General features: G+C 37.7%; 6 protein-coding genes and 1 pseudogene across 6 annotated transcripts; 2 read left to right on the top strand and 5 right to left on the bottom strand.

Moving 5' to 3' along the window:
- Positions 1 to 1,251: 1,251 nt before the first annotated feature.
- On the bottom strand, positions 1,252 to 5,623 carry LOC122645762 (cytochrome P450 714C2-like). Its single transcript, XM_043839122.1, has 5 exons — positions 5,227 to 5,623; positions 3,490 to 3,716; positions 3,152 to 3,399; positions 2,362 to 2,719; positions 1,252 to 1,710 (listed from the first exon to the last, which is right to left on the bottom strand). Exons 1-5 carry the CDS (start codon positions 5,594 to 5,596, stop codon positions 1,282 to 1,284), a joined length of 1,632 nt encoding a protein of 543 aa, XP_043695057.1. The 5' UTR covers positions 5,597 to 5,623; the 3' UTR covers positions 1,252 to 1,281.
- A 4,156-nt stretch (positions 5,624 to 9,779) lies between these two features.
- Positions 9,780 to 10,347, bottom strand: LOC122644701 (telomere repeat-binding protein 4-like). The gene is made up of 2 exons (XM_043838096.1): positions 10,059 to 10,347; positions 9,780 to 9,958 (listed from the first exon to the last, which is right to left on the bottom strand). Exons 1-2 carry the CDS (start codon positions 10,345 to 10,347, stop codon positions 9,780 to 9,782), a joined length of 468 nt encoding a protein of 155 aa, XP_043694031.1.
- A 4,401-nt stretch (positions 10,348 to 14,748) lies between these two features.
- LOC122645765 lies at positions 14,749 to 15,239 on the top strand (annotated as a pseudogene).
- Positions 15,240 to 16,299: 1,060 nt separating this feature from the next.
- Positions 16,300 to 27,665, bottom strand: LOC122644703 (G-type lectin S-receptor-like serine/threonine-protein kinase B120). The gene is made up of 6 exons (XM_043838097.1): positions 26,360 to 27,665; positions 17,918 to 18,126; positions 17,626 to 17,836; positions 17,176 to 17,413; positions 16,868 to 17,018; positions 16,300 to 16,618 (listed from the first exon to the last, which is right to left on the bottom strand). The coding sequence occupies exons 1-6, from the start codon at positions 27,663 to 27,665 to the stop codon at positions 16,313 to 16,315; spliced, it is 2,421 nt and encodes an 806-aa protein (XP_043694032.1). The 3' UTR covers positions 16,300 to 16,312.
- A 6,628-nt stretch (positions 27,666 to 34,293) lies between these two features.
- LOC122644704 (uncharacterized mitochondrial protein AtMg00810-like) lies at positions 34,294 to 34,893 on the bottom strand. The gene has a single exon (XM_043838098.1). It carries the CDS (start codon positions 34,891 to 34,893, stop codon positions 34,294 to 34,296), a length of 600 nt encoding a protein of 199 aa, XP_043694033.1.
- A 708-nt stretch (positions 34,894 to 35,601) lies between these two features.
- Positions 35,602 to 36,105, top strand: LOC122645763 (histone H3.2). The gene has a single exon (XM_043839123.1). The coding sequence runs from the start codon at positions 35,632 to 35,634 to the stop codon at positions 36,040 to 36,042; it is 411 nt and encodes a 136-aa protein (XP_043695058.1). The 5' UTR covers positions 35,602 to 35,631; the 3' UTR covers positions 36,043 to 36,105.
- A 2,806-nt stretch (positions 36,106 to 38,911) lies between these two features.
- On the bottom strand, positions 38,912 to 40,950 carry LOC122644705 (G-type lectin S-receptor-like serine/threonine-protein kinase SD1-13). The gene is made up of 6 exons (XM_043838099.1): positions 40,801 to 40,950; positions 40,507 to 40,719; positions 40,055 to 40,292; positions 39,747 to 39,897; positions 39,232 to 39,489; positions 38,912 to 39,061 (listed from the first exon to the last, which is right to left on the bottom strand). Exons 1-6 carry the CDS (start codon positions 40,862 to 40,864, stop codon positions 38,912 to 38,914), a joined length of 1,074 nt encoding a protein of 357 aa, XP_043694034.1. The 5' UTR covers positions 40,865 to 40,950.
- Positions 40,951 to 52,516: the final 11,566 nt, after the last annotated feature.

A 52,516-nucleotide genomic window follows, 5' to 3' on the forward strand; every position in this document is an offset into this window, starting at 1 on the left:
TCTATTTTCAATAGAATGTTAGTTATAAGATTTTGTGTAAATTAAGTTGGAATAACATGTGTCTATTAATTATAAAAAGCAATCAAGATTGACCTCAATTAATCTATGGATTAATTCAAAACCTCGTTATGTGAAATGAAGGGTCGTTGTAATACATGGAAGGAAGTGTACTCATTAATGGACATGTACCACAATGATTCATGAGTTGGAATTTTTCACTTTGATTATCACTTATGTAAAAGTAATGATTATGATTAAATGTAGAATTGTTGCTATGTGGCATCATGGTCCAAGTAGGAGAATGTTGGCGGGTGTAGCCCATGTGCTACATCAGCTCAATGTTGTACCATATTGGGGGTGATTATCTTGAAAATATATAGCTGCTATATGGTTGGGACAATTCATGGGACAAATGGCAATAAGAGAATGTAATCACAGAATATCTTCCTTGATAGGAGGAAGTTATAGAGTGGCTACGGGGTGTCGTGGTTTGAGTTAAATAAGGGGTTGGAGAGTCCTATCAACATGCAATTCATAAGAGAGACTGTCAAATTGACTCTCCGAGCGAATGATTGCAAGAGTGTGAAACCATGAATTGTTTAGCCTTTTGCAGATTACTTGGTTGCTAGTGTGAACAGTGAGATGGTGGGACTGCGTCAAAGCGATAGAGGTGAGTCCAACTATGATTTCGCATAGGATTTGGATCCTCTATTGCCGAGTTGTCCGGTAAGACTATGCTGCCTAGACACGGCGAGGCGTACAATGACCGCCTTACTAGTACTTGTATATTTACTGTTCTTTTATTCAAGACTTAAAAGAGGATGCATGCATAGTCATAAATGGAAGGGTATATGATTGAATTTAAGAATAGACAAAAAAAAAAAAAGAAGAAATCAGATTGAAAGTTTAGGATCCAGATCTTCTATGGCGCGGGCTGCCCTTCCTTCCGTGTTGCACAAACAGCAGGCGGCGCAGATTACCCGCCTTACCTTTGCCCGGGCTGCCTGTGTCTACGCAGCACACCGTAGAAGATCTGTGTTGGAAAATTTATAGATGGCCAATTTAGAACATTTCCTAAATATCTAACTATTCTACTGAACCTAAAAAACTTGCACCCATTTGAAAACCTCTATGAAGCACCCAAAAAACAATTATTGGAAAATACTAAACTTTTATTTCAATTGTAGGAGAAGTTTTGGCATATAAATCTCTAAAACTACATCACAGCTAGGATAATACATATCAGAACTTCATTTATATGGCCAACTGCTACTTTCAAGTTCAATCAACCCTCCTAATGAAGAGCTCCATCCCATTTCCAGGCTCTATAACCAATCGAAATGCAGGGGAGTGATGATAGTTTGGAGATATTGAGAAGGAAAATTTTAAAAGAACAAGAGAAAGAAGAACCTTTAATTCAATCATGGCAAAATTCTGGCCAACACAAGTGCGTGTCCCCATGCCAAATGGCATGTAAGCATGTGGAAACTTGCATGCACCGAAGATTCCCTTTGCGAACCTCTCTGGGTTGAACATGTGTGCATCATGTCCCCATATCTCTGGGTCATGGTGAAATGTTGATACTGGAATCCAAATGTTTACACCTTCAGGAACATCAACTTCTCCAAACTTCATATCTCTTGAGGGTTCCCTTGATACAAATGCTGCTGGAGGGTAAAGACGCATTGTCTCTTGTATCACCATTGTCAACTGCATGTCATCCAAATTAATCACTGTTAGAACCACCACGATGCGAAATACGAATAAAAATAAAAATAGAGTAAGACATACGACAAGGATTTAACGTGGTTCACACACTAATATGATGTGCTATGTTCAATAGCGAAGCTGAAGCAATTTCACTATATAATGGAAGAAGGCTACAATTGAAATCTCTCAAGAACACCCAAAATGGCGATGTTGCTCTCTCCCATAAGCCCTAATACGAAAACCCCCAAAACTCTCTCACTTTACAATAACGTGGTTAAAGAATATAAGTACTCTAAACACCCTCAACAAGATCATTGATGGGCAAGCCCTCTACTACCATCACATTTCTCAAGAAAAAGTCCCATTTAGAGTAGGTCAATCTTCAAAACGGGTACAAGAATTCAAGACACACATAACGAATATCATATTAAATTTAAAATAATTAAAAAATATCTATCTTATCATCTTTTTGGGGTTCCACACGAAAGCAATTGATCTCAAATTGGATGTAATTAAGTAGCCCAATATGAAAACTTAGAAAGACTTAAGAACCTTCTTCTTAATAGTTAGTTTTTAAGAGTGAGTTCAACCATGTATCAGAGCTAGGATGTGCGAAGATCTTATAAAATAAAGATAGTATTTAACGCATACCGTTTTCAGCTTACGGAGCATATCAGCATCAGGCCGGTGGTGACCATTGTAAACATCTACCACCTCCGCACGAGCACGATCTTGCCATTCTGGATACAACGCCAATAGCATCAAGCACCATGATGCAGTAGTTGCACTTGTTTCATGCCCAGCAAAATAGATGTTCTTGCAATTATCAACAATGAATTGATTTTCATCTAATTCTTGGTTATTGTTACTAGCAGCACTTTCAAGTATCATTTGTAATAAATCTTTCTCATATCCTGCTTCTCTACGTTCCTTTACAACATTTAGAATCAATGAACGGATCTCTTTCTCCAACCTCCATATCTCCCTATTGTTCTTGGAAGGAATAAATCTGGCAAGACACATTTATATTAGAATAAAGGATAAATTACACATCAACCCCAGATTTTCAAATGAAACTCAGATCACCCCCTAGTTTAGATCCCAATATAACAAGTTAGTCCCTGCCGTTAGTTTTATGCTGTTAAGTGATGATGTCAGCCAGTTAAATAAATTTAAATCCCTAAACTACCTTTGACCAATGTTGAAGATGAAGGAAGGGTAGGTAGTATTGTAAATTTAATTCTAATGTTTTACTACAAGGGTAAAATAGTCCTTTCACATCAATAACTAACAACAGACTAACACCGTTACTGTAGAGGGAGTGATTTGAGTTTTTTCAAAAATCAGGGGATGACGTGTAATTTACCCTAGAATGGTATAAATCCAATAAAAGAATGAATAATCTAATGGACTATGAAGAAGAAAACACATGTGTACATACCTGACTCCAGGAACCCCAATGAGTAGACTTCGTTGGGAAATGGCTCTTTGAAGATCTCTAAGCTTCAAAAATATTTCTTCACCTTTGGAATAGTTACTACCAAAACAAGCCCTAGAGATTATATCAGCAGCTACACTTCTAAAATGCTCATCAACTCTTATGTTTGAAATTCCCCCATTTCCTTCAATGCTGCTCTCCCATGCTCTCAGCAGTGATTCTGTAGACTCCACCATTAACTTGATCATTCCCTATACCAGTAGAGTTATGATCTAAAGAGTTAAATTTGTACTAATGAAATATTAACCCAATTAATTACTACCCTTTTAATTTCAACATACCTTAACCTTGTTTAAGTAGAGTTCTGGAGCAATGCTCTTGCGCTGGTGAGCCCATACTTTTCCACTAGAGACTAAAATGCCGTCTCCAAATAAAGGCTTGCGTTCCTTGGCTAGATAAGAAGGTTTTCCTAATTCCAAAGCAGTGCAGAGGCTTATCTCTTTCACTACGTCAGGATTGTTCATATACAAGAATTGTATGTTACCAGTTGAGTACATGAACATTTGACCTGTGATGAAAACAATTAATTTTTTCATAGAGTGGGATCAGTTGGGTTTTTTTTTTTTTTGTTTTTTGAGATTAAAATATTTTGAATTAAGCCCAGATTTCTCTCCTTCCAAAAAAAATGAAAGAAAAAATAGGAAAAAAAAAAATATGGGAAGTAGTTTTCTAAACCAGCACTCCCTTGTGTCTATCTCTCTCCTCCTAAAAACAAAGGGGACAGAGATGTCTTTTCATATAGGGAGGAGAGAGATAGATTCATGGGAGTGCTGGCGTAGGCCACATTCCTGGATAGAGTTCTTTTTGTCAAAAAATATATATATGGAAAGAGTTCTACAAAAGAAACAACGGTCTATCCCTATAGTAGCAAAAATAAGGTAAATTGAAAGAGGATATACGAACAGAGGTAACCCAAAATAGTCAAACCCCTAAGCCAACTGGAGAGAACTTAGCCGACCGAGAGGACTGGTCAAAGGAGCACAACCTACAACCCCATAGCACTACGTCTTTTTTAACAAAAGAAAAAAGACAGCCCAAAAATAGGCTCCTCCCCAATGGGGGATCTGCCCAATCAGGGACCTGGCTTTCCTCCAACCATGGTGGGAGCTAGAGGATCCAGCCCAGCCAAAACAAGGGAGTACAGGTTGAAGGAGAGCCAAATTGCCAAATGAGTGCCTAATAAAGCATCCAATGGTTGGGCTGGCTGGATGTGCAGCAGGCCCTGCAGAGGTGCCAGCCCAATTGTTGGATGCTCATTGGGTGTTCATTGGAGAGGAACCCGATCAAAAAATAAGTCACTTAGTATTTCCATATGCAAATTGGCTAACCAACTAACCCGGCCTAAGCTTTTGAGACATGGTTTTAGTAATTGATATACTGATGCCGATCCAGATTGGTCAAGAGGGAGAATGTTTTCTATGCCGTAGCGCAACTTGCACCCAGGCACATGGGCAGCGCATGTAGGTGGCAAGATGGTCATTGCGCCCACCCCCATGTGCTTGGATGCAGGCTACGCTGCGGCAGAGAGAACAATGCCCCTTTACAATTTTACTCTTGTCTGTATCGATAAGATCGACCAGAAATCAAAATGGGTCTCTACTGATACCAATACAAATTGACCGATTCCTCAAACCATACTTTTAAGGAGAAAAAACCTCGAGTTTTCTTTAGTCTATAGTCAACAAACACACCAAGTGTCGATGGTGATGTATAAGACCTGGTTGGATAACCAGGGCCAAAGATATATTTGAATTCCTTAATAAGGGATAAGAATTTGTTGATGGGATAAAAGTCTAATTGTATGGTCACATCTCATCCCCAGGACCCCACCAGGTGAAGTAAAACTTTGAATTCGGATAAGATTTTGGTACGATAACCAATTAAGCCATCCACATGAATGGTTCTCAATAAAACAGTACGAACGGCTAAACGCCATATCAAACTAACTCAATAGACGCCATAAAGAAATGGGAGTTGCAGGTGAGTATCTCAGTGATAAGATAAGAAATTATACTTACCGTATTTGTTTCGCCACTCCTCCAAGTATGGAAAGAGAATGGAAGGCCAATCAGTATGTGATATGGATGATGATGATGATGATGATGATGATGACAAATCAACTTTATTATTATGGTTCTTCGCCGCCGCCATGGCTTTGGATTGCTGCTGCTGCTGCTGTATCTTCTTCATCTCAGGGATATTTCCATATAGGAAAGAAGGTGGAGGACCTCCGATTCCCTGCCTTTGAATCTTCCATCTACGCCTCTCAGGCTTCAGCCATAGAACATTATACAGATGTACAAATAAACTCAAAACACCAACCAAACCGATTGACAAACAAATCTTCAGAAGAAGCGTAACTGATAAGTACTCCATCATCATCATCATATTATTTCTTCTTTTCTTCTTCTTCTCTCTCTTTCTTCAATAGCTACCTATTTATCTGCCCAACCCAGCTCAGAGCCCACTGTCGATAAACATTCTTCCTGTTTGGTTTGTTTCCAACTTTAAATTTTGAAAGCCCTCTCTCAATGTTTTATGGTATCCTATAACAAAGGAAGGAAACAAATAATTAGAGATGAGCGTTACAAAGACTTCCTCAAATTAGAGTGCATATACTACTAGGGAAATATTTATATTCGACTCCTTTACTGCCGCCTGCCCCTATTGCCATGTGCGTCCCACACACAAGCAAACCGGAGTGTACCGTTTTACCTCTGTCCAACGGAGTAACGTGGTACTTTCCACCACACTTATGTGTAGGAACGCACGACAGTACCGCACAGGTGGTAATAAAACAGTGTGGAGCAGTTCGGTTTATTTACCGACCCACCTCATGATTGGACGGTTTATTCTACGCTTATGTATCCAGTCTATGCTCCGTAGAATCACTACTTTATACTTGACTTGTGTTTATTCAAATTTCTTTTCTGATTTTTTAATAAACAAAAAATTGGGAATGGGTTTGCTATGAGGCTGCTTGGCCTGGCGCCAACACATGCCAATGGGAGCTAGTGCACTCGCACTCGTCCATGGGCATGTGTCGTTCTTATCTCCAGCTGTATATTTACATTGTAGTTATCTCATTGACGGTACATTCCATAGATATAGGAATAGTAATAGGAAACTCCAACTGTACGTATATATTGTCGTTTGAAGACTCTATTCAATTAAGCTAATGCAAATTGCATTTACCAAACTTAGACTTAACATGGTATCATGACAGTCATGGTATAAGTGAATCGTACATCATAGACATCCCAACAAATCCTAAAATATCATAGACAACCCTTATTTTTTTATTTTAGAGCAAATTTTACAGACACCCCACCCCCTCTAAGCATGCAAAATATCACAGACATATCCTATTTGGTAAAATATAAACCTTCCCTTTGATGTTAAGCACAGTTAGCACCTAAAGTTAAAATATCCATTTTACCCCAAACTCTTATTCTATCATCTTCCCTATTCTTACCGTTGGAGCTCGTTGGAACATCTTCACCGAGGGAGAACGGAGGGCGACCATCACCTGTGCCAACTGCAGCTCCAGCCCAGACGATAATCAAATGGGGCAATTTTTTCTCCGACAACCATCACCTGCGGTAACGCATCACCATCCAATAAAACTGAGTTTGAAAATTCTGAGACCCAAATAGAAGATTTGAAATTAGTTGTGAAATGCTGCCGAGCCATCCGTATCATTACTCGCCAGTGCTGGCCCTCGATGCTTACCAATTTAGGTTTCACCGCCTAGGAGAGGCGACATTCTCCAAGGCTATTGTGATGCGTCGTCTCCCTCGCCGACCCAATCCCCTGCTACATCTCCCTTGTTTTCTATGCTACCTCCTACTGGTCTTATCGCTGTCGTTGGTTAATTTAAGAAAGGGTTTTAATGGTTATTTGAGTTGCAGGAATTAATAAAATCGTTTGGGGTCGGTCATCATCAAGTCTCATACTACTCTCTGTATCAGTGAATTTAAGTAGCTAGTTTTGTGGCCAGTATATTTCTGAGCAATATATTCTCTCAAAATTAAAAAGGAAATATCAAAATTAAAACTAAGAAGTTGCAGAGAGATAGAATTCTACTACTGTATTCTATTCCATAGAACAATTTGAATTTGAAAAGCCACCAATTTCTTACCCGATTTCAAAAGGAAATCATATGGCAATACTGAGAATCTTCAAATCAACTCGATCTACTTGCTCTCTATTCTTCAGATTAATTGACAATTTAGTCTAATACCGGTATATAGAAAAATTGAGAATTTATAAATTAACCACTCCTTCAAGTTGCAGGACATAGAAACAGACATGAGAGAGAAGAGATTGGAAGAGATTGGAAGTATCAAGGACAGATTCCAAGATCTTCATCCGACTCAGGTTTCCACAATGCAGTTATCAAAGATGTGTGTCGTTTTAGGGTTCAGTCCATGGGAGCGCTTGTAGAGAGACAACCATGGGTTTGAGAGCAGGAGCAGAGTGAGTGAGGGCAGCAGGGTGTTTACCGTCTCCATCGCCTGGTACACAGAGAGAAGGAGACGAACTATCAGACCCGTCGCCGTCGCCTGTGAATACAAACTCCGGCTGTCAATGAGGGAGCAGAGGAGAGGTAAGTGGTTGCCGTATCTGACTAGGGTTAGGGAGTTAAGTTTTAGGGATTAAATTGGACCGTTCAATCATCTCTGTCCAAGTGTCATCTTCCCAGGGTACACTGTAAAAATCCGTTTGGGTAGATATTATGGGAAGTTCACCCTGTGGTAAGGGCAACTTCAAAGAATTAACAGAGACTTAACTACAAAGTGGACTAAGTTGAAATATAATCATAAAATAAAGGTAATCTATGTTACTAGCAGCACTTTCAAGTATCATTTGTAATAAAAGAGGAGAGGTAAGTGGTTGCCGTATCTGACTAGGGTTCGTGACATATTGAATACTTATAGGGGTGTCTGTGAAATTTGCCCTTAATTTTATATTGACTTAGTCTACTCCGTTATGTTGTCGTTGTTAACTCTTTTATAATGGCAAAATTATCCTTATCACAGGATGAACTTCCCATTATACTCTCAAGGGTAAAATCCCATATGCAAACCATTCTCTCTTCATCGTTTTTGCTGGACTGGAGGTGGAAGAAGCAAGAACAGGGAAGGGGGCTTCTCCTCCACTGAGTCCGAGTACAAGGCTCTTGCCGATGCCTATGCTGAGCTCACCTGGCTTCAGTTGCTGTTTGGTGAACTTGGACTCTCTACTTCTCCGGCTCCTATGTTATGGTGGGACAACATGGACGCCACGTATCTCTCAACAAATCCCATTTCTCACGCCCGTACTAAGCATGTGAAAATCGATTTCCACTTTGTTCGCGATAAAGTTGCCAAACGTGATCTTCAAGTCCGATTTATTTCTACCAAAGATCATATTGCAAACATTATGACCAAAGGACTCGGTACGGCCAGATTCTCGTTTCTTCGGGACAACCTAAAGATTCGATCGTTCCAATCTTCATCTTGAGGGGGTGTATCAGACTATATCACACCATATCCGATTTCTTTCTATATTTGCCATTGCTTGAGCATCAAACATGCAGTCACTTGACAACCCATGATCCTAATATCATCTCCCTCAATCTCTCTCATATATTGAAGATATGATTTATTGTAATCTTCTCTTTATGGTAAGTGTATTATAGGCGATTGAGTTTCCAACATGTGGATTTCTCTCACTTATTTATACTCTCACATTTGTAATTCAAATTAAGGAAATCCATATAAAATATCAATTTCTATTATGGTATCATAAGCCTCTAGCTCCACCTAGCAAGAGAAAATTTTATTTTTTCCTACCTCCCATTCCAACGTCCTTTCTTTCTTAGACGACATGGGCTCTCCTCGCTCCACCCCTAACTCCTCTTCCACCTCCACTTCCACCATTCTCCCATCTGCTACACCTAGCCTAAATTAGAGTCTTTCAATCAAGCTCTCATCTAAGGATTTCATCTATTGGAAAACCTAGATTGTCCCCTAGCTCAAAGGCCAGCGATTTTATGGTTATGTTACTGGCTCCAATCCCTGCCCCAAGGATACATCGCAGGTTGAAGCCTGGGATGAAAAATATTCTTTAATCATGAATATACTCATCTCATCTCTGTCTGACGAAGCTATGCTACTTGCCGTCGGATGGGACACCAATAAAGAAATTCGGGAAGCTCTTTATGCCGCCTACAACAATGCCTCCACACCTCAGATCTTATCTCTCAATGTTGCACTTCAACACCTTGTTCAAAAGCCTGAAGAATCTGTGACTCAATTTTTGAGTTGGGTCAAGGCCCTCTCTGATGAATTCGGTGTAGTCGACAAAACCCTTCCCACGAAGGATCTCAATCTTTACATTTTCCGTGCTCTTCGTGTTGAGTTCCAGCCTCTTGTTCCAACCATGATGGACCGTGAAGAACCAATCAGCTACACTGATTTATATGGGCTCCTTGTCGGCCATGAGTACTTGCATCAATCCCAACAGGCTGTTGTTGACCCTGCTGCTAATGCGACTGCTAATGTTGCTCAACATCCTCGCGCCCCTCCTACCCAGCCAGTCTGATAATGTGTGAGTTAGAAATGCCTTCATTACTCATCCCACCATCAAATGTTAATATGGAGCTTTCATCAAATAGCTCTCTCTTCTTAAATAGAGAATTCCTCTGTGATCTTTGACGTGTATAAGAGTTTTTCCTCTTAAGGTGAAGAGGCTTCATTTCCCCATCTACAAACAAAAATCAGAAACTCAATTGTACAGGTGAAGAAGAACTAAAGTACTCAGAAGCGTGAGGGGCCAGAAACCTAACAACAAATCAATTGCTTACCACTGTTTGAAATATCCTCATCTTTCAGCTTTGGAGCCATTTTCCAATATTTGGAAGCCAACAACTTCCTTATCTTCCGTTCTCCAATATGTGGTGGAGACTTGAAGCCCCTTGAAGTTACATTGCTAGGTTGAGTGCAACTGGAAGAGTTTTCATCATCTCTACTAACTACCTTTAAATCATCCCAACACCCAGGAAAAGAATCATAAGGAACATGGTCTCTACACAAAGGCACCTCAACACTGTTGTCTAAACTGAGCAGTGCATGAGGTTTCATATCCAATTTCATTGGATCCTCCTACTGCTTGTATATGGGATAGTTCCATTGATCACACTTCCACTCTTTTATGCCTCAGCATCTACCAGCCTCTCAGTTCCATCCTCTGCTTTGTCTTCACAATATTTTCCAAACCCATTTAAGCCTCTCTCTACTTTGTTAGGATAGTTTTCAAAACTACTATTGTTGTTGCCAACTACTAACTCTCTCAGCTAAACCATACTTCTCTGAAGGCTTGGGATTTATTATTACAGATGCGAGTCCTGAACCTCCAACACTCTTGGACATTTAAGAATTCCTTTGATATAATTATGTTTGCTGGGATCTGAGACAGACACACTCTCATTAAAGCTTTCATGATCACAAGATTCTATTTTTAATTGATTCTATTCATCTCTCATAAAAAAAAAATGATTCTCTTCATCCACTTGACCACAATGAAAAATCACAATAATATGAGATACTTATCATCGTAGTATTTAAAACCGCAAATACAGAGGGATCCTATAATCGTGGAAATAAAACCACAGTTAAAAATCGTGATAATATGAGAAACTTATTGCTGCGGTATTTAAAACTCGCAACAAAAGACCCCCGCAATCGCAAAAATAAACCGCAATTAAAAGTCGCAGAATATGTGATACTTATTGCTACGATATTTAAAAATATAGTAACAAAGGACCCTATAACTATAGAAATAAAACCACAAGCAAAGTCAATCTCATCCAAACCCAATCACTCTCGCACTTTACTCTAGACTTTTGGTCCTGCCGTGCATCACCGACACCGTGAAGGTAATTTCTCTCTCTCTCCTCTCCCCTACCCCTTCTCCGAGAATCCTCTTGCAGCCATATATTTCTTTATAACTACGGTTTTGTAAACCACGAACATGTAATAGTTTTTTTTTTTTTTTTTGATGAAACAAAGTGTAATCACACAAACCACACACCAATCCCAAAAGGTTAACCAACTTTTGGGACCGTGGAATGGCGGATATACATGTAATAGCTTTATGAAAGGGTTTCTCACGTTGCTAGCATGGGAAGGAATCTAAACGCAATTAATGTTCTAGAAAAATGTATCATTCACGTGGAGGCCATATTTTTCAAATTAGATAAAAAATTAACTGGGCAAGAGATCACTGTCTGGTTGCATAGTCCTTGCATCAGTGCAGGGGTCAATGAGAGAGTGCATAACAACATCAACATGGGTTGCATATTTGATTTCCTGGAGGATGGGCCCACATGACCAGGTAGCGTGCTTTTTCTCAGTTAAAAATTAAATACTTGTGTGGAGTGGTGGAACCCTAACTTTTTCTTCCTCTTTTTTTTTTTTTTTTTTTTGGGGGTGGGGGGTAAGAGATCTGTTACTTGGTCATGTATCTCTTGCATTAGCATAAGTCCCATTGATATACAGTTTGTATATCTATTTCGTAATTCGAGCACGAAAATAGTTCTTCTTGAATGGGGAAGAATCGTTGCGATGAAGGAGACTGCGGGAGAAGAGATAACTCATAGACCAGAATTACTACAAGCACTTTTAGATAAAGGGGGGTTAACTAATGAAAAAAAGATGGAGGATAGAGGTGGGACCGAGAACAGGGGCCTATCTGCACCAAATCAATCATAGCTCCATCAATCCGTTGTTCATCGATAGACGAAGCTCTCTCTTTTTCTCTCGGGCCAAATGCAACAAAAGATGAGTCCTTTTTCCTTCTTGCGAACCACGGAGCGCTTAGGACCTAGAGGAGCAAAGCTCATTTTCCTTCCCAGTGTAAAGCGGCGCATAAAAAAGGGCTGGCCCATCAAAAGTCTGTTTTTATGAAAGAGATTATAAAAGCTCAGAAAATAGGAGAAACCTTTCTTTCCCGGCCGGGTGGATGGGAATGATTAAAACATTGAATCCAATTCAATCACCACCTAGGTTCCTAGAACAGGGGACAAAATCAATCTCTGGAAACACTCAGTTTGTGGAGAATGCCCCCTGGATGAATCTCATTGCAAGGAAACGGAAGTGGGCGTGTTCAATGGTTCAATGGTAAGGCATATCTAAAGTATGAAATAGGAGCGCCTTCTGGATAGGGAATAGTTGGAAGTAAGGATAAGAAGAGAGATATCTCTAAGCAAGCATAGGCTCGGATTGGAAAGCAGTAAGGTAAGTAAGGGAGCAGAGCGACTAATTTCTAAAAGAAAGAAAAGACTATAGGACTCAAGCGCCGCCTCAAAGTTCCTTGTTCTGATCTTGCCTCAAAGGCTGCTCTATCATCGACAGAGTGACCAAGGATGGTATTTTTAATCAAGCTTGAGATTGTTTGGACCGGCCCGACTCGGGAGACCGAATCACTTCCTAGCAAATATGGTGATCTCCCTCTTTCAAAGCAAGAAAGAAAAATGGATAGACGTTGACTGATTAACCAAACGAGAGGGTTTGCGGCAATGGCGACAAGGAAGGCAAATAAAACAACTCGCAGGGGAACAACGACTTTCTTACGTGCTTGCTTGCTGACTCGGCTCTTTATGGCTCGTTCTTTCTTTGTATTCCAGCAAACGGAGGGTGGTCTAGGATCAGCGCACATAGGGGTATCAATAAAGATGGGATTTTTTATTTCAGTAGGGGTTGGGTGGTAACTCTATGCGCTATAGTGTCTGGGGTATGAGTAATGGTGTCAATAGGGCACCGTAATCGAAAATCAATATCTGGACCACAAAAATCGAAACCAACCCACCCAATAATTTATTGGGTCGGTTCTGATCTACCGATAAGTTCTTGGTCCGGTTCTAGATCTACCGATCAAGTTATTATCACCCAACGGCTCCAGAACTTTTAGAGACCAACTAGGAACCTTTGGAACCTGAACATGAATAAATCCACATCCTAACCTGATATATTATATAATTCTAAGGTCATGAGAGCTAATGTCAAGTTCTTTATTTTTTTACTTTTTTCAATTTGACCAGTACTACTTGTCTCATATACTATTTTACCAAAGATTTTAATTTAAAAGTCCATTTGAGAATTCTAGCTTAAGAACATGCCTTAAAATAATACTAATTTATAAGGTGGTGGTGCTCCTACTTATTAATTGAATATAAAACAAGACTTACTGTAATTTGAGAAAAATAAAATGATGGTAGATTGCATATCTCATGTGATTGAAATTCTAGTCCTAACCCGTTAAAATTGGAACAGTAAGAACCAGACCAATTGACACCCTTAGAACCACACGCCAAAGCAGCCTTAACTTTTCTGTTTAAAAAAAAAAAACTTTCCATTTTATTCCATTTATAAAAAAAAACTTTTCATTTGCGGAAAACATTTGCAGCTAAAAATCTGCAATTATAGATTTGCGACGGAAAATCCGCATCAAAATAATCCGCAGCTACAAAGCACCCTTTTCTGCAGTAAGATATCCGCAGTTATAGACGTAGCGACGATACTACTTGCTCCAAATAGAAAACCGCAGGCAATTCGTAACTATAGGCTATTGCTATGGATTTTTGGACCTTTTACTGTGAAAAAATATCACAGTTATAAGCTCTTTTTGGTGTAGTGAAGTGGTCTGGAATGAAAATGTGTCGAATTTCAGTCTTAGTTTAGTGCTTTACCTTTACATGTAGAAAGATACATACACTTTCATGTATGTCCATGCATCCTTTTGGTAGTCTTAGATTTTTCAATGCTTTGGTTTCTCACTTGACAAACTCGATTATGACTGACACTGACATAACAAGGGACCTTTCTCCCAAAAAATAAAAACTTAACAAGGGACATTGGAACCTACATAGATCATTTATCGATTAAATGGACTACATAGACGACATACTACATTGACCATAATACCTTGACCAACCATTTAAGTAAATGACCAAAAAGACCAAGTTGGAATTATTTATTCATTTCTTTTACCTTTCATAATCTATTTATATTAGATGGAGAGAGGTTTCATCAAAAAAACAAAAGATGCAGAAGGGTTTTAAATTGATAATTCTGACCATATGATTGCAACTTACGAATCGTCCAATACTGATTACCGATTTGAATCGGCCAGAATCCAGTGCCGATTCTGATTTTTGAAACCATGGGTTATATAGGTCAAAATTAAGGATTGATTCTTGGAGATTGAAAATTAAATATAATATTTTTTCTTCTAATAAAAAGAAGGGGATTTTCGAATCCGAGCTGGCGATCCGTGTTTAACTTTCAAAACAAATTTTTTTTTTTTTTTTTGGTGAGAAACTTTCAAAACAAATTTGCACCGTAGAACATTTAAAACACCAACGGCCAAGATTCCTTCATACATCCCGCCACAATTTTGAACTTCTACAAATGCCACCCAAATCTTGGTTTCCAACATTCAAAAACTTTTCCCTTTAATTTCAGTTATCGATTAACTTTTGGTTTTTTTTTAAACCTGTGAGCTTCTGCAATCTCTCTAATGGCGCGTACGAAACAGACTGCAAGGAAATCCACCGGAGGAAAGGCTCCGAGGAAGCAATTGGCTACCTAGGCGGCTCGGAAATCTGCTCCAGCAACTGGAGGCGTGAAGAAACCCCACCGATTCAGGCCTGGAACGGTGGCTTTGAGAGAGATCAGGTACCAGAAGAGTACCGAGCTTCTTATTCGAAAGCTCCCATTCCAACGTTTGGTTAGGGAGATCGCTCAGGACTTCAAGACTGATCTTCGTTTCCAAAGCTCCGCTGTTTCAGCGCTTCAAGAAGCTGCGGAGGCTTATCTGGTCGGGCTCTTTGAAGATACTAACCTCTGTGCGATTCATGCGAAAAGGGTTATGATTATGCCCAAAGATATCTAGCTTGCTCGTCGGATTAGGGGTGAGCGTGCTTAAAATGCAACTCTCTCTGTTATTTTCTTGGTGAATCACTTACTAATGTTGTATAGTGAACCTTTTTGGGGTTCAGAGTTTGGGTTTAGGGTTTAATTCTCTAGAACTTTCTCTTTCTTTTAGCGGTTGGCGTATGTGGTTGATTTGTGATTTGGATGCTTTTAAGTGCAGAATAGAAATTTTGGAATTTGAGGTGAAAGTCTGAACCATAAAATACAGAGCAATGGATGTGCGTGAAAACAAATGGAAACATCAAATACAATATTTCCGGATCTTAATGGTTCTAGATCGGTATGGAATCGTTATTTAGATCATTCTGATCTGGATTGGCTGGAATCAGATTGATCTTTGCCAATCCTAATCCGGATTTGGGCCAATCTGGTCTGCTTTTTTAGTCCTTGAGCTCGATCAATGAGCTCAAAGACAGTCTCTTGGGATACTTAATTTTGGTACAAGAAACTGTTAAAATTCAATGATATAGAAAATGATAATTGAGAGCTAAGAGAAAAAGGAAAAGAAAAACTGATCCACTTTTTAGGAGAAGGGATGGAAATGGTGTGGTATCTTTGTCCCTTGAAACATTCGGAAAATGCAAAAATTGGAAAATGGTTTTTGGACCGATTTATCCTTCAGCCACAGTAAATGGAAATCCATTCACTGTTGAGCTTTATAGATCCACGTGGGAGAATATCAGGAGGGGATTTTGGGGAATAAACAAAAACCAATAGGGGTTTGTGAACCCTAGGGTTGAGTGGTAAATCGTCATTGCATGGTGAAGGAGAACTTTCTCTATTGTTTTTTGGTACTTTTTTCACATCAATTCCCATCCAACAATGTGAAGCCAAAGGTCATACTTGACACTCTAACGAGTGTCTTCCTCCCTCTTCTCTACTTGTACTCTCTCTTTTGCAATGATAAGAGATAAGTCATAAGGAGATCCAAGCTAAAAGCACTAAGAAAGCCAATAATATTTCAATTGTATCTTTGGACACAATTTTTAATCTCTACAGTTAATAAAGCTCAAATCAAATTAACTTACATTACAACATTACATGACAAAATAAATATATCATAATAGCAATTCAAAAAGAAAGACAATATATTTATACATAATCATGACATAAGTAATTATGCTTCTTATCGACTTTCAATGGCTGTTATGGAACATTCATTTATAGAGTTTACATCACTTCCATGTGAACTCAAATTAATATAATCCTTGTTGTCACGGATATATAAAGGCATTTTTGGAGGAGTAAGATCAGTTGTTTCAGTACTAAGCATGTAAACTACTTTAGACATAGTTGGCCTGTCCACCGCATAATCTTGCGCACATAGAAGTCCTATATGGATGCATCTCATTGCTTCAAGTGGATCGCAACTATCAACTATTGTTTGATCAATCAATTGCATTCCCTTGCCTGTGTTCCATAATTTCCATGCCTGAAATACTCTCAAATGTCAGTAATGAGAATTCAAGATGAAAAATATATTAAACGATTAGTTAAAACTGTTGGGATGTCCACTCATAAGGCAAAAGTAATAATCCTACATCGGATGTGTATAGCTCGATATGGAGACTTATAGGTACATACTTGGGTACCTTCTTAATGGCTAGCTTTAAGGATGAGTTCTACCCATGTCCCCAACCAAAAGTAGCATGAAAGAGAACATTAATAGAATGTAACTTACATAACCCAGAAAGCTTAGATGTTCTTCGTCATGACAAAAGCTACTATTTTTTGCACCACTCACAATCTCTAGTAAACAGATACCAAAGCTAAAGACATCTGATTTTTCAGAAAATATCCCTTCCAAGCCATACTCCGGTGCCATGTAGCCACTGCATAAAACATTCAATAACACATCTTAAAATCATATAATGCTTATGGTCTTCTAATTATCTTATAAGAGTACATATATGAAAACACTTTGTTTAAATGGTCCTTTAAATGCTATTGATTATATCTAAGTCTAGATTAAATAGACTTCATACTTACTATGTTCCAACCACTCTATTAGTATTTGCTAGATCCTGTTTCACGCCGAAGATCCTTGCCATGCCAAAATCTGAAATTTTTGGATTCATTTGTTCATCTAAGAGAATGTTGCTCGTCTTCAAATCTCGATGAATGACTCTTAACCGAGAATCACGATGAAGATAAAGTAGTCCACAAGCAACTCCCTCGATAATCTTAAAGCGTGTAGTCCAGTCCAATTCTGCTCTTTGTGTTGGGTCTAATCACCAATGATCCATGTCACCCAATAAATAATCTGTTCAACTATATAATGAATGTATATCTTAAAAAAGAAAAATCATATCCACTTTTGGTTTTTCATGTTTACCATTTGGCTAGGCATAATTCGCTAGGGAAGTTTATTATGCATATTTTTTTTTCGGAAGGGGGAGGAAAAGAATAAGGAATTAAGAATTCGTACAACAAACTTACCGAATAGGAATTTATCCAAGCTTTTGTTGCTCAAATACTCATAAAGTAAAAGCTTTTCTTCTCCTTCAATGCAAACACCAACAAGCTTGACAAGGTTCCTGTGTTGGAGTTTAGAAATTAACATAATTTCATTCTTGAACTCTGTAATTCCTTGTCCTGATGTTCTTGAAAGTCTTTTGACTGCTATAGCTTGTCCAGATGATAGATCACCCTAAAGGAATTATGAAGTCAGAAAAAGGTTTTCCAAGAAAAGACTTTCCATTGCATATATTCTTTTAGGTCAAAAGGTTACCTTATAAACAATGCCAAAACCTCCTTCTCCTATTTTGTTACAAAATGAGAAGTTGTTTGTAGCCATTTTGACACTATCAAAGTCAAATAATTGGAGTTCTTGATCTTCTCCAAGTTTTACATGGGAAAATTGGATTTCTGGATCTTCTACATCTTGGACAGAGGATGAAAAACTCTCCCTGGCTTTGACCAAATCAGATGTATTTGCCCCTGATTTCAATGTTTGTAAGGACACACAAAAAAAAAAATTTATTGTGGGGCCAAAATTATATTTTTTAGTATAAATAAAGGTAATCTACATACTTTACCTTTTTGTTTTCCCTTGGATCGATACAATATATACACAGTGGCAAGTATGGTGATTGTACATGTTCCCAAAACTGCTATGAGTACTATAGCAAGTTTATTTAGTTTTCTTGGTTTGTCTGCAATTTAGGAAAGAAAATAAATTATAAAGCCCGTAATTTCATCTAATATAAAAATTATCTAGAACTTTTTAGATAGTTCATTAACCACATTCAATTATAGATTATACTTTGCCTTCTTACAAACGACACAAAGACTAAATAGAATATTGTGTGGCTCAACTATTGCAACTTTTGTAGCAAGACATCAATAAATTGTGTATAATTAATTTTCATAATCGAATAAATTAGCAAAAGAAACTTACATCTTTTAATGCTCCCTATCAACATCCAACCATTAAGCACAGAAGATGCTAAAAAAATATATAATATTAAGATCCTCTAGTCAGTCACGATTTACTCATGTAATGCAACGACAACAAAGAAAGGTTTAAACATACGAATTTTCATGGATCAAAATGTTTAGCAGTTCCGAATAGAATGAAAGGATTAATTTATAATAGTTTTAGTTATAAAATATAGAAAGAGTACAATTACTTGAGATGTGATACAAAAAGGGAAAATTCTATTTAAATTAAAACTCTTAACACAGAAGGAGGATTTTGGTATCTCAAACATATATAGAAACAAATAATGTCTGAAAATCTGTTTGATTTCCTCCTCCATCTAGATATCTTGTGTGAGGAGCGTATCAGACACCCAATCTCATGCAACTAAATTTTCTCCAACTAATTTTTAAGCGAACTAAGCGACTTTTATGTGCTTAAAATGGTAGCTATCTTTTAAAACGAATGGATTTTAAATTCATTGACAATATGTCTATGCTAAATTCATGTTAGCTTATACATCCATCATGAGGATGATAAAATCAATTAGTCCTCAAGAAATATTTGATATCGATGAGTAGGAATAAAGAAAAGAGTCCATATTCTGTTATATTTCAATTTATTTCTTTTTGTTCCCACATATTTTAGTCTTTCTAATGATTTAGTGCATGAAATGCTTTGTGAAATATCCAAACCACAAATTAGGATACTTTTGACACTTGAAGAGTTCAAACCAAGCTTTTGTTCTTCTAAACAACATCAAAGAATCTCATCGACAACTAGATAGCTTGAAATGTTCTTAGTTTTATGTAATTTTGTAACATAACAAATTCATCATACTAAAAATTAAAATCAGACTCTCAGTCCAAGTATGTGTGAAAGTACCATTTCATCAGCTTTGAGGTAAAGAGTTTTCACCAAAAGAAGGAGAATTTCTTGGAGTAGTTCAAAGAGGGACATGTAGCTACTAATAAAACAAGTAAGGCCTTTATTTTTATTTTTTTAATTTTGGCAACATGGAGCGGTTTTCAGCTGGAAGATGAAGGGCTGCCTAAGCAAAAAATATACCAACATTGGTTTTTTCTCTTAGTTTGCTAAGTTTCCTTAGTCTGCTCTAGCATTTTGTGGCTAATTGTTGGGTTAGGGTGTTGTTGGAAATATATTTAAAATCGAGTTTCAAAATACCTTCTTCCCTTTTGAAAATTGGTTTTAGTGTTTTCCCTCCCACAAGGTTTTAGAGGTTTTTTTTCTCTTGCAAGTCTTCTCATGTACAATACTTTTATGTGGGAAGTTTAGTCTCACATTGGAAGTGGATGATCATTCAGTGAGATTAATATATTGGAATGGGACTTATAAGGGTAGGATTCTTGAAGAGAGGTATCCCTCATCCCTCTTGTCTGGGGTTGGTTCGGAGTGCTTCGAGTCAGTTCGGATCAGACGAAGCATTAATATATAAAATAAAAAAAAATGTTGGTTGGTCATGTGGTTCCTGCGCCCAGACGTAGGGAGTGCGCAGAAAATTATCATCCAACCCTTCCTAAAATAAAAACCCCATCCGTGTGGATGCCCCTGTACGTGCTCTCATTGGTCCCCATGTTGGTCCAGGGGCTACACGACCAAGCACTGATCTCTTGCCCATATATAAAATATATTTTTCTGTTCTGGACTGAATATGAATTTGGATTATTATTTTTGGCCGACGTTGGATAAGACTTTTCCAACGTCAGAGGTTCATATTACAGCACCATTGGGGTTGTTCCTGACGTCGGCATCATTCACTCTCTATCTGGTGTTAACGGGTCCTTTGTCGATGTTGTCAAATGCAAGCACCAACGTTAGCCCTTTCTATGGACATCGCCACCTTCACCGACTAGCTTAGCTCTCTGTTCAACACACGAGATATTTATTCCGACATCGTGGGAAGGATGCCTGTCATTGTTCGGCATATAGACAACGTCGGCCATTCTGAAAATGCTGCCATCTAGTGTCCATTCCATGCTGGTAAAGACTAGTTTTTGGTGAGACACATATTTTGGGAAAAGTGCTTCCAAGGGGTTTCTTCTCCTCTATATATAGAGATCATTCTTGTCACTTAAAAGATAATTCTAAGAGCATTCTAAGGCATATTATTCTCTCTCACTTTGTGTGTTCACTCATATACAAAACAAACCTTTGTTTTCCTGTTTTAGTGATCATATCTTCTAGTGTTCTTTATTGAGTCTAAGCACAACCATGTAGAACTCGAAGGAGTGCAATAGGAGAGTTCACTGCTACTCGTGGAAGTCAAGGGGCTGTTTTTATCTTGGAGACACATTCGTACATCTTTTGATTGCACCATAGGGGGACGTCCATGGCCTTTAGGACAACGTCAAGTGACGTGACTCAGCCCACATCATACATTATCAGTCATAACAGCCTTCCAACTTGGCACCTACCATTATTACATGCAATCCTACACTTATCACCATTACATGCAATCCCATGCAATTCTACCTTACCGTTATTCATCTTTCTATTATTGTATGTAATCTCTCTCAATCTCTATATTCTTTCAATCACATATCTCTCTATATGGTAAAGGTGATGGAGTTTCCAATCTTGTGGATTCCTATCACCTCACCTATATATATGCACACTCATGTAATCTCCAAAGCTTTAAGGCAATAATATCAAAAATTCAATCCAATATGGTATCATGAGCCATTAAGCTCTAAAGAGCAAAATTCGATCCCCTCTCCCTCCCCAACGAATTTCTTTGGCCATGGCCTCTCCTCCTTCCTCTCCATCTCATACTCCCTCCCTTAGTCAAATCCTATCTCATAAGTTAACACCTAAGAATTATGTCTATTGGAAGACTCAAATAGTCCCTTATCTCAAAGGCCAAAGGCTTTATCAGTCATAACAACCTTCCATCTTGGCACCTACCATTATTACATGCAATCCTACACTTACCACCATTACATGCAATCCCATGCAATCCTACCCTACCATTATTTATCTTTCTAGTATTGTATGTAATCTCTCTCAATCTCTATATCCTTTCAATGACATCTCTCTCTATACAATAAAGGTGATTGAGTTTCCAATCTTGTGGATTCCTATCACCTCACCTACATATATGTACACTCATGTAATCTCCAAAGCTTTAACGCAATAATATCAAAAAATTCAATCCAATATGGTATCAGAGCGGACACATTGGGCCTCCTCCACCCACGAAGATAAAGCCCAGAAGAGATACATTAATAAAGCAACCTTTGCAACGCCATATAGTTCGTGATTTCAACATCTTTAAAGAAAGCTTAGGGAGTGATTATTATTGATATAGTTGAGATAAGTGGAAAGTTGTTGATAAAAAAAAAAAAAAAATAAAAAAAAAAAAAAAAAAAAAAAAAAAAAAAAAAAAAAAAAAAAAAAAAAAAAAAAAAAAAAAAAAAAAAAAAAAAAAAAAAAAAAAAAAAAAAAAAAAAAAAAAAAAAAAAAAAAAAAAAAAAAAAAATAAATATAAAAAAAAAAAAAAAAAAAAAAAAAAAAAAAAAAAAAAAAAAAAAAAAAAAAAAAAAAAAAAAAAAAAAAAAAAAAAAAAAAAAAAAAAAAAAAAAAAAAAAAAAAAAAAAAAAAAAAAAAAAAAAAAAAAAAAAAAAAAAAAAAAAAAAAAAAAAATATATAAATAAAAAAAAAAAAAAAAAAAAAAAAAAAAAAAAAAAAAAAAAAAAAAAAAAAAAAAAAAAAAAAAAAAAAAAAAAAAAAAAAAAAAAAAAAAAAAAAAAAAAAAAAAAAAAAAAAAAAAAATAAAAAAAAAAAAAAAAAAAAAAAAAAAAAAAAAAAAAAAAAAAAAAAAAAAAAAAAAAAAAAAAAAAAAAAAAAAAAAAAAAAAAAAAAAAAAAAAAAAAAAAAAAATTGTTGACTACTACTCGTGGAAGCCAAGGGGTTGTTTTTATCTTGGAGACACATTCGAACATCTTCCGGTTGCACTATAGGGGATGTCTATGGTCTCTAGGACAACGTCAAGTGACGTGACTCAGCACACATTGTACATTAATAAAGGAACCTTTGAAACGACATATAGTTCATGATTTCAACATCTTTGAAGAGAGCTTAGGAGTGGTAGTTGAATACAGTTCAGATAAGTCTTTAGTTATCTCAATTGTCTTATTTTTATAACAGCGACCTTGGTACATATGTATCCTTCTTCTTTTCCTAATTAGTATTTTTTTTTCTTAAAAAAGAAAGAAAGAAAGAAATGTCACAACAATATAATTGAATATGTGTAACATTTGCCCCGACTCTTGGTCGTGCTTTTCTTGTTTGAGGCTTTGAGAAGAACTGTAGTTTTACTCCCAAAGCGTGGAAAATCAATTCCTAAGTTTTCAATATATTTTTTAACTAACTTTAATTTGTTTGGGTGAAAAAATTGCAACATGTACCTGGAGAAAGATATGGACCTTTGTATAGCCACATAATCACTTTCTACTTCACATTTCCTTGATGATAGGTTCTAGTCAAGCCCAAAGACACATTAAATAAGTGTAGACACACGTAGATCAGTGGTGCTCCGTAAAGATCACCTTATGTGGTTTTAATGATTAAAAAACACATGGACCATAACATACCTCATTGGAGAGAAAGACAAGGTAGTGGTTTTGATACAAGCGAATGCTAGGGAAAGGTGAAGGCTCCTCCCTACTTGGTTCGTCAAGAAGACTAGGGTTTTGAGACAGTGAGAGAGGATTTTAAAGTATTCCCCTCCCTACCTGGTTCGTCAAGAAGATTAGGGTTTTCAAAGTCCCTCTTGAAGGCAACAAAGTCTCTCTTGAAACATGCTTCAAGGTAGGAATAATCTTTGAATTATTGAGTAGGCTTTTTTTTATTATACTTGTAATAAATATCAACAATAGAAAAATCAACAGCTGAGATGTTGTAACTTTTAGGGTTTTCTTTGTTTTCCTATTAAAGGACAATATATTCTCATCTTAATGGGAGTTATGAAATGATATTTTTTTTAAGGTTGCTACAAGCACTTCTCTTGAACCTAGTAGTGTTCACCTCAGAAACTTTGAAGTATTTTCTCTCCTTTCTAAAAGAGTAGGAATTTTATTCTTCACCTATGTCCTAGAAGAGAAGTAAGTCACTCTACCCTTCCCTCCATTCAAATTTTTTCGTTACACCTGTTGTCACTTCCAATGCAAATTCTTTACCAAAGTAGTAGAGCCACATATCCTCTTTGATTTGCCACTAGAATCAGGTCAAACTAACATGCATTAAGAAAATTAGCGACGTTTATTGAAGTCACGCAAAGCTGTAGATTTTTGCACAACATTGTGTCGCTTTTTGCGTTTGTGTAAACTCACTCTCCTGATCTTTAGTTAAAGAAGCATAGGTGAGGCTACATCAGACTCTCGCTCTAATGCTAGATCGATCTAGGTGTTTGCATAGCAACCTCTAAGATTGTAACCTATTATTGGAGTGTCTATGAAGAATACTCATGCTCATAAGGTCTGTTTTAACTTATGGTTCAAACCAATGGTTCAATGCTAACCCTAATTGACTCGTTGGTGCGTTGATTTGTACAGAAATATCGGAATCACACCAAGTGATTCACATAGTGATTCTCTGTTCACCACTACAGTGCATCAAGGTCATTTTACAAACACCTGCATTTTGTTTAAGTATTTTAATAACGTTTTATGTACACTTTCACTTTGTTAAAATATTCTTAATTGCATATAAACAATGAATTATGGTTTATCTTCGTTGAGGTTGTAACCATTTAAGGGATCATTATTTGCTCCATTTCCTTGCCCGGTCCATTTCCCCAAGTTCCTCTAATAGGGGTGGTTGGAAATGACCACCTGAACACACTGTCCGAGTGGGGACCACTCCCCCCTATTAGAGGAACTTGGGGAAATAGAGCAGATAATTTTCCCCAATTAAGTTTTGTTGAATTGAAGTTTCCTACAAATACCACCCCAAAAGAAAAGGGGAAAACAAAATCTGAATTCCAGACTGGAGTCACCATTTAACACCAAAAATCCACAATCCTTCAATCAAGTCAACTAAATAATAGAATATAAAAACAGGCTTGTAAAAAGAATTGAAAAGAAGGAAGATAATGAAGAATTAAACTAACAGATCATAGCTTTAAAGTATCAATCACAAAAGGTTATTTGAAGTCATGATCAAGGAACTGAGTTTCTAACTACTATTATGGAGAAAATTATCTCCTCCATTTCTTGCCCGGTCCATTTTCCCAAATCCCTTTAATAGGGGTGGACCCCACTCCGACAGTGTGTTCGGGCAGAGGGTGGGGTGATCATTTCCACCCCCTAATAGAGGAACTTGGGGAAATGGACCGAACAGTAAAATGAAGTAGATAATGATCCGTTTGTAACGACTAAAAGGGCGACCTTCTAGAAGTTTTCTAGGGTTGCACATCTTGTAATTAAATTTCTTTTTTGTTTTTTCTTTTATGAAAATAATTAAATAATTACTTTGAAGGTGCAGGATAGTTTGACTACTAAAAGTCTCTAGTAGCTAATATATGGGACATCGGTCAAGTTTAACCTTGATAAATAAAATGGTGATTGGAGTGAAGGCCACTTTGATATACATGGACCACACACCTAGTTGTGTTATGGGTAAGAGATGCTGGCCGTTGGATATCTAGAGAATAATATTGACAGTGTCACCTATCAATTTTCGAGGGTGAAGTCAACTTTCTCATCCACCGGGCAAGGTCGTTCACTTTCACGCGAAACTAAAAGCCAACGCAAAGCCAAGACTTTTACTAACTTAGCCTGACCAACGATGGCTATATGCTTTGAACATTCAAGTACACGAACGGTATCTATAGGCTTTTACCACAAACAAGTCTTGTTCTTCGATTATGGATATTCTGTCTTTTTCCTCTCTCCATTCGCTCCTTCCAGAACAGTATTATTAGGTGTGCTATCTTTTCTCTTGGATATTATAGGTATTTTCCCTCTAATGTTATTATTTGTTCTTTTTTTTTTTCTCATTTGACTTTCAACGAATTGTTTTTCCATTTGATTGACTCCATTTTATACGAAAGTGACATTTAAGGGTAACTTGAGGACTAGTGGCTCTGCCCAATGGAAAGGGTGGGATGAGGAGGGCATGAGTGTCATTTCCATTTAGGTGAGAGAGAGACTTAGGCTGGGCACAGTGCTGACGTGCTAGCTTTACCAATTGTTTATAACAAGATTTTCCTCTTCGGATGCACACGATAAAAAAAAGGACATACCCATTACCTGCTAGATTAGGGGAGGGTCATAATGTGCGTAATCTTACTCTGCTTCATGAAGAGATTGTTTCCAGAGATTGAACGCATGACCACTTAGTCACAATGGAGTAACCTTACCGTTGCACCAAGATCTACCCTCTTTTTCAGATATATACATGGTTTAAAGTATCAGTATCGTATCGCTCGATACGGATAATACATGCCGGTTTTGCTAGTTACCAATGTCGATATCGTATCGGTAGCATGGTACGGACAAGGGGTAAGATGGTCAGAAAACTCATTTTCTAAAAAATTCAAGGATAATTTTGTCCGATACAACCGATTCTGGCCGATACCGTGTCAATATCGTATCGGTTTTCCAGGTTGTTGATACCCATTCCAATACCATACACTAAAACCATGGATATATACGATGTTTCAATAAATGTTTGTCCTTTACCAAGAAATAAATAAATGTTTGACAGAGAGAAGAGAGATCGAGAGAGTACCTAGTAATGAAGATGGAAGACGGAGATAAAGGTCTTGACCACCGGAAGAGTACTGCTGAACGTCAATCAACTCCGTGGTCCAAACCAAACATCCAGCTCCACTAACAAATGAATAAGCCAAACAAGAACAATTGTTGAGGCATCTGACTTTACATTCATTCTCGTCCGTACGTAGTAAATATTCTGAAACATCTGGTAACTTAATTCCTTCCAATTTCAGAAACCCTTCGGAACCAGAACCACACTGTAATGGAGTACTTCTCTCGCACCCATCACTCCAATTTCCATTTCTCCATTTCTCAGGGAATTTGGGTTGAAACCCTCTCATACAGCTACAAATGAACGATTCCATCTTGTTACAAACCCCAAAAGGTCCACATGCACCATAAGCATCACATTGGCTATTGATTGCTAACCAAAAAACAACCCATTCCTTCTTTTGTTCATCCCAATTTTTTGTCTCTATATTTCCTGAAGAAAGAAGAACGGCAAGGGAAATGTTTGAAGTATCAGATAAGGAATAAGTGTAATACTCTCCTCCATTACCGTCGCTGCTGAAGGTGATACCATTAATGTAATCTTGAGGCATTTCCGGTATTCCGATGAAGCTCCGACCGTTCCACTGACCGGAATTCCAGTGCTTGACTAAATTCGAACCATTCACGATGGTTGCAGCTGACCCACTCACGATGTATACTTGCTGTGCTTCTTGTCGATTCCGGCGCAAGAAAAACTTTCCCGGTGCCGGATTGTTTTCGCTTACCCAAGATGTTAATCTAAGACTTATTCCCAATTTGTCATTACCTCCAAGCTTCATGTTTGGAATTAAAGTATTGGAAGGATGATCAAAACTATCCCAAAGTGACACATTTAAATGGTTATCTCTAAGAGCAAAGTTTCCCATGTCATCTAGTATTGCAACAGTACTAGTATTACTCCACATAGAAGAAGCATTTGTATACCAAATCACATTTTGTTTCCCATCTAAAATAACAAGATTACCTTCATTGTTGATGGACAAACTTCCATGGGAATCCAGAATCGGTTTCATGGCGTTTAAGACCCCAACAACTTGTGTGTATGAGGTCTTCTTGTACCAAATCCCGACGTATCGATTAGTAGAATTACCAGGACTGAAGAAACCTAATTCAAAGATGTTTCCAGATGATACTAAGGTTTCTCCATCTGTGATTGATTGACCTGTACTGATAGTGTCTATTGCTATGCAATTTGGTAATAGAAACAAGAAAAAATATGGAAGAGAAGAAAGCAGAGTTCTCACTCTTGAAATATTGCCGAAGCCCATCTCAAAAGCTGCTCATGATGCCTTGCTAGGAATGATAAGATTCAGAGTTCCTATCTCCCTTACCATCTTGAATATCTTCCGGTTAAAGTTTGTATATAAGTCTGATTAACCCAATTTTGGACTAATGGTCAACCAATAACGAAGAACATAAGGAATGCCCATGCTTAGCCTATGAGGCCCGATTAACTAAATGATGCGAAAACTAAATAATTGGGGGGGATTGATTGTACCCAACCGGTCCACCCCTATGGCTATGTTTGGTTGCCAAGAAAAGAAAAAGAAAAAAATTGATTTAGAATAAAGATATAGACATATAAGTCAATCATTGCACCATCATGATTTTTGTCACGGGTTCAAATCTATGGAAACAGTCTCTTTGCGAAGCAAAGGTAAGACTACATACATTATGATCCTACCTAGACCTTGCAGTGGCGGGAGCCTTGTGCGCTCGTACATCATTTTTTTTTTTTGGACATCCATATATAGTCTTATAGGGAAGAGTTAGTTGAAGAAAAGTAATTACATCAATTGCTAGATGTAGGATGGGCATTTCTACCTTTCTTGAGTATAGAGCGATCATTTTGACCCTATATATTTGGGAGCAGTGCTCTGCATGCTCCCCCATAAAAATCAATTTTTTTTGAGGACTGCAAGGGTAAATCCATCCAATCCAGATCAATATCGAATCAATACGGATACCAATTCCAATTATTAAAACCTTGCTCCCAAAGGAAAGGAATCTTATGTAGGCAAAGTGATTTTTCACTATTACATGACATGTATCAATGAAGAAGTAAAAAATTAACAAATTAATTATGAAATATATTCTTAACACGTGTTATATATACAGTGTATGTAAAGTGATTTATTCGTCACTTCACGTATGTGGAGATTCCCTGGACTCAAAATTCCAACCTCTTGTTCTAGGGATTCCTAAAGCTCGGCAGTGCGGCAATGCTAGGTGGAGATGCCGGCACATGGCAGCTTGGACATCCAACACTCTGAGCTCAACATAGCACACCGTTGGATGTTTGAGCTGCCACATGTCAGCATCTCTATGTAGCACTGCCGCACTGCCGAGCTTTAGGGAATTGGAGAGGATAATTTTCCTTATTCTAGATGACATCTTTCTCCCAATCCAATTGAAGGATTCTATGTGACGAGTTAATAATAGGTTTTCCAGCAGATGATAATGGCTTTGTTGACGCTCTTGCTAGGAGAGGCCTATCTATTACGTATAAGATAGTTTAGTCTTTATCAATTCCTTGGCTTCTTCATCTTGGTCCAAAAGAAACTTCAGTCAATAAGATTCTCTGGTCCCCAAAAGGAAAAAAATAAAAAAAGGATTTCTCTTCATGCCTCGACTGGTGGGTAAAACACAGCCTTAGTTAGATCATGGTTTTAGTGCACAGTATCAGAATGGATATCGGTAACTTGCAAAACCAAAATGATACTGTTGCATCAAGAACTGTGCTGGAGCGATCTGTTCCTGCGACACAGAATTAGCAAGAGAGGGCCGGACTGTGTCGGTGTCTCCACTCCGATGCTTAAGTCAGAACTCTTAGCAACAGATAATGATAATTGAAATCAGATGTTCATGGAAGGAATTTACCCAGTTATTTATAGGCTAGGAGTGCAGCATTGTGAGTAGAATCGTGCTCCATTAGGAAAGGAGAGTCATGGGCGTGAAGTGAGAGATTTTAGGAGTAATTCTAGGGATAGTGCTGATCCCTTGATTCTCTTGCGCTTTGTTAGGCGCCATGTGGGCGATAATCTCAGGCTACAGTGATTCGTGACGTGTCCTCTTTTATCAGTGTGGTGCTCGGGTTGCCTGGATAAGGTCGTCCCCCTCCTTCTACAGGATGGTCCAGATTCTTGATCAGGTCGTGCTCTATGGAGGACTCGACCAACGACCCCTCGCTACCGTGATGATGTCTGGCCTTGTTTGTATGTCCTTTGAGATCGGGCTTGCGCCCGGGTCCTACTTTTTACGTACGGATAGGGTCAGCTCGCGCTCGTCCTGTCCGGCCTCAGCTCTGTTGTTGGTGAAGCCTGATTTGGTCCAGAAAGTGCGATTGAGACCTTCGAAGGGTTGTTTCGGCCTCGAAACGACCTTGGAATGCCGAAAAATGGTGGGGCTTGGAGTTGTGTTGGGCTCGTCGAGATCTTCAAAATGAGTACTTTTGAGCCATGTGTTATGTTTTGGTCCGGCTCAGGTTTTTTGGCAATTTTGGGCTAGGGGCATTTATGTACTTTCTGGGGTTAGGGTTTTCTTATATATTGTTCTTATCTCTTTGAGATAGGGTTATGAGGGTTTGTAACATTTCCAGAGAAAATAAGTAAAACCTATTCTACTGCTCGGTCGTGGACGTAGCTTCCATCTTGGAGGTGAACCACGTAAATCTCTGTGTTGTGCGTTGTGTGTGCTCTCTCTATTTTCGTTTTTCTTCTGCAAATCGCCATTCTATGCATTGTTTTCTTAACAAGCTCATCCCCTAATGTACGTGTTGGTCCTTTATTGGCTGACGTTTCTTGACATATCAGATACCAATACGGTATCAACTTGGATCAACTGTATCAGACAAAATTACCCGAGAATGAATATTTAACCCTTTACCTGTTTTGGGGAAGATGAGTTGCAAGTTTTTTTTTTTTTTCTTGGAGGGGCATTTTTGTCACTTTACCTTTTGATTTTAACAGTGTTAGTCATAAACTGACGGAATGGGTTTATTTGTTACCGTTTGTAAACCTCAGGGGGGTATGCAGAATTTTCCAAAACTGGGGGGTAAAATCATCCTTTCGTCAAACCTCAGGGGTGGTATGTGTAAACTACCCTAGTAAAAACTGCATCATGACACAAAATATTGATCTTCAAAAGGTGGTTCAGCAAAGGCTATGGCCAAAGAGATTGAGTTGGAGATGGAAAGATCGGGGATCATTTGGTTCGAACATCATACTTCTTTCACCTTCAAGCCATGCTTGGCGGCATACTCAAGCCCTGCGAGAATTCCAAAGGTTTCTGGTTCCAAAATATGATGACACTTCTTTAGCCAACCTGCAGCAATGGAAATAAGATTTCCTTCTAACAAAAAATAGTAAGTCCATCTGGCCGTAGTTATGTCTGTGGCCTAAGATCCTGCACAAATTAAAACAGGGAAATTGAAAACAAGTAAAGGGTTAACAGAAGTCACAGTTATCACCTCCTCTAGTGGAGAATATACATCATGGGATGAAATGGAGGGGGGGGGGGATAAACCTAAATCCCTAATCCAACGACCAATGTTCTCCAAGGTCTTAATAGGGTTCGGCTTCTTTAAGCCTTTTACAACCTTGTTTCTAGAATTCCAAATAAAGTAGCAGGTAATAATAAAAACACCAAAAAACTAGTTCAAAGAGAGTTTATCAAGTTTCCGATAGAGAAAGGTGGTCATACAGAAGTGATCCAATGAAGGATGAGAGAGAAACTCAGTTCTTAATCCCAAAGGGTTAGCAGCCAAACATGCTTAACCCAATCACATGAAAAGAAGATGTGCTAGTATGATTCAATACATGCCACAGAAAGCACAATGTGTGTCGATCGGAATCCATTTTGATAGAGTTGCCTTGATAGGAAGTCATGCATACAAGACACGCCAAAAAAACAATTTATACTTGGGATGAAGATTAAGCTTCCAAAAAATCTTCCACCAGGAAGAGTGGTTTAAGTCATGGGCATAGGATAAATGTAAAATGGATTTGGCAACAAGTTTGGTTCTAAATCGACCATCTTTAGCTAGAGTACACCACCAACTATCATAAAAATCGGATAAATTTAGATTCAAAATATTAACTAAAAAAGTCAAAGGAACAGAAGATGCAACTAATTTACTATTCCATTGGGAGTTAATCGTGAAATTAAAAACCTTAACCTGTTGTTGGGACCCCATGGATAGAAGGACGAATGGTGAAGCCTAGAATAGAAGGGATCCAGGGGTCAATCCTAAAGAAAGTATCCTTACCATTCCCAATCCTCCGTACGGCAATCTTCCTTAATCCTGGAATAATAGAAGTAATATTGTTCTAAGTCCAAGAACCTTTTTTCAAAGATGTTTTCGCATCAAATAAAGAAGAATGAGGGAAATATCTTCCCTTAAGAACTTTAGCCCAAAGAGAAGATTTATCAGATAACAGCCTCCAACCCAAACTCATAAGGAAAGCCTTATTATGAGTCACAGTTTTTCTAAACCCTAGCCCACCTTTAGATCTGGGGAGGCACAATTTATCCCAAGCAATAAGAGTGCATATTTTCTTAGCACTAGAATTCCCAAGCCAAAAATATAGGCAGATCAAGTCAAGACTGCAACAAATCTGAAGAGGAAATGCAAAACAATTCATAAGAAATGCAAGGGTAGAAGCCAAAACAGATTGAATTAATACACTTCTACTAGTATAAGAGAGGAAATTTGATTTCCAAGAAGCTAATTTGTTACGAACCCTCTAAAAAAATAGAACTCAACTCCTTAACTTTGGATCTATAGTGAAACAGTTGAGTACCCAAATAAGATGATTTCTTAGACATTTCATTAATACCAATAACAGAGCAAAGATAAGCTCTCTCAGAATGAGAAACATTACAACTGAAATGCAACCCATTTTTGGCAAAATTAATTTTCTGACCAGACAAGTCTGAGACTGGTCAAAGATAGCCGTAATAGTGAGAAGGTCTTCAGAAGTAGCCCTACAAAAAATAAAAATGTCGTCTGCAAAAAGAAGGTGAGAAACCTCAGGAGCAGAATGAGCAATCTTGATTCCCTTAAATAAATTAACTCTCGATAAGCAGAGAGCAACCTAGAATGGACTTCCTCAGCTAGAATGAAGAGATACAGACTAAGAGGGCATCCTTGATGAATACCATGAGTAACCTGAAAGAGGGAGGGCACCCTTGTCTCTTTTATTTTCATGAACAGCCTTCTTCTATTCTTCACCTTATAAAGGCAATAATGGGACAAATGGTTGCCTCTAACGTGTATGTGCACCTCTACGTGTAGAGAAAATGAACTCTGAACTCTAAAGTTTGTAACATATTCAAGGGGGTGGGGGAGATAGAGGATGGCGCCTCTGCACCTACATGTGAGAGGTAATCACATGTCCCATTTTTGCTATTTATAAGGGGAGGAGGGGTATTAATGAAAACAATAAGGACAAGTGGTTACCTCTCACAAGAATATTCACCTGCACGTACGTGTAGATGATCCATTCTCGAGGATATAGTGGTGTCAAAAGCTGGCTAGCACCAATAAGTCTTGTTGGAATTGGTCGAAAAAGCTTGAAATCTGACAAATTGGTTAGTAAACGCCAGGCAAAGATCGATTAATATTTGGTTGTTCTCAGTGTTTGGTTGTAGTCTGACTCACACCAATAGTTGAATGGTTAAAGTTAGTTTACAGTCTGATTAACCCAATTATGGACTAATAGCCAATCAATAATGAATATAAACAATGCCCATGCTTAGCCTATGAGACCCGATTAATTATACGAGGCGGAACCTAAATTGGTGGGGACAGATTATACCCAACAGATTCCCCCATAAGGCTACGTTTGGATGCCAAGAAAAGAAAAAACATAATGGGACAAAAATCCTGATGGTGGAATGATTTATTTATGTGTCTATATCTCTATTCTAATTCAAATTTTTTATTTTCTTTCTTGACATCCAAACATAGCCTTAAAGGGAAGAGTTAGTTGAAGAAAAGCAATTACATCAATTGTAATGTGTAGGGTAAAAAATAAATTATTGACTCCTTCCATGTTGGTCGGTACCTCCAATTCTCCAAGATTCATGTTTGGTATTAAAGTGTTAGAGGGATGATCAAAACTCTTCCAAAGTGACCAATTTTGTTCACAATCACACACTCATAAGCACACACAAGTTTAACGTGGTTCTGCCATGGCAGCCTACATCCACGATCATAAAACCCCTTGTTTATTTTTTTTCTGGGGTGTGTATCTCATTCTTAAATAGAGTAGTGTTACATACAAGATTACACATAAAATCACGGTTCCCAGATTTATACGGATTACATAATCCTAATCGATCTCCTTCCATAGAGGAGAGAACTCCTTCAGTAATAGGACTCCTTTCGATAACCGGAAAGGCACAACTTGCCCTCTTTGTCGAATGACCGGGCATCCTTATATGATCTTCTTCAGCTTGTGACGTAGTTGGTTCAACACTCCCCCTCCAAGTTGGAGCGAAAATGTCCTCTGAGGTCAACTTGGACAGAATGCTCTTGAACATTCCCTTAGGCAAAGCCTTGGTAAACACATCTGCGAGCTGATCAGTGCTCCTAATGTACGGCGTCTCAATAGTCTTATCTTGAACCTTCTGTCTGACAAAATGACAGTCAAGTTTTATGTGTTTAGTCCTCTCATGAAAGACATGATTGGGCCACTGGAGGCAATATGAGTAGCACTTGATTGTCACAAAAAGAGTTTCATAGGAGCTTGGAAAGATTGGAATCCCAATTCTCGTAACAACGGTGAAGCCAAACTAACTCGCTAGTAGCAATGACCATTGCCACGTATTCCGCTTGACACTTGAATATGCAACAACACTTTGTTTCTTACTTTTCCATGAGACAAGATTTCCTCACACAAAGGTACAGAAACCTGTAGTTGATCTTCTGTCAATAGGGTTTCCTGCCCAGTTAGCACTGGCGTACCCTACAACTTTAGTATCTCCATTCCTCCCCATCAATATACCTCTTCTAGGACAAGATTTGACATAACTCAATATGCGATTAACAAGATTCATATTCCCTTTTGTAGGGGCATGCATGAACTGACTGATATAACTGACGGCATATGTGATATCTGGTCGTGTAATAGTTAAATATATTAACCTACCCGCAAGTCTCTGAAAACGACCAACATCAGGTAATGGAGTTGAGTCATCAAGAAACTTACTGTTGTAGTCCATAGGAGAATCCACGGGTTTAGCTCCCATCTTCCTTGTTTCCTTCAACAGGTCCAAAGCATACTTTCTTTGAGAGATGAACAGTCCCTTGTTAGAGCTAGCAACTTCTATCCCAAGGAAATATCTCAATTTCCCAAGATCCTTGATGTCAAACTTCTCTTTCAAGTGTTGTTTCATATTAGTGATTTCATGATGATTATCACTAGTAATGACAATGTCATCCACGTAGACCAATACAGCTACAGTTCCTTTGGGTATCCTCTTAACAAACATTGAGGAATCACATTCACATTTTTTGAATCCAAAATTTAGTAGGGATTTTTCAATGCTTTGGTTTTCCACTTGACAAACTCCATTATGACTGACACTCACATATGAACAAGGGACCTACATAGACCATTTATCGATTATATGGACTAAATAGACGACATACTACATTGACCACAAAACCTCGACCAACTATATAAGTAAATGACCAAAAGACCATGTTGGAATTATTTATTCATTCTACCCAAAAAAAAATTTTATTTATTCATTTTTTTTAGCTTTCATAATCTATTTATATTTGATGCAGAGACCATATAAGAAAGGGTTCTAAATTGATAATTCTGACCATATGATTGCAACTTATGAATCGTCCAATACTGAATACCGATTTGAATCGGTCAGAATCCAGTGCCGATTCTGATTTTTGAAACCATGGGTTATATAGGTCAAAGGATCGATTCTTGGAGTTTGAAAATTAAATATAATATTTTTCCTTCTAATAAAAAGAAGGGGACTTTCGTATCCGAGCTGGCGATCCGTGTTTAACTTTCAAAACAAATTTGAACCGTAGAACATTTGAAACACCAACGGCCAAGATTTCTTCATACATCCCGCCACAAATTTTGAACTTCTACAAAAGCCACCCAAATCTTGGTTTCCAGCATTCAAAAGGTTTTCCCTTTAATTTCAGTTATCGATTAACTTTTGGTTTTTTTAAACCTGTGAGCTTCTGCAATCTCTCTAATGGCGCGTACGAAACAGACTGCAAGGAAATCCACCGGAGGAAAGGCTCCGAGGAAGCAATTGGCTACCAAGGCGGCTCGGAAATCTGCTCCAGCGACTGGAGGCGTGAAGAAACCCCACAGATTCAGGCCTGGAACGGTCGCTTTGAGAGAGATCCGGAAGTACCAGAAGAGTACCGAGCTTCTTATCCGAAAGCTTCCATTCCAACGTTTGGTTAGGGAGATCGCTCAGGACTTCAAGACTGATCTTCGTTTCCAAAGCTCCGCGGTTTCAGCGCTTCAAGAAGCTGCGGAGGCTTATCTGGTCGGGCTCTTTGAAGATACTAACCTCTGTGCGATTCATGCGAAAAGGGTTACGATTATGCCCAAAGATATCCAGCTTGCTCGTCGGATTAGGGGTGAGCGTGCTTAAAATGCAACTCTCTCTGTTATTTTCTTGGTGAATCACTTACTAATATTGTATAGTGAACCGTTTTGGGGTTTGGAGTTTGGGTTTAGGGTTTAATTCTCTAGAATTTTCTCTTCCTTTTGGCGGTTGGCGTATGTGGTTGATTGTAATCTGGATGGTTTTAAGTGCAGAATAGAAATTTTGGAATTTGAGGTGAAAGTCTGAACCATAAAATACAGAGCAATAGATGTGCGTGAAAACAAATGAAAACATCAAATGCAATATTTCCGGATCGAAATGGTTCTAGATCGGTATGGAATCGGTATTTAGATTGGCTGGAATCAGATTGATCTTTGCCAATCCTGATTTGGATTTGGGCCAATCTGGACTGATTTTTTAGTCCTTGAGCTCGATCAATGAGCTCAAAGACAGTCTCTTGGGATACTTTGATTTCATATCTTCCATAACTTCCTATCTCGTTTTGATGAGTTCCATCGCTGGATGCTTGGTTTATCTCAATTTCTTTCGCAAAGATATCAGCATCATCAGAACCACTAAAACAGAGACAATTATTTCAAGTTCTCTCTACTTGACCGTTATTGACTCTTGTGATGCATCTTATCTATCTTTGCTGAAAGACTAAGCATAATTGCAGGACAAAAGGGTGTGAGTAATGTTTTCAACTGTTGCATTGGATAAAATTTCTCTCCACCAAAGTTGTTTTAACAGCTAAAGAACCATGATACACCCTTCAAACAAAAGATTTGATTTTGGGGGAATGTTCAAAGTTCATAGAGCTTACCAAGTAAAGAATGGAAGGACTTTCTTTTCATACATCTAGAGCCTAGAGTTCAGACTCAACAATCATCGAAAATGTGCAACTTAGGAATTTTTACCACCTTATCAACAAAATTAACTTTTCAAGCCTTGGTCACATGATCAATAAGGTTATCAACAATACCAAGAGGATGTGCCTAGGAAATAGAGGCAAATTAAGTGATTATTCCAAGGGTTGCAAATGGCAAAAGCATTAGGAGTAGGGGTGTAAACAGATCGGATTTGGCTCGGATGGTGTTATATCTGCATTTGCATCCAATTAGCTTTTGGAAAGATTTGGATAGTGCTAAATGGATATGGATCGGATATTTTATCTGTTTACAAGTAAATATAGCTTTTTAGATAGCTATAGCCTATCTGTATCTGCATCTGTTTAGCTTTTGCACGGATTTATACAGTACTAAATGGATATAGATACAAATATTGAAATGGATTTTGGCTATTCATTTACACCCCTAATTAGGAGTCACAATTGTGGACATTTGGATTGATTGTAAAGAAATGGTGGAATATTTATATGGATCAAAGTAAGGAGTATCATTAGCTATAAAAACTTTTTTTTTTCTATATTATTATTGGATATTTTGTTTTATCTAAAAAATTGGTTATATAAATATGTTGAAAAATGATAGAACCTGGGTAAAAGTAGCTCATTGGCTTGCAAACAATGCTAGCACATCTAAGCCTATTTTTTTTCTTTTTGACCATAAAAAAATAATACTTTGTCAGAAACTAAGATGAGAATGAAGCCAAGCTTTTTGACAATTGGACAAACAAGTTCCTCTCGAGCATAGTTTTATTACAGTTGTAAGTTTCATTTTCTATCGCTTCAATCTTATTATACAGGCAAATATAGTCATTAATTTGTTGTAAGTTACTCTTGATCCACTCCCATTCCTTATCAAAAGGGAGGAGTCTATGTGGAGAAGGGGAGCACTTTTGAATGATGCCTTTACATACAGTGGCTGAGAATGAACAATAAAAAAAGAGATGTGGGACATCCTTTTGGGCATACCAACATAGGCAACAAGTAGAAGACTGAATTATTCCTCTCTGCAGTAAGGACTGCATAGGTAGAGATAGAGATAAGGCCCTCCCATTGATAAAGTTGTGGTGATGGATGTGGCTTAAAAACCAAGTGATGGTGTGCCAAGGAACCTTAGGTGCATGGGCTCGCATCAGATTCCAACCTGAGGTAGATGTGAAGAATCCTGAGCTTGAAGCAGTCCATATGATTCTATCACCACTCCCAATAGGGCTTCAGTTTGTAGGGAGTGGAATTGAGGGTTTCACTTTCATTTTGTTTTTTTTTTTTTTTTGGGGGGGTGGGGGGGTGGGTGGGTGGGGGAGAGATAGATTGTCTTGCAACTATTAGAGCTCTATGAATCTTTTCATTGCATATTAAATGCACTATGGGATTTGAGGAAACACGTAATAAGGATTTGGGGTAAGTATTTATTATTGCTTTGACCTAATTATTTCAAGTAAATGCTTGCTAGACTTGAAAAGAGAAACTCTTAAAATTCAATGATATAGAAAATGATAATTGAGAGCTAAGAGAAAAAGGAAAGGAAAAACGGATGCACTTTTTAGGAGAAGGGATGGAAATGGTGTGGTATCTTTGTCCCTTGAAACATGAATTTTTATCCTATGCAGTAACTGCATGGTGTTGTACTGCATCGTGCGGTGGCTGCAGAGGCCATGTGCTCCAGGTGGAGCCTGTTGTGCCACATGGCTTTTGCTGTGCCGCATGATGCAGTATAGCACCGTGCAGTTACAGGAGAGGATAACGATTCCTTCAAACATTCAAACATGCAAAAAAATTGAAAAATGATTTTTGAACCGAGTTTTCCTTCAGCCACAGTGAATGGAAATCCATTCACCGTGGGACTTTATAGATGCATGTGGGAGGGTACTTTGGGTAATACACAAAAACCAAGATTGAATGGTGAACCATCATTGCGTGGTGAAGAAAACTTTCTCCATAGTTTTTTTATACTTTTTGTCACATCAATTCCCATCCAACAATGTGAAGCCAAAGGTCAGATTCGACACTCTAACGAGAGTCTTCCTCCCTCTTCTCTACTTGTCCTCTCTCTTTTGCAATGATAAGAGAAAAGCCATAAGGAGATCCAAGCTCAAAAAGAAACGCACTAAGAAAAGCCAATAATATTTCAATTGTATCCTTGGACGCAATTGCTAATCTCTACAGTTAATAAAGTTCAAATCAAATTAACTTACATTATGACAAAATAAATATATCATAATAGCAATTCAAAAAGAAAGATAAAATATTTACACATAATCGTGAAATAGTAATTATGTTCCTTATCGGCTTTCAATGGCTGTTATGGAACATTCATTTATAGAGTTTACATCACTTCCATGTGAACTCAAATTATTGTAATCCTTGCTGTCGCGAATATATAAAGGCATTTTTGGAGGAGGAAGATCAGTTGTTTCAGTACTAAGCATGTAAACTACTTTAGACATAGTTGGCCTGTCCACCGCGTAATCTTGCGCACATAGAAGTCCTATATGGATACATCTCATTGCTTCAAGTGGATCGCAACTATCAACTACTGTTTGATCAATCAATTGCGTTCCCTTGCCTGTGTTCCATAATTTCCATACCTGAAATACTCTCAAATGTGAGTAATGAGAATTCAAGATGAAAAATAAATTAAATGATTAGTTAAAAGTGATGGAATGAAATGTCCACTCATAAGGAAAAAGTAATAATCCTACATCGGATGTGAGTAGCTCGATATGGAGACTTATAGGTACATACTTGTGTGACTTCTCCTTAATGACTAGCTTTAAGGATGAGTTCTATCCATGTCCCCAACCAAAAGTCGCATAAAAGAGAACATTAATAGAATGTAACTTACATGACCAAGAAAGCTTAGATGTTCTTCGTCATGACAAAAGCTACTATTTTTTGCACCACTCACAATCTCTAGTAAGCAGATACCAAAGCTGAAGACATCTGATTTTTTAGAAAATATCCCTTCCAAGGCATACTCTGATGCCATGTAGCCACTGCATAAAACATTCAATAACACATCTTAACATCTTATAATGCTTACAGTCTTCTAATTATCTTATGGGAGTACGGGTATGAAAACACTTTGTTTAAATGATCCTTTAAATGCTATTGATTGTATCTAAGTCTAAATTAAATACACTTCATACTTACTATGTTCCAACCACTCTATTAGTATTTGCTAGATCCTGTTTCACGCCGAAGATCCTTGCCATGCCAAAATCTGAAAATTTTGGATTCATTTGTTCATCTAAGAGAATGTTGCTTGTCTTCAAATCTCGATGAATGACTCTTAACCGAGAATCACGATGAAGATAAAGTAATCCATAGGCAACTCCCTCGATAATCCTAAAGCGCGTACTCCAATCCAATTCGGCTCGTTTTATTGGGTCTAATCATCAATGATCAATGTCATCCAATAAATAATCTGTTGAAGTATATAATAAATGTATATCTTGAAAAAGAAAAATTATATCCACTTTTGGTTTTTCATGATTACCAATTGGCTAGGCATAACTAGCTAGCCTTTAGAAGTTTATTATGCATTTCTTTTATTTTTTTTGGGGGGGAGAATAAGGAATTAAGAAGTGGTACAATAAACTTACCGAATAGGAATTTATCCAAACTTTTGTTGCTCAAATACTCATAAAGCAAAAGCTTTTCTTCTCCTTCAATGCAAACACCCACAAGCTTGACAAGGTTCCTATGTTGGAGTTTAGAAATTAACATAATTTCCTTCTTGAACTCTGTAATTCCTTGTCCTGATGTTCTTGAAAGTCTTTTGACTGCTATAGCTTGTCCAGATGATAGATCACCCTAAAGGAATTATGAAGTCAGAAAAAGGTTTTACAGAAAAAGACTTTCCATTGCATATATTCTTTTAGGTCAAAAGGTTATCTTATAAACAATGCCAAAACCTCCTTCTCCTATTTTGTTCCAAAATGAGAAGTTGTTTGTAGCCATTTTGACACTATCAAAGTCAAATAATTGGAGTTCTTGATCTTCTCCAAGCTTTACATGGGAAAATTGGATTTCTGGATCTTCTACATCTTGTACAGAGGATGAAAAACTTTCCCTGACTTTGACCAAATCAGATGTATTTGCCCCTGATTTCAATGTTTGAAAGGACACACAAAAAAAATAATTTATTGTGGGGCCAAAATTATATTTTTTTAATATAAATGAAGGTAATCTACATACTTTACCTTTTTGTTTTCCCTTGGATCGATATAATATATACACAGTGGCAAGTATGGTGACTGTACAAGTTCCCAAAACTGCTATGAGTACTATAGCAAGTTTATTTAGTTTTCTTGGTTTGTCTGCAATTTAGGGAAAAAAATAAATTATAAAACCCATAATTTCATCTAATATAAAAATTATCTAGAACTTTTTAGATAGTTCATTAACCACATTCAATTATAGATTATACTTTGCCTTCTTACAAACGACACAAAGACTAAATAAAATATTGTGTGGCTCAACTATTGCAACTTTTGTGGCAAGACATCAATAAATTGTGTATAATTAAATTTTCATAATGGAATAAATTAGCAAAAGAAATTTACATCTTTTAATGCTCCCTATCAACATCCAACCATTAAGCACAGAAGATGCTAAAAAAATATATAATATTAAGATCCTCTAGTCAGTCACGATTTACTTATGTAATGCAACGACAAGAAAGAAAGGTTTAAACATATGAATTTTCATGGATCAAAATGTTTAGCAGTTTCGAATAGAATGAATGGATTAATTTATAGTAGTTTTAGTTATAAAATATAGAAAGAGTACAATTACTTGAGATGTGATACAAAAAGTGAAAATTCTATTTAAATTAAAACTCTTAACACAGAAGGAGGATTTTGGTATCTCAAACATATATAGAAACAAATAATGTCTGAAAATCTATTTGATTTCCTCCATCTAGATATCTTGAGTGAGGAGCGTATCAAACAGCCAATCTCATGCAACTAAATTTTCTCCAACTAATTTTTAAGTGAACTAAGCGACTTTTATGTGCTTAAAATGGTAGCTATCTTTTAAAACGAATGCATTTTAAATCCATTGACAATATGTCTATGCTAAATTCATGTTAGCTTATAAATCCATCATGAGGATGATAAAATCAATTAGTCCTCAAGAAATATTTGATATAGATGAGTAGGAATAAAGAAAAGAGTCCATATTCTGTTATATTCCAATTTATTTCTATTTGTTCCCACATATTTTAGTCTTTCTAATGATTTAGTGCATGAAATGCTTTATGAAATATCCAAACCACTAATTAGGATACTTTTGACACTTGAAGAGTTCAAGCCAAGCTTTTGTTCTTCTAAACAACATCAAAGAATCTCATCGACAACTAGATAGCTTGAAATGTTCTTAGTTTTATGTAATTTTGTAACATAACAAATTCGTCATACTAAAAATAAAAATCAGACTCTCAGTCCAAGTATGTGTGAAAGTACCATTTCATCAGCTTTGAGGTAAAGAGTTTTCACCAAAAGAAGGAGAATTTCTTGGAGTAGTTCAAAGAGGGACATGTAGCTACTAATAAAACAAGGCTTTTATTTTTTTATTTTTTTTATTTTGGCAACATGGAGCGGTTTTCAGCTGGAAGATGAAGGGCTGCCAAAGCAAAAAATATACCAACATTGGTTTTTTCTCTTAGTTTGCTAAGTTTCCTTAGTCTGCTCTAGCATTTTGTGGCTAACTGTTGGGTTAGGGTGTTGTTGGAAATATATTTAAAATCGAGTTTCAAAATACCTTCTTCCCTTTTGAAAATTGGTTTTAGTGTTTTCCCTCCCAGAAGGTTTAAGAGGTTTTTTTTCTCTTGCAAGTCTTCTCATGTACAATACTTTTATGTGGGAAGTTTAGTCTCACATTGGAAGTGGATGATCATTAAGTGAGATTTATATATTGGAATGGGAATTATAAGGGCCGGATTCTTGAAGAGAGGTATCCCTCATCCCTCTTGTCTGGGGTTGGTTCAGAGTGCTTCAAGTCGGTTCGGATCAGACGAAGCATTAATGTATAAAATAAAAAAGAATGTTGGTTGGTCATGTGGTTCCTACGCCCAGACGCAGGGAGTGCGCAGAAAATTATCATCCAACCCTTCCTAAAATAAAAACCCCATCCGTGTGGATGCCCCTGTATGTGCTCTCATTGGTCCCCATGTTGGTCCAGGGGCTACACGACCAAGCACTAATCTCTTGCCCATATATAAAATATATTTTTTGTTCTGGACCAAATATGAATTTGGATTATTATTTTTGGCCGACGTTGGATAAGACTTTTCCAACGTCAGAGGTTCACATTACAGCACCGTTGGGGTTATTCCTGACGTCGGCACCAGTCACTCTTTGTCTAGTGTTAACGGGTCCTTTGTCGATGTTGTCAAATGCAAGCACCAACGTTAGCCCTTTCTATAGACATCGCCACCTTCACCGACTAGCTTAGCTCTCTGTTCAACACACGAGATATTTATTCCAACATCGTGGGAAGGATGCCTGTCGTTGTTCGGCATATAGACAACGTCGGCCATTCTGAAAACGCTGCCATCTAGTGTCCATTCCATGCTGGTAAAGACTAGTTTTTGGTGAGACACATATTTTGGGAAAAGTGCTTCCAAGGGGTTTCTTCTCCTCTATATATAGAGATCATTCTTGTCACTTAGAAGATAATTCTAAGAGCATTCTAAGGCATATTATTCTCTCTCACTTTGTGTGTTCACTCATATACAAAACAAACCTTTGTTTTTCTGTTTTAGTGATCATATCTTCTAGTGTTCTTTATTGAGTCTAAGCACAAGCATGTAGAACTCGAAGGAGTGCAGTAGCAGAGTTCACTGCTACTCGTGGAAGTCAAGGGGCTGTTTTTATCTTGGAGACACATTCGTACATCTTCCGGTTGCACCATAGGGGGACGTCCATGGTCTTTAGGACAATGTCAAGTGACGTGACTCAGCCCACATCAAACATTATCAGTCATAACAGCCTTCCATCTTGGCACCTACCATTATTACATGCAATCCTACACTTACCATCATTACATGCAATCCCATGCAATCCTACCTTACCATTATTCATCTTTCTATTATTGTATGTAATCTCTCTCAATCTCTATATTCTTTCAATCACATCTCTCTCTATATGGTAAAGGTGATTGAGTTTCCAATCTTGTGGATTCCTATCACCTCACCAATATATATGTACACTCATGTAATCTCCAAAGCTTTAAGGCAATAATATAAAAAATTCAATGCAATATGGTATCATGAGCCATTAAGCTCCAAAGAGCAAAATTCGATCCCCTCTCCCTCCCCAACGAATCTCTTTGGCCATGGCCTCTCCTGCCTCCTCTCCATCTCATACTCCCTCCCTTAGTCAAATCCTATCTCATAAGTCAACACCTAAGAATTATGTCTATTCGAAGACTCAAATAGTCCCTTATCTCAAAGGCCAAAAACTTTATCAGTCATAACCTTCCATCTTGGCACCTACCATTATTACATGCAATCCTACACTTACCATCATTACATGCAATCCCATGCAATCCTACCTTACTATTGTTTATCTTTCTAGTATTGTATGTAATCTCTCTCAATCTCTATATTCTTTCAATCACATCTCTCTCTATATGGTAAAGGTGATTGAGTTTCCAATCTTGTGGATTCCTATCACCTCACCTATATATATGTACACTCATGTAATCTCCAAAGCTTTAAGGCAATAATATAAAAAATTCAATCCAATATGGTATCAGAGCGGGCACGTTGGGCCTCCTCCACCCACGAAGACAGAGCCCAGAAGAGATACATTAATAAAGCAACTCATATAGTTCGTGATTTCAACATCTTTAAAGAAAGCTTAGGGAGTGATTATTGATATAGTTCAGATAAGTGGAAAGGTTCACTACTACTCGTGGAAGCCAAGGGGTTGTTTTTATCTTGGAGACACATTCGAACATCTTCCGGTTGCACCATAGGGGATGTCTATGGTCTCTAGGACAACGTCAAGTGACGTGACTCAGCACACATTGTACATTAATAAAGGAACCTTTGAAACGACATATAGTTCGTGATTTCAACATCTTTGAAGAAAGCTTAGGAGTGATAGTTGAATACAGTTCAAATAAGTCTTTAGTTATCTCAATTGTCTTATTTTTATAACAGCGACCTTGGTACATATGTATCCTTCTTCTTTTCCTAATTAGTATTTTTTTTTTCTTAAAAAAGAAAGAAAGAAAGAAATGTCACAACAATATAAGTTAATATGTGTAACATTTGCCCCGACTCTTGGTCGTGCTTTTCTTGTTTGAGGCTTTGAGAAGAATTGTAGTTTTACTCCCAAAGCGCGGAAAATCAATTCCTAAGTTTTCAATATATTTTTTAACTAACTTTAATTTGTTTGGGTGAAAAAATTGCAACATGTACCTGGAGAAAGATATGGACCTTTGTATAGCCACATAATCACTTTCTACTTCACATTTCCTTGATGATAGGTTCTAGTCAAGCCCAACGACACATTAAGTAAGTGTAGACCCACGTAGATCAGTGGTGCTCCGTAAAGATCACCTTATGTGGTTTTAATGATTAAAAAACACATCGACCATAACATACCTCATTGGAGAGAAAGACAAGGTAGTGGTTTTGATACAAGCGAATGCTAGGGAAAGGTGAAGGCTCCTCCCTACTTGGTTCATCAAGAAGACTAGGGTTTTGAGACAGTGAGAGAGGATTTTGAAGTATTCCCCTCCCTACCTGGTTCGTCAAGAAGATTAGGGTTTTCAAAGTCCCTCTTGAAGGCAACAAAGTCTCTCTTGAAACATGCTTCAAGGTAGGAATAATCTTTGAATTGTTGAGTAGGCTTTTTTTTATTATACTTGTAATCAATATCAGCAATAGAAAAATCAACAGCTGAGATGTTGTAACTTTTAGGGTTTTCTTTGTTTTCCTATTAAAGGACAATATATTCTCATCTTAATGGGAGTTATGAAATGATATTTTTTTTAAGGTTGCTACAAGCACTTCTCTTGAACCTAGTGGTGTTCACCTCAGAAACTTTGAAGTATTTTCTCTCCTTTCTAAAAGAGTAGGAACTTTATTCTTCACCTCCATCCTAGAAGAGAAGTAAGTCACTCTACCCTTCCCTCCATTCAAATTTTTTTGTTACACCTGTTGTCACTTCCAGTGCAAATTCTTTACCAAAGTAGTAGAGCCACATATCCTCTTTGATTTGCCGCTAGAATTAGGTCAAACTAACATGCATTAAGAAAATTAGCGACATTTTTTTGAAGTCACGTAAAGCTGCAAATTTTTGCACAACATTGTGTCGCTTTTTGTGTTTGTGTAAACTCACTCTCCTGATCTTTAGTTAAAGAAGCATAGGTGAGGCTACATCAGACTCTCGCTATAATGCTAGATCGATCTAGGTGTTTGCATAGCAACCTCTCAGATTGTAACCTATTATTGGAGTGTCTATGAAGAATACTCATGCTCATAAGGTCTGTTTTAACTTATGGTTCAAACCAATGGTTCAATGCTAACCCTAATTGACTCGTTGGTGCGTTGATTTGTACAGAAATATCGGAATCACACCAAGTGATTTACATAGTGATTCTCTGTTCACCACTACGGTGCATCAAGGTCATTTTACGAACACCTACATTTTGTTTAAGTATTTTAATAACGTTTTATGTACACTTTCACTTTGTTAAAATATTCTTAATTGCATACAAACAATGAATTATGGTTTATCTTTGTTGAGGTTGTAACCATTTAAGGAATCATTATTTGCTCCATTTCCTTGCCCGGTCCATTTCCCCAAGTTCCTCTAATAGGGGGATTGGAAATGACCACCCGAACACACTGCCCGAGTGGGGACCACTCCCCCCTATTAGAGGAATTTGGGAAAATGGAACAAATAATTTTCCCCAATTAAGTTTTGTTGAATTGAAGTTCCCTAGAAATACCACCCCAAAAGAATAGGGGAAAACAAAATCTGAATTCCAGACTGGAGTTAGCATCTAACACCAACAATCCACAATCCTTCAATCAAGTCAACCAAATAATAGAATATAAAAACAGGCTTGTAAAAAGAATTGAACAGAAAGAAGATAATGAAGAATTAAACTAACAGATCATAGCTTTAAAGGATCAATCAAAACTATGAGAAAAAAACACAACTCTAGAGCAGCCTTTTCTCTAATTTGAATTTCAACTAGTTGAAAGAAACGAACTAATTAAGAATGGAAGAGAATATTAGAGAAAATCCATAAATATTTAGATAGAATATTAAAGAAAATCCATAATATTTAGAATATTTCACAAAAGGTTATTTGAAGTCATGATCAAGGAACTGAGTTTCTAACTACTATTATGGAGAAAATTATCTCCTCCATTTCTTGTCCGGTCCATTTCCCTAAATCCCTTTAATAGGGGTGGACCCCACTCAGGCAGTGTGTTCAGACAGAGGGTGGGGTGATCATTTTCACCCCCTATTAGAGAAACTTGGGGAAATAGACCGAACAGAGAAATGAAGTAGATAATGATCTGTTTGTAACTACTAAAAGGGTGACCTTCTAGAAGTTTTCTAGGGTTGCACATCTTGTAATTAAATTTCTTTTTTCTTTTATGAAAATAATTAAATAGTTACTTTGAAGGCCCAGGATAGTTTAACTACTAAAAGTCTCTAATAGCTAATATATGGGACATCGATCAAGTTTAACCTTGATTAATGAAATTGTGATAGGTGTGAATGCCACTTTGATATATATGGACCACACACCTAGTAGTGTTATGGGTAAGAGATATCTAGAGAATAATATTGACAGTGTCACCTATCAATTTTCGAGGGTGAAGTCAACTTTCCCATCCACCGGGCAAGGTCGTTCACGTTCACGCGGAACTGAAAGCCAAAGCAAAGCCGAGACTTAATACCAACTATGGCGATATACTTTGAACATCCAAGTACACGAACGTTAGCTATCACAAACAAGTCTTGTTCTTCGATTATGGATATTCTGTCTCTTTCCTCTCTCCATTCACTTCTTCTAGAAAAGTATTATTAGGTGAGCTATGTTTTCTCTTGGATATTATAGATATTTCCCCTCTATTATTATTATTTGTTTTTTTTTTCTTTTCTTATTTGACTTTCAACGAATTGTTTAAGGGTAACTTGAGGGCTAGTGGCTCTGCCCAATGAAGAGGGTGGGATGAGGAGGGCATGAGGGTCATTTCCATGTAGGTGAGAGAGAGACTTAGGCTGGGCACAGTGCCGACGTGCCAGCTTTACCAATTGTTTATAACAAGATTTTCCTCTTCGGATACACACGATAAAAAAAGGGCATACCCATTACTTGCTAGGTAAGGGGAGGGTCATAATGTACGCAATCTTACCCCGCTTCGCAAAGAGATTGTTTCCAGAGACTGAACGCGTGACCACTTAGTCACAATGGAGCAACCTTACCATTGCACCAAGGTCCACCCTCCTCTTGGGATACATACATGGTTCTAAGTATCGGTATCGTATCACCTGATACAAACGATACATGCTGGTTTTGCTAGTTACCAATGTCGATATCGTATCGGTAGCATGGTACGGACAAGGGGTAAGATGGTCAGAAAACTCATTTTCTAAAAAATTCAAGGATAATTTTGTCCGATACAACCGATTCTGGCCAATACCGTGTCAATATCGTATCGGTTTTCCAGGTTGTTGATACCCATTCCAATACCATACACTAAAACCATGGATATATACGATGTTTCAATAAATGTTTGTCCTTTACCAAGAAATAAATAAATGTTTGACAGAGAGAAGAGAGATCGAGAGAGTACCTAGTAATGAAGATGGAAGACGGATATAAAGGTCTCGACCACCCGAAGAGTACTGCTGAACGTCAATCAACTCCGTGGTAATAGAAACAAGAAAAAATATGGAAGAGAAGAAAGCAGAGTTCTCACTCTTGAAATATTGCCGAAGCCCATCTCAAAAGCTGCTCATGATGCCTTGCTAGGAATGATAAGATTCAGAGTTCCTATCTCCCTTACCATCTTGAATATCTTCCGGTTAAAGTTTGTATATAAGTCTGATTAACCCAATTTTGGACTAATGGTCAACCAATAACGAAGAACATAAGGAATGCCCATGTTTAGCCTACGAGGCCCGATTAACTAAATGATGCGAAAACTATATAATTGGTGGGGATTGATTGTACCCAACCGGTCCACCCCTATGGCTATGTTTGGTTGCCAAGAAAAGAAAAAGAAAAAAATTGATTTAGAATAAAGATATAGACATATAAATCAATCATTGCACCATCATGATTTTTGTCACGGGTTCAAATCTATGGAAACAGTCTCTTTGCAAAGCAAAGGTAAGATTACATACATTATGACCCTATCTAGACCATGCAGTGGCGGGAGCCCTGTGCGCTCGTACATCTTTTTTTTTTGGACATCCATATATAGTCTTATAGGGAAGAGTTAGTTGAAGAAAAGTAATTACATCAATTGCTATATGTAGGATGGGCATTTCTACCTTTCCTGAGTACAGAGCGATCATTTCGACCCTATATATTTGGGAGTAGTACTCTGCATGCTCCCCCACAAAAATCCATTTTTTTTGAGGACTGCAAGGGTAAATCCATCCAGTCCAGATCAATATCGAATCAATACTGATACCAATTCCAATTATTAAAACCTTGCTCCCAAAGGAAAGGAATCTTCATGTAGGCAAAGTGATTTTTCACTATTACATGACATGTATCAATGAAGAAGTAAAAAATTAACAAATTAATTATGAAATATATTCTTAACACGTGTTATATATACAGTGTATGTAAAGTGATTTATTCGTCACTTCACGTATGTGGAGATTCCCTGGACTCAAAACTCCAACCTCTTGTTCTAGGGATTCCTAAAGCTCGGCAGTGCGGCAGTGCTAGGTGGAGATGCCGGCACATGGCAGCTCGGACATCCAACACTCCGAGCTCAACATAGCACACCGTTGGATGTTCGAGCTGCCACATGTCAGCATCTCTACATAGCACTGCCGCACTACCGAGCTTTAGGGAATTGGAGAGGATAATTTTCCTTCTTCTAGATGACATCTTTCTCCCAATCCAATTGAAGGATTCTATGTGACGAGTTAATAATAGGTTTTCCAACAGATGATAATGGCTTTGTTGACGATCTTGCTAGGAGAGGCCTATCTATTACGTATAAGATAGTTTAGTCTTTATCAATTCCTTGGCTTCTTCATCTTTGTCCAAAAGAAACTTCAGCCAATAAGATTCTCTTGACCCAAAAGGAAAAAAAAAAAAAAATTAGGATTTCTCTTCATGCCTTGACTGGTGGGTAAAACACAGCCTTAGTTAGATCATGGTTTTAGTGCACGGTATCAGAATGGATATCGGTAACTTGCAAAACCAAAATGATACTGTTGCATCAAGAACTGTGCTGGAGCGATCTGTTCCTGCGATGCAGAATTAGCAAGAGAGGGCTGGACTGTGTCGGTGTCTCCACTCCGATGTTTAAGTCAGAACTCTTAGCAACAGATAATGATAATTGAAATCAGATGATCATGGAAGGAATTTACCCAGTTATTTATAGGCTAGGAGTGAAGCATTGTGAGTAGAATTGTGCTCCATTAGGAAAGGAGAGTCATGGGCGTGAAGTGAGAGATTTTAGGAGTAATTCTAGGGATAGTGTTGATCCCTTGATTCTCTTGCGCTTTATTAGGCGCCATGTGGGCGATAATCTCAGGCCACAGTGATTCGTGACGTGTCCTCTTTTATCAGTGTGGTGCTCGGGTTGCCTGGATAAGGTCGTCCCCCTCCTTCTACAGGATGGTCCAGATTCTTGATCAAGTCGTGCTCTAAGGAGGACTCGACCAGCGACCCCTCGCTACCGTGACGATGTCTGGCCTTGTTTGTATGTCCTTTGAGATCGGGCTTGCGCCCGGGTCCTGCTTTTTACGTACGGATAGGGTCAGCTCGCGCTCGTCCTGCCCGGCCTCAGCTCTGTTGTTGGTGAAGCCTGATTTGGTCCAAAAAGTGCGATTGAGACCTTCGGAGGGCCGTTTCGACCTTGAAACGACCTTGGAATGCCGAAAAATGGTGGGACTTGGAGTTGTGTTGGGCTCGTCGAGATCTTCGAAATGAGTACTTTTGAGCCATGTGTTATGTTTTGGTCCAGCTCAGGTTTTTTGGCAATTTTTGGGCTAGGGGCATTTGTGTACTTTCTGGGGTTAGGGTTTTCTTATATATTGTTCTTATCTCTTTGAGAGAGGGTTATGAGGGTTTGTAACATTTCCAGAGAAAATACGTGAAACCTATTCTACTGCTCGGCCGTGGACGTAGCTTCCATCTTGGAGGTGAACCACGTAAATCTCTGTGTTGTGCGTTGTGTGTGCTCTCTCTATTTTCGTTTTTCTTCTGCAAATCGCCATTATAGGCGTTGTTTTCTTAACAAGCTCATCCCCTGATGTACGTGTTGGTCTTTTATTGGTTGACGTTTCTTGACATATCAGATACCAATACGGTATCAACTTGGATCGACTGTATCAGACAAAATTACTCGAGAATGAATATTTAACTCTTTACCTGTTTTGGGGAAGATGAGTTGCAGGTTTTTTTTTTTTTTCTTGGAGGGGCATTTTTGTTACTTTACCTTTTGATTTTAACAGTGTTAGTCATAAACTGACGGAATGGGTTTATTTGTTACCATTTATAAACCTCAGGGGGGTATGCAGAATTTTCCAAAACTGGGGGGTAAAATCATCCTTTCGTCAAACCTCAGGGGTGGTATGTGTAAACTACCCTAGTAAAAACTGCATCGTGACACAAAGTATTGATCTTCAAAAGGTGGTTCAGCAAAGGCTATGGCCAAAGAGAACGAGTTGGAGATGGAAAGATCGGGGATCATTTGGTTCAAACATCATACTTCTTTCACATTCAAGCCATGCTTGGCGGCATACTCAAGCCCTGCGAGAATTCCAAAGGTTTCTGGTTCCAAAATATGATGACACTTCTTTAGCCAACCTGCAGCAATGGAAATAAGATTTCCTTCTAACAAAAAATAGTAAGTCCATCCAGCCGTAGTTATGTCTGTGGCCTGAGATCCTGCACAAATTAAAATAGGGAAATTGAAAATAGGTAAAGGGTTAACAGAAGTCACAGTTATCACCTCCTCTAGTGGAGAATATACCTCATGGGATGAAATGGAGGGGGGGGGGGATAAACCTAAATCCCTAATCCAACGACCAATGTTCTCCAAGGTCTTAATAGGGTTCGGCTTCTCTAAGCCTTTTACAACCTTGTTTCTAGAATTCCAAATAAAGTAACAGGTAATAATAAAAACACCAAAAAACTAGTTCAAAGAGAGTTTATCAAGTTTCCGATAGAGAAAGGTGGTCATACAGAAGTGATCGAATGAAGGATGAGAGAGAAACTCAGTTCTTAATCCCAAAGGGTCAGCAGCCAAACATGCTTAACCCAATCACATGAAAAGAAGATGTGCTAGTATGATTCAATACATGCCATAGAAAGCACAATGTGTGTCGATCAGAATCCATTTTGATAGAGTTGCCTTGATGGGAAGTCATGCAT

Source organism: Telopea speciosissima, chromosome 11, assembly GCF_018873765.1.
Source record: "Telopea speciosissima isolate NSW1024214 ecotype Mountain lineage chromosome 11, Tspe_v1, whole genome shotgun sequence".
Classification (NCBI taxonomy): domain Eukaryota; kingdom Viridiplantae; phylum Streptophyta; class Magnoliopsida; order Proteales; family Proteaceae; genus Telopea; species Telopea speciosissima.

Coding starts and splice junctions, on each gene's coding strand:
- LOC122645762 (XM_043839122.1), bottom strand. CDS start 5,596: ATGATGATGATGATGGAGTACTTATCAGTTACGCTTCTTCTGAAGATT. Junction 3,717..5,226: donor GGAGTGGCGAAACAAATACG/GTAAGTATAATT, acceptor TTTTCATCACAG/GTCAAATGTTCATGTACTCA. Junction 2,720..3,151: donor ATTGGGGTTCCTGGAGTCAG/GTATGTACACAT, acceptor GTGTCTTGCCAG/ATTTATTCCTTCCAAGAACA.
- LOC122644704 (XM_043838098.1), bottom strand. CDS start 34,893: ATGTTTGTTAAGAGGATACCCAAAGGAACTGTAGCTGTATTGGTCTAC.
- LOC122644703 (XM_043838097.1), bottom strand. CDS start 27,665: ATGGGCTTCGGCAATATTTCAAGAGTGAGAACTCTGCTTTCTTCTCTT. Junction 18,127..26,359: donor TCTTCCATCTTCATTACTAG/GTACTCTCTCGA, acceptor CATTGAAATCAG/GGGCAAATACATCTGATTTG. Junction 17,019..17,175: donor AATAGAGTGGTTGGAACATA/GTAAGTATGAAG, acceptor TGTTTTATGCAG/TGGCTACATGGCACCGGAGT.
- LOC122644705 (XM_043838099.1), bottom strand. CDS start 40,864: ATGGCTACAAACAACTTCTCATTTTGGAACAAAATAGGAGAAGGAGGT. Junction 40,720..40,800: donor AGGTTTTGGCATTGTTTATA/AGATAACCTTTT, acceptor CATAATTCCTTT/AGGGTGATCTATCATCTGGA. Junction 39,490..39,746: donor ATCTAAGCTTTCTTGGTCAT/GTAAGTTACATT, acceptor AGAGTATTTCAG/GTATGGAAATTATGGAACAC.
- LOC122645763 (XM_043839123.1), top strand. CDS start 35,632: ATGGCGCGTACGAAACAGACTGCAAGGAAATCCACCGGAGGAAAGGCT.
- LOC122644701 (XM_043838096.1), bottom strand. CDS start 10,347: ATGAAATTGGATATGAAACCTCATGCACTGCTCAGTTTAGACAACAGT. Junction 9,959..10,058: donor TGAGGATATTTCAAACAGTG/GTAAGCAATTGA, acceptor TTTTGTTTGTAG/ATGGGGAAATGAAGCCTCTT.